We start from the raw sequence: 72,089 nt of genomic DNA, 5'->3' as shown, positions 1-72,089 counted from the left end.
GGTTAGGGGTGTGTTGGGGTTAGGGTTGTTATTAGGGTTATGGATAGAGTTGGGATTAGGGTTAGGGGTGTGTTGGGGTTAGTGTTGGAGTTAGAATTGAGGGGTTTCCGCTGTTTAGGCACATCAGGGGTCTCCAAACGCAACATGGCGCCACCAATGATTCCAGCCAATCTTGCGTTCAAAAAGTCAAATGGTGCTCCCTCCCTTCCAATCCCTGACGTGCAACCAAACAGTGGTTTACCCACACATATCGGGTACCAGCATACTCAGGACAAACTGGGCAACAATTATTGTGGTCTAATTTCTCCTGTTACCCTTGCAAAAATAACAAATTGCTTGCTAAAACATAATTTTTGAGGAAAGAAAAAGGATTTTTTATTTTCATGGCTCTGCATTATAAACTTCTGTGAAGCACTTGGGGGTTGAAAGTGCTCACCACACATCTAGATAAGTTCCTTGGGGTGTCTAGTTTCCAAAAGGGTCACTTGAGGGGGGTTTCTACTGTTTAGGCAGATCAGGGGCTCTGCAAACGCAGCGTGACATCTAAGTCTGCATTTCTAAATGTCACTACTTCCCTTCCGAGCCCCGACGTGTGCTCAAGCAGTGGTTTACCCCCACATAAGGGGTATCAGCGTACTCAGGACAAAAAGGGCAACAAATATTGGGGTTCACTTCTCCTGTTATCCTTGTGAAAATAAAAAAATTACTTACTAAAACATAATTTTTGAGGAAAGAAAAATGATTTTTTATTTTCAAGGCTCTGCATTGTAAATTTCTGTGAAGCACTTGGGGGTTCAAAGTGCTCATCACATGTCTAGATAAGTTCCTTGGGAGGTCTAGTTTCAAAAATTGGGTCACTTGTGGGGGGTTTCTACTGTTTAGGCACATCAGGGGCTCTGCAAACACAACATGACGCCCGCAGACCATTCCATCAAAGTCTGCATTTCAAAACGTCACTACTTCCCTTCTGAGCCCCGACGTGTGCCCAAACAGTGGTTAACCCCCACATGTGGGGTACCAGCATACTCAGGACAAACTGGGCAGAAACTTTTGGGGTCCAATTTCCCCTGTTACCCTTGCGAAAATAAAAAATTGCTTGCTGAAACATAATTTTTGAGGAAAGAAAAATGATTTTTTATTTTCACGGCTCTGTGTTATAAACTTGTGTGAAGCATTTGGGGGTTTAAAGTGGTCACCGCACATCTAGATTAGTTCCATGGGACATCTAGTTTCCGAAATGGGGTCACATGTGGGGGAGCTCCAATGTTTAGGCATACAGGGGCTCTCCAAACACGACATGGTGTCCGCTAACGATTGGAGCTAATTTTTCATTCAAAAAGTCAAATGGCGCTCCTTCCCTTCCAAGCCCTGCCGTGTGCCCAAACAGAGGTTTACCCCCACATGTGAGGTATCATTGTACTCAAGAGAAATTGTCCAATAAATGTTAGGATCCATTTAATTATGTTGCCCATGTGAAAATGAAAAAATTGAGGCTAAAAGAAATTTTTTGTGAAAAAAAAGTACTTTTTCATTTTTACGGATCAATTTGTGAATCACTTGGGGGTTCAAAGTGCTCACTATGCATCTAGATAAGCTCCCTGGGGGGGGGTCTAGTTTCCAAAATGGGGTCACTTGTGGGGGAGCTCCAATGTTTAGGCACACAGGGGCTCTCCAAACGCTACATGGTGTCCGCTAAAGATTGGAGCCAATTTTTCATTGAAAAAGTCAAATGGCGATCCTTCCCTTCCGAGCCCTGTTGTGCGCCCAAACAGTGGTTCCCCCCCATATGGAGTATCGGCGTACTCAGGACATATTGTACAATAACTTTTGCACTCCAGTTTCTCTTTTTACCCTTGGGAAAACAAAAAAATTGTTGCTAAAAATCACTTTTGTGACTAAAAAGTTAAATGTTTATTTTTTCCTTCCATGTTGCTTCTGCTGCTGTGAAGAACCTGAAGGGTAAATAAACTTTTTGAATGTGGTTTTGAGCACCTTGAGGGGTGCAGTTTTTAGAATGGTGTCACGTTTGGGTATTTTCAGCCATATAGACCCTTCAAACTGACTTCAAATGTGAGGTGGTCCCTAAAAAAATGGTTTTGTAAATTTTGTTGTAAAAATGAGAAATCGTTGGTCAAATTTTAACTCTTATAACTTCCTAGCAAAAAAAAAATTGTTTCCAACTATTTTGTGTCACATAACTCTCTTGTTTAACAGAATAAAAATTCAATATTTTAAAATTGCGAAATTTTCAAATTTTTCGCAAAATTTCTATTTTTTTCACAAATAAACGCAAAAATGATCGACTTAAATTTACCACTAACATGAAGCCCAATATGTCACGAAAAAACAGTATCAGAACCGCTAGGATCCGTTGAAGCGTTCCTGAGTTATTACCTCATAAAGGGACACTGTTTAGAATTGCAAAAAGCGGCCAGGTCATTAAGGTCAAAATAGGCTGGGTCATGAAGGGGTTAAGCAGTCCTCAGTCTGACAGAACACACTGTATATTTTTTTTTGGGGGGGGGTAAATTTTTGGGAAAAAATGCAACTAGGTATATTGTAAAGAAGCTACAGCAGCAGTAGACAGTTATGGAGCTTTGGGAGAGATGCAGTGGAAGAAATGTACACACATATAGTGCACACATGCAGTTATGTGGATATGCTATGCCCTGCCCACCTAGCACTGCAATATCGGGACCAATGAATTAGCCCTAAAAAGGACTGTTGGTTTCTCAGGAGTTGTGGATTTAACTTACACTAACTATAAAAACCACGATTCTGACCCTATCTTGGCAGCAGCTGTCCCTACTCTTGCTGAATACGGAGCAGAATGCGGCGAGTAGGGTGGCGCCAGGTCTCTTATATTTGGGATGATGCTGTGCGGCCAAGCCAATCACTGCACGACCACAACAAAGATGGCTGCGGCGTTTCATGACCTGGCAGACAATCCCTGCAGAGTGATTGGGTCTCTAAAGTCTGCCAAAAATGCTGGGTGGAGACACCAGTTACCGCCGAACATTGCCGGAAATGCTCGGTGCTCGCCGAGTACACCGAGCATAGTGATACTCGGGCGAATAAGGCGAGCACGTTCGCTCATCACTAGTTGTTACTGTTATACAGTCATGGCCAAAAGTATTGACACCCCTGCAATTCTGTCAGATAATACTCAGTTTCTTCCTGAAAATGATTGCAAACACAAATTCTTTGGTATTATTATCTTCATTTAATTTGTCTTAAATGAAAAAACACAGAAGAGAATGAAGCAAAAAGCAAAACATTGATCATTTCACACAAAACTCCCAAAATGGACCAGACAAAAGTATTGGCACCCTCAGCCTAATACTTGGTTGCACAACCTTTAGCCAAAATAACTGCGAACAACTGCTTCTGGTAACCATCAATGAGTTTTTTACAATGCTCTGCTGGAATTTTAGACCATTCTTCTTTGGCAAACTGCTCCAGGTCCCTGATATTTGAAGGGTGCCTTCTCCAAACTGCCATTTTTAGATCTCTCCACAGGTGTTCTATGGGATTCTGGTCTGGACTCATTGCTGGCCACCTTAGAAGTCTCCAGTGCTTTCTCTCAAACCATTTTCTAGTGCTTTTTGAAGTGTGTTTTGGGTCATTGTCCTGCTGGAAGACCCATGACCTCTGAGGGAGACCCAGCTTTCTCACACTGGGCCCTACATTATGCTGCAAAATTTGTTGGTAGTCTTCAGACTTCATAATGCCATGCACACGGTCAAGCAGTCCAGTGCCAGAGGCAGCAAAGCAACCCCAAAACATCAGGGAACCTCCGCCATGTTTGACTGTAGGGACCGTGTTCTTTTCTTTGAATGCCTCTTTTTTTCTCATGTAAACTCTATGTTGATGCCTTTGCCCAAAAAGCTCTACTTTTGTCTCTTCTGACCAGAGAACTTTCTTCCAAAACGTTTTAGGCTTTTTCAGTTAAGTTTTGGCAAACTCCAGCTTGGCTTTTTTATGTCTCGGGGTAAGAAGTGGGGTCTTCCTGGGTCTCCTACCATACAGTCCCTTTTCATTCAGATGTCGACGGATAGTACGGGTTGACACTGTTGTACCCTCAGACTGTAGGGTAGCTTGAACTTGTTTGGATATTAGTCAAGGTTCTTTATCCAACATCCGCACAATCTTGCATTGAAATCTCTAGTCAATTTTTCTTTTCCGTCCACATCTAGGGAGGTTAGCCACAGTGCCATGTGCTTTAAACTTCTTGATGACACTGCGCACGGTAGACACAGGAACATTCAGGTCTTTGGAGATGGACTTGTAGCCTTGAGATTGCTCATGCTTCCTCACAATTTGGTTTCTCAAGTCCTCAGACAGTTCTTTCTTTTCTCCATGCTCAATGTGGTACACACAAGGACACAGGACAGAGGTTGAGTCAACTTTAATCCATGTCAACTGGCTGCAAGTGTGATTTAGTTATTGCCAACACCTGTTAGGTGCCACAAGTAAGTTACAGGTGCTGTTAATTACACAAATTAGAGAAGCATCACATGATTTTTCGAACAGTGCCAATACTTTTGTCCACCCCCTTTTTTATGTTTGGTGTGGAATTATATACAATTTGGCTTTAGGACAATTCTTTTTGTGTTTTTTCATTTAATACAAATTAAATGAAGATAATAATACCAAAGAATTTGGGTTTGCAATCATTTTCAGGAAGAAACTGAGTATTATCTGACAGAATTGCAGGGGTGTCAATACTTTTGGCCATGACTCTATGCTTAGTTGAATGTAATGCATATACTTGTTGTACTTTGGTTTCACTTTCTCTCTAGTAAAAGGTCCTTTAGACTTCTTGTTATGCTGTATTAAGAAGCTGATGCATGTACCTCATGTTCTGTGTAGATAAAAGTTGAATAACCCCATATAATCTACTCTCACAAGTTTCTTCTGAGACCAAACTATGCAACACATTTCACTTATTTAGTTTTCTCTTTTACAGCGGCGTAACGAGTAAGACCCAAGACGGGTCAAAATATCTGCAATAAATTATAGGCATATAAAATATAAAATAGTATATACCTAGGTATATACAGGTATGCGCTGAGTAATAGCAAATAACATATAAGAAAGTCCTATACAGTACGCACCAGGGTAAAAAATAGTGTAGTGTCCCTGTACTTTCAATTTAAAACATCAGCTGTAACAGGGACACGCTTAGTAGGTGCAGATAACCTAGAGGAAGGAATGCATACAGATCTTCCTACCTTCAATGTTGATTCTTTTGAGGATTAGAGGAACGTAGTGGTGCCGTTAATATTCCAGATGAATCCAGGTAAAAGTGTAAAAATCCAAACAGGTGGCTGCCCCGGCCGGTAGCAGCCACCTTAAACTAACCTCCAGGTTGAAGCGGGATCCTGCAGAGCCGGTGCCGTGTGTGGTATCAGCGGTGAGTCCGGATAGTGCGCAGGACCTTCGTGACGCGATGGATCACGTGACCGCTACCAGAGCCCGAGAGTGAGTACGGGGTGCAGTAAGGATCTTACAACCTGTATTATAAATAAAATATAGGCACCTTGTTATATTAGCTTTTTCTGCACCTTGCTACTTCCCTGTTTCACAGACTCAAATTGATATGGAAATTTTTGGGTTGGATAAATTTATCCCTGTGTGTGCTGCGGCCGCTCCCAATAAGACTGAGTATTTTGAGTGCTCAAGGAATGAGACTGCAACATCATTGTGTCAATAACATTCCATCAATACTGATACTTTATTGTACATACAGTAGTTTTTATGATAGCATATAGAAAGGAGTGGTTAGGGGTTGTTAGGGGTGGTTAGTTAATTACCATATTGTCTAGCTCCTCTGTCATTGGTATTTAAACATATATGGAATATTGTGATTAACGCTCATATGACTGCTGACCAAGCAACTAGAATTGAGCTCTCTGCATGTAGGACAGAGTTGAGACATCTGATCAGCACTTAATACATCTGACACTGTTGGTCTGCCGTTTCAGCAAGATTCAGCTATATTCTAGGCATTATTTCAGGACATCTGGCCCAAGTTCCGCTTTTGAGATGGAAAACCCCATACAATCTGTCTGGCTTATATCAGTTCATGTCAGCCATTTTAAACCATTGATTATAATGTATATATTAGCTGTGAGTATATGAGTATACATGATTATAGAGGAGTATACATGCAAGTGAGATCTACATGATATATATATATTTCTATCTATCACAAGCCCCCCTTAGATATCACTTGCCCTAATCCTAGCCTCCTGTCCCAAAGCGCTGCAACTCTTTTGTGCTGTCGGTGAACTGACACAAGCCTAACGCCTGCGCCCCACTCCGTACAGACTTTTTGCAAATGGGCGGTCAGGAGATCTGTCCCTAACGGGGGTTCTTTGCAATCAGTCTCTTAGTCAATAGCATGTGTAGTGAGCAATGTGTAGTCTTTATCAGGTAGGTCATCTATTAGGTCAGGCAGGGCATCCACATCATCATTCTGGCTTGGGTGTCATCTTCTGGTAGGGGAGCTTTCTTGCAATGCGATGAGTGGATCCAAGTGGGTCTTCCCTCCAGTTTCACAGAGTTTGGTGTCATCAGCAGCACTTGAACAGGACCATCAAGTCTGGGATCGAGTGGTGTTCTCCTTACAAACTTTTTCACCAGCACCCAGTCTCCTGGCTTCAAGGAGTGCGTACCGGACACTGTATCTGGATCTGGCAATTAAGAAAAAAACTCGACAATGGATGTTAGCAAGTTTCTTGGTGAGTTAAATTACATAAACAGACAAAGTATCATATTGCATAATCAGCTGCTAAGGGAAAGGATACCCCTAATCTGGGGCTAGACCCAAACAAAATTTCATATGGTAACAGCTTTTCTGGGCCTCTGGGAGTGTGCCTAACACTGAGTAGTGTGATTGGGAGTGTGTAGGCCTAAGTCTGATCCTACTGCTGACTAGATCTCTCGTGTGAGATTTGCTGTGAATGTGGGTCCCTGGTCACTCTCTATCACTTCTGGGCCCCCATAGCTGCATATCTCGTCTCTGAGAGTAGCTTCTTTGCAGTAGTCTTTGCTGACTGGTTTCTCACTGGGAAAGCTTCTGGCCATCCTGAGAACACGTCCACGACAACAAGGGCATATTTGAATCTTCCACTTGGCGGCCTTTGGATGTGGTCTATCTGGATCCTCTGGAAGGGGTACTGTGGTCTGGCAAGACGATGTGTGGGAACTTTCTCCATTTTTCCAGGGTTGCATTTGCCGCAGGTCAGACAGCTGCTAGTGCACTTGGCTGTTAGGGTGGAGATTTCTGGAGCGAACCAGTAAGCACCAATTGGATCATTCATCTGTGTCTTTAATCTGTGTGTGGGCCCATGTGCCCACTGGACCACCATAGGGTACATGCTTCGGGGTAAACAGGGTTTGTAGTCCATTGAGTATACCCTTCCTTCTTCATGTGTTGCTCACTTCTGCATCCAGCATTCCTTCTTGTCCTTTGGGGCTTGCTCTTGCAGCTTTTTGAGCAGATCACAGGACGTCATTTGGTCAGGTTTCTTGTCTTCAGTCGTCATGTAGTAGCCGTCCGGCTCTACGACCTCTTCCACTTTTCCATATTGTCTTCCCTTGACTGCTTCTTTGGCTACCATATCCCCCATGTTGTTGCCTCGTGCCTCTAATGTGTTTAGTTTTCCATGCGCTTTGACTTTTAGTACTGCCACCACTTTTGGAAATTGAAGTGCATTCAGCAGGTCCTTAATGGCTCCATGATGCTTCACGGTTGTTCTGCTTGCTGTGATGAAGTCCCTTGCAGCCCAGATGGGTCCAAAGTCGTGCTATGCCATGCGAGTACCTCGAATCGGTATACATTTTCTCAGTCTTATCTTCTGCCATCTGGTAGGCCTTCGTCAGTGCTATCAGTTCTGCTTCCTGGGCTGACAGACTGGGCGGCAGACTTCTGAACCACAGGATCTCTTGATTGCTGGTCACTGCACATTGCGTGTGGAATCTTCCTTCATCATTTGCAAATCTGGAGCCATCCACATAGAGGATCAACTCTGGGCTGGTCAGTGGCTCTTCTGCCACCTTGGGTAGTCCTGCTGTTTCCTGTTGCATGATGCTGAAGCAATCATGGTCATCCGTCCGGAGCAAATCCAGATCCCATGCAGACTTTTTATCTGAGGGTCCATATCTGTATCCCCCCTTGGGAGTGGGAGCAGAGTGGACGGATTGAGCACTGCACATCTGCAGTTGGTGACATTGTCGGGCAGGAGTAGAGAGCACTGGAGGCGAAGATGACTGGCGGTGGAGAGATGTTTTGGCTGGGTTTGGTTGAGGATTGCTGAGTCCTGTCCAGGAGGGCGTGTGCTGCAATTGCTGCTCTCATCCGGGAAGAAGAGGCTCCCCTTGCAACTGGATCCAGGCGAGCTGAAAAGTAGTCCAAAAGTCTCTGCTTTCTCCCCTGAAGCTGCGTCAGGACTCCAGTAGCAAGGCCTTCTTTTCTCAAGTAGAGATGGAGTGGCTTCTCGTAGTCAGGTAGGCCTACTGCTGGCGCTGAGACTACAGAGCCTTTAAACTTCTTGAACGAGCTGAAGGCTGCATCTGTCAGGAGGAACGGGGTCACACTGACGTATTCACACAGAGGCTGCATTAGGACTGAAGCATCAGGGATCCAGGCTCTACAATACGAAACTAGACCAAGGAAGGCCTGTAGCACCTTTGGAGTTGTTGGAGGAACCATCTTCTCCACTGTGGTCTTCCGGTCATCTGTCAGGCGTTTCGCCTGGTGAGCAATACAGTGTCTCTGGAACATAACTCGCTTCAGACACCACTGGACTTTGCTCTTTGAGATCTTGCAGTGCTGCTCTGCCAGGTAGAGTAGGAGATACAAGGAATGGGCTTTACACGTGTCAGTCAATTGCACAAAGGAGTAGATTGTCCATGTATTGCAGCAGGGTTACTTCTGCATGTTCTGTGACCCAGTTGGTGAGGACTGTGGACATTGCTTTGGTGAACTGTGAAGGGCTGTTCTGGGCCCACTGTGGCATCACTGTCCATGTGTGGTGTCCCCCCTGGTGCGTTAAGGCAAACAGGAACTGGTCTTCTGGATGAAGGGGAACGCTGGAGAAAACATTAGCCAGGTCGGTCACTGTGAACACTTTTGCTGTGGCAAGCACATTTGAGAGCAGAGTGTGCGGATTCGGCACAATTGGAGTTTCAAACATCATGGCGTCATTCACAGCTCTCAGGTCATGTACCATTCTGAACTTGGCTGGCTCTCCTTTTACAGTCTTTTTCTTGACCGGGAGAAGCGGGGTATTGCAAGGCGATGTGCAAGGAACAATGATTCCTATTTCGAGGTAGACCTTCAGTTGGTCAGAGGCAGCTTGACTCTAGGCCTGGCCTGGGCCTTACAAGGGTACGGGGTACCAGGCTTGAGTGACACCCGTACTGGGGCAACTTGAGGTTTTCTCATATCCTGAGGTCCCTTAGACCATAGACTTTCTGGTACTACGTCCAGTACCTCCTTGGGTAGGCCTCATTGGTTGATTAATGTTCTTGTAGGGCCACCAGCATGACTCTTCTTGGGTCAGGGATGAAGAAAGTGTCACTGTCCCATCTTCCTGGAACACTGTGGTTGCCTTCAGCTTCTGCAGTAGGTTCGCTCCCAGCAGGTTGAGTGGCAGGTCCTTGACACCACAAACTGGGACAGGATAGAGTGTCCTGGCTGAGTGCACATGCTTAGTAACTTTGTAAGCTGAGAATGTCTGACTTGACCATCAATGCCCATGTGAGACACAGGATTCTGATAAGCAGGTGGGATCAGCGAGTTCCACAGGTGGCATCACACTTCTGGCTGCACCACAATGGATTTGACAATGCCATCCACTTTAAGGGTAATTTGAGGTATTGGTCCTGCAGATGAAGTTTTACATGTCAGGAGCATAGTGTCTTGCGGACCTGGCTTGCTTGCCTCTGTCCTATGGACGGGGTACTTCACTTCTTTCTGCACTTCTTCCTTGACCTGTTTCTCTGGACCAACTCTTGGGTTGCATGGCTCCAGTCTCTTCGGGGGCGTGGGTGCTTTGCACTGGTTCTGGAAATGGCCAAATTTTCCACAGATGTAACACTTGACACTTCTTCTGTCTTCGTAGGGTGGTTGCTCTTCCAGGTCAGTGGTCACCATGAGAGGTGCTGTCTTCTGCACCCCTGGTTGGGACTGAATCCCTTTGGCTACTGTGGACAACGGCATGATGGGTTGTGTAGCGGCAGCTGGGTCCGGCCTGCTGATTGAAGCTGCAGTGGTAAGATGGGGCCTGCAGGTGCGTCAGTGGCGAGGCCCAGGGGTTCCGTGAGACCGGCGGCTGCATCCAACCCAAGGTCTTGGGGCATTACAGGGGCTGCGGCTGCATCTGCCATCACTTCTTCCCTCTGTTCCGACATAGCTTCTCCCCTTTACTAACCTTATTGAGGTCGGTGTCTCCTTTCTGGAGTCTGCAGCGGTTCTTCCGGCGTGTCGCTCGGCACTTTGCAGCGTCTTCACCTCTGGCTCCCCTTCTGGCGTTCTCAGCAGCACGGCACCCGTTTCCTTTGCGCTCTTTGTGGTGCTATAATAGCGGCCTTTTGGTGACAATCGGCAATAAACAGTCTCCTAGGCTCACATAAAACATTTTGCTGGGTCAATCCATTGCCATTGACCTGTTCTCAGGCCTAGCCACTATCAGTGGTTTCCTAATTGGCTGTCTCTGTCCATGCACAGAGACCTGTGCCAACATTTGCCTGTGTATCTGGTCATGAATGGTGAAGCCCAAGTCTTGGAATACTTGCATTACTCTGCCATGAAACTTCTTTACAGACTCTGTCTTATCTTGGCTCTTGGTTTTGGCTTGTCCTGCCAATCTGCCTTTGGCCCACTCTCTGAGCTGTTATATTAGCTGTGGCCCTGACTCCCAAGCGAGTACATCTAATTCTGCTGGAAGTTTGAATTGTTCCTTCATGATTGGCCAGAGTGCATCACCTGCTTATATTTCCATGTATGGCCCAGAGATCATTCCAGGTGGCTGCATATGTTCGCTGGTTCTGCTACATTCTTCGATAAAATGGCATGGGATACATCCCTGGGTCTGGAAGATTGTCACCTGACTTGAAGTGCAGTGCACATAGTGTAATGGTGGTGCCTGTATCTGCCCCTGCATTATTGGTGCCTGTGGGTTTCTTTTCCTAATACTGGACAGCATGTATGATGTTCCCTCTTCATCTTCATCAGAAGAATAGTTGTGATTAGTGTTGAGCATTCCGATACTGCAAGTATCGGGTATCGGCCGATATTTGCTGTATCGGAATTTCCGATACCGAGATCCGATACTTTTGTGGTATCGGGTATCGGGTATCGCAACAACATTAATGTAATAATGTGTAAAAGAGAGAATTAAAATAAAAAATATTGCTATACTCACCTCTCCGACGCAGCCTGGACCTCAGCGAGGGAACCGGCAGCGATGTTTGTTTAAATTTCGCGCTTTTACTTGGTTACGTGAAGTCCCGGCTTGTGATTGGTCAGGGCGGCCATGTTGCCGGGACGCGGACCAATCACAGCAAGCCGTGACGAAATTATGTCACGGCTTGCTGTGATTGGTCCGCGTCCCGGCAACATGGCCGCCATTAACCAATCACAAGCCGTGACGTCACGGGAGGCTGGACATGCCCGTATTTTAAAAAGCGCGCGTGTCCAGCCTCCAGTGACGTCCCGGCTTATGATTGGTCCGCGTCCCGGCAACATGGCGCCGTGACCAATCACAGCAAGCCGTGACGAAATTACGTCACGGCTTGCTGTGATTGGTCCGCGTCCCGGCAACATGGCGCCGTGACCAATCACAGCAAGCCGTGACGAAATTACGTCACGGCTTGCTGTGATTGGTCCGCGTCCCGGCAACATGGCCGCCATTAACCAATCACAAGCCGTGACGTCACGGGAGGCTGGACATGCGCGTATTTTAAAAAGCGCGCGTGTCCAGCCTCCCGTGACGTCACGGCTTGTGATTGGTTAATGGCGGCCATGTTGCCGGGACGCGGACCAATCACAGCAAGCCGTGACGTAATTTCGTCACGGCTTGCTGTGATTGGTCCGCGTCCCGGCAACATGGCCGCCCTGACCAATCACAAGCCGGGACTTCACGTAACCAAGTAAAAGCGCGAATTTTAAACAAACAACGCTGCCGGTTCCCTCGCTGAGGTCCAGGCTGCGTCGGACAGGTGAGTATATCAATATTTTTTATTTTAATTCTTTATTTTACACATTTATATGGATCCCAGGGTCTGAAGGAGAGTTTCCTCTCCTTCAGACCCTGGGAACCATCAGGAATACCGTCCGATACTTGAGTCCCATTGACTTGTATTGGTATCGGGTATCGGTATCGGATTGGATCCGATACTTTGCCGGTATCGGCCGATACTTTCCGATACCGATACTTTCAAGTATCGGACGGTATCGCTCAACACTAGTTGTGATAGCTTGTACTGGGGTCTTACACTGGCTGATTTTGGACTTAGAAGTTGCTTTTTTATGTGAGGATGTCTCCCCCCTTGCTGAAGCTGTGATGGATTAGGCTTATAGTTCTATGTTGGTGTGAATGTAGGCAGCTCTGACCAGTGCTGAAGTTGTACATTATCAATACATGGTGATATCATTCCTCCCCCCTCTGCACCCAGGGCTGAGCTGTCTGCTACCTGATGTGTCTGGGGGCTGCCCACTGCATTGTGTGTAGGGGGATTTTCACTTTCTTTCCCCGATATCACAACTGGCAATGGCTGGATTGTGCCAGGGACATGGAAAGGGAACCTTGTGCTGTAAGCACCATATTATTTGAATTGGGCGTTGGCCCAGCCGGCAACGAAGAGGAAGAAAGAGGAAGAAGGAGGAGGGGTTGATGACTGAGAAAAAGGGATAGAAGGAGGGGAGAGAGAAATGTGGAGATGAGTGAAGAAGGAGGAAAGAGGTGTGGATAACGAGAATGAGGAGATAGAGGGAGGAGAAGAGAGGAGTGGAGATGGGTGTGGAGAAGGAAGAGAAGGAGGAGATAGAGAGGGAGTGGAGATGGGTGTGGAGAAGGAGGAGATAGGTGTGGTGGGGGAGTGGAGAAGGAGGAGAGAGAGAGAGAGAGAAGAGAAAAGTGTGGAGAAAGAGGAAAGGAGAGTGAGAGAGGATGAGGAGAGAAAGAGTGACAGAGAAAAAGGAGGATAGAGAAGAACGAGAACAATAGAGTGGAGCAATGATGCTTTCTCCCTGCAGGGAGAGACGGGGCGCACCACATACTGTGAAAAATAACTACCTATACTATGGATTCTGCTAAAAACAGACTGCACTGATCCGATATCTCCCATCTTATACACACAAAAAAACACTTCCTGGTTTGCTCACATAACTTTATGTACCACCTAAATGATGTAAGCTCTGCTGCTACTTTATACCATGTATTACCATTCAGCAATTTAACATCAGCTAACTTCCCTTATTTTCCTTTCTACGTCATGCCACTCCGCAGCTTGAAGTCTGCCATTCTTATGAATTTCAAAAAATATACATAAACAAAACAGAATAAAGACTTTCAAAAAGAGTAAAAAAACTATATATATATTTTCCTTCTCTCTGCGCTTAACACAGTCAGAGACACACACTTCCCCTTTTCTTATGCTATTGCAATCAATGTCACTAAAATCACGTATCTGAAAACACGTATGTCACATCAAAAATAATAGATACAATTTGTTTCACTTCTTCACAAATAGCTACACATAGCTAGCATTGCAGAAACAGCCAGAAAAAAACAGATGTGACAGTGTGATTTACAATGCGTATATCCCTGCCACAGCAGCTGGAAAAGAGGAAGTACAAAAGGAAAGAGAAAAAAAAACAAAAAAACTTTCTTTTATTATTTCATGCTTTTAAAGCAGCAATACTTGACAAACAGAAACAGATAGACAATCCGGGAGATGCCATTTTTAATTCTGTGACACGTGCAGGCCGTTCTGGGAACAGACAACTATCAATCGCACTGGCACGCATATGCCGGGTTCTACCACCCTCCGCTCCGGTCGTCCTGACTGGCCGCCGGCTACGGGAATCTGTGGCAGTCCTCAAAGCTATCACCATCCGAGCCTGGATCATGGAACTGCCTGTCCCGAGAATCTGTGATAGCATATTCAGCGATTTGACCTGCTGTCTGTTACCCAGCCACCACAAACAAAAGTCACTTTTCCTTCCTTCTCCCAGATCTTACACAAACACAGAACACATACACGGCACACAGCAGACACCTCCCAGGGTTTGGATTCAGGCTTCGGACTTTTTACACTACCCGGGAATTGGTGACCACACCTGACTGGCAAGAGGTATAGACCCGAACTGGGCACAGGGGACTTTCAGGTAAGATGATAACATTTTCTTACCTTACTTATGGAGCTACGCAGTCTCCGTCCCGTGAACCAAGGCCGAGGCGACACCTCCGTCTCTCCGGTCAGTAGGGTGCGTTTCGTCCCTTTGCCTCGCTGTTGGGGGCCATTTGATATGGAAATTTTTGGGTTGGATAAATTTATCCCTGTGTGTGCTGCGGCCGCTCCCAATAAGACTGAGTATTTTGAGCGCTCAAGGAATGAGACTGCAACATCATTGTGTCAATAACATTCCATCAATACTGATACTTTATTGTACATACATAGTTTTTATGATAGCATATAGAAAGGAGTGGTTAGGGGTTGTTAGGGGTGGTTAGTTAATTACCATATTGTCTAGCTCCTCTGTCATTGGTTATCTAAACATATATGGAATATTGTGATTAACGCTCATATGACTGCTGACCAAGCAACTAGTATTGAGCTCTCTGCATGTAGGACAGAGTTGAGACATCTGATCAGCACTTAATACATCTGACACTGTTGGTCTGCCATTTCAGCAAGATTCAGCTATATTCTAGGCATTATTTCAGGACATCTGGCCCAAGTTCCGCTTTTGAGATGGAAAACCCCATACAATCTGTCTGGCTTATATCAGTTCATGTCAGCCATTTTAAACCATTGATTATAATGTATATACTCTATTAGCTGTGAGTATATGAGTATATATGATTATAGAGGAGTATACATGCAAGTGAGATCTACATGATATATATATATTTCTATCACAAAATAAAATGAGCTTTTTTGCATCACTTGAACCATAGAGTGTGCGGGAAATTCTGAATACATTGACTAGAGGTCAATAAGCCTGTTGCACCAGCACCTCATATCTGACAGAGTGCACGCTAAATCTCTCTATAAGGGTTACAAAAATAAGATCCTATTGCAGGTTAACAAAGGTAGCACAGAACAAAATGGAAAATAACAAGTCCATATAACACAGGGGCTCAGCCATTTTAATGTGGGTCTTTCCTTTCAGACTCCAGCATGGTCTGAGCAGCATATGCGAGGCTTCCTCACCTAGTAAAACACACACAGAGAGACAGCCTCAGCTGCCTTAAATCAGATCATCCAAGTCCTGGACTGGAGGTAAGTGAGCAGCCGATCCCACCCAGCTCTTTCAGCTGCTCATAAAAACATCTCTCAGCACTAAGTGTGCTGTAGCCTGCTCCTGCGGATCCTACATCTCCGAGACTTGGCATCTTGGGCACACATACCTCCCATCAACAACCTGTCCTGCTGCCACCTTACAGTATCTATCCACTTGCACTTTACTTTATCAACATGCAAAGCTCTGCATTGAGTACTCTATTCTTATCACCATTGTTATCTATAGACCTAAATCTATTTTTGTGCATCTCTTCAGTCATTTACTGTGTATATATGTCAATTTAAATTGCAGCATGATATTTGTATGCTACAGCTGGGTAATTCCTGCTCGTTTTTAAACTTTTCCAATCTTTTATGGATTTATAATAATTAATGAATATTTTAAGAATATATACTGTATATAAACACTACCGTTCAAAAGTTTAGGGTCACCCAGACAATTTTGTGTTTTCCATGAAAACTCATACTTTTATTAATCAAATAAGTTGCCAAATGAATTGAAAATCTAGTCCAGACATTGACAAGTTTCGAAAAAAAGATTTTTATTTGAAATAATAATTTTGTCCTTCAAACTTTGCTTTCATCAAAGAATGCTACCTTTGCAGCAATTACAGCATTGCAGACCTTTGGCATTCTAGCAGTTAATTTGAGGAGGTCATCTGGAGAAATTTCACCCCATGCTTCCAGAAGCCCCTCCCACAAGTTGGTTTGGCTTGATGGGCACTTTTTGCGTACCATACGGTCAAGCTGCTCCCACAACAGCTCAATGGGCTTGAGACCTGGTGATTGCACTGGCCACTCCATTACAGATAGGGAAGAAGCAGGCAGCAGGTATTCTAAATAGTTCTTGCATATTTTGGAGGTGTTCTTTGGGTCATTGTCCTGTTGTAGGATGAAATTGGCTCCAATTAAGTGCTGTCCACAGGGTATGTGTCACGAGGAGACTAGGTGAGCAAGAGCTAATAACCCGGGCCCCTGCAATTTCCCTCAGACTAGGGAAATCCTGACTGACCCTCTACCTGGAGTTTACACTGATGGTGTGCATGTCCAGGCCTCCACCCTCACCCTGTCTCCTGTTCCAACCCTAGGCTGAAAACCTTCGACCACTACCCAGTGAAGATATAATTCACCAATACCCACAGTTAGCACAGACAAGGATAAAGGAAAATATACACCACGCCGCAGACACTCAGGAATACACTATAAATGTGCAGGGCAAAATAAATACAAATATAGGAAGGAGTAAATAAGACAAAGGAAAATACACCACCAGCAACGACTCTCCAGCAACCAGCTCTCCACTTAAGACCGAGATAACAATGCACAAGACAGAAGCTATAATCGGTGATGCCCAATGATCAGGAGAGCTATTTAAAGGCAATGGGCATGGCCCAGCTTCCAATCCGAGGATCAGGTAAATTAACCCCAGAACAGCTAGATAGAATCTAGCCGACGCCAATAAGCAAATAGTGGTCAAAAGCGGAATTACCGCTGTCTGTCGAACGACCTGGTCTGAACAGCGTCCGACATGACAGTATGGCATGGCATTGCAAAATGGAATGATAGCCTTCCTTATTCAAAATTCCATTTACCTTATACAAATCTCTCACTTTACCAGCACCAAAGCAACCCCGGACAATCACATTACCTCCACCATGCTTGACATATGGTGTCAGGCACTCTTCCAGCATCTTTTCAGTTGTTCTGCATCTCACAAATGTCATTCTGTGTGATCTAAACCCCTCAAACTTGGATTCGTCTGTCCATAACACTTTTTTTCCAATCTTCCTCTGTCCAATATCTGTGTCCTTTTGCCCATATTAATCTTTTCCTTTTATTATCCAGTCCCAGATATGGCTTTTTCTTTGCCACTCTGCCCTGAAGGACAGCATCCTGGAGTCGCCTCTTCACTGTAGATGTTGACACTGACGTTTTGCGTGTACTATTTAATGAAGCTGCAAGTTGAGGACCTGTGAGGCATCGATTTCTCAAACTACAGACTCTAATGTACCGTATATACTCGAGTATAAGCCAACCCCAGTAAAAGCTGATCCCCCTAATTTTGCCAGAAAAAACTGGGAAAACTTAATGACTCGAGTATAAGCCTAGGGTGGAAAATGCAGCAGCTACCGGTAAATGTCAAAAGTAAAAATAGATTCCAATAAAAGTAAAATTAATTGAGACATCAGTAGGTTAAGTTAAGGTTAAGATGCTCCATACAGACACTTGCCCCATTTGCGATAAAAAAAATCACATACTCACCTCTCCGTTGCTCAGGCCCCCGTCACTTTCAATATTCACCTGACTTCGCTCCAGCGCCGCTCCATCTTCAGCGTCTTCTGCACTGACATTCAGGCAGAGGGCACGCACTCATTGCACCCTCTGACCTGAGCGTCACTGCAGAAGACGCTGAAGATGGAGCGGCTCCGGGAAAAGGAGCAGGTGAATATCCCGCAGCGCTGTGCTCCCCGTTATACTCACCTGCTCCTGGTGTGGTGCATTCCCTGCTACCCCGGCACTGCAGCTTCTTCCTGTATTGAGCAGTCACCGTTACCGCTCATTACAGTAATTAATATGCAGCTCCACCCCTATGGGATGTTGAGACGCATATTAATTACTGTAATGAGCGGTACCATGTGACCGCTCAGTACAGGAAGAAGCTGCGGCGCCGGGGAAGCAGGGACCTGCAGGGCCCGCGCCAGTAGTAGGTGAGTATAATTAGACAGCCCCTGCTCCCCCTCCCCTGCCAACTCCTGGGTATGACTCGAGTATAAGCCGAGAGGGGGACTTTCAGCCCAAAAAATGGGCTGAAAATCTCGGCTTATACTCGAGTATATATGATACTTGTCTTTTTGCTCAGTTGTGCAGCAGAGCCTCCCACTTCTCTTTCTACTCTGGTTAGAGCCTGTTTGTGCTCTCCTCTGAAGGGAGTAGTACACACTGTTGTAGGAAATCTTCAGTTTCTTGGCAATTTCTTGCATGGAATAGCCTTCATTTCTAAGAACAAGAATAGACTGTCGAGTTTCACATGAAAGTTCTTTTTTTCTGGCTATTTTGACAGTTTAATGGAACCAACAAATGTAATGCTCCAAATTCTCAACTAGCTCAAAGGAAGTTCAGGTTTATAGGTTCTCTAATCAGCCAAACTGTTTTCAGCTGTGCTAACATACTTGCACAACGGTTCTCAAGGGTATTCTAACCATCCATTAGCCTTCTTACACAGTTAGCAAACACAAAGTACCATAAGAACACTGGAGTGATGGTTGTTGGAAATGGGCTTCTATACACCTATGAAGATATTGCCTTACAAACCAGATGTTTGCAGCTAAAATAGTCATTTACCACATTAACACACATTAACAATGTACAGAGTGTTTTTCTGAATCACTTAATGTTAGCTTCATTGGAGAACAATGTGCTTTTCTTTCAAAAGTAAGGGAAATTCTAAGTGATCCTAAACTTTTGAATAGTAGTGTATATATATATATATATATATATATATATATATATATATACACTCACCGGCCACTTTATTAGGTACACCATGCTAGTAACGGGTTGGACCCCTTTTGCCTTCAGAACTGCCTCAATTCTTCGTGGCATAGATTCAACAAGGTGCTGGAAGCATTCCTCAGAGATTTTGGTCCATATTGACATGATGGCATCACACAGTTGCCGCAGATTTGTCGGCTGCACATCCCAAAGATGCTCCATACAAGGCAGGATGGATCCATGCTTTCATGTTGTTTACGCCAAATTCTGACCCTACCATCCGAATGTCGCAGCAGAAATCGAGACTCATCAGACCAAGCAACGTTTTTCCAATCTTCTACTGTCCAATTTCGATGAGCTTGTACAAATTGTAGCCTCAGTTTCCTGTTCTTAGCTGAAAGGAGTGGTACCCGGTGTGGTCTTCTGCTGCTGTAGCCCATCTGCCTCAAAGTTCGACGCACTGTGCGTTCAGAGATGCTCTTAGGCCTACCTTGGTTGTAACGGGTGGCGATTTGAGTCACTGTTGCCTTTCTATCAGCTCGAACCAGTCTGCCCATTCTCCTCTGACCTCTGGCATCAACAAGGCATTTCCGCCCACAGAACTGCCGCTCACTGGATTTTTTTTCTTTTTCGGGCCATTCTCTGTAAACCCTAGAGATGGTTGTGCGTGAAAATCCCAGTAGATCAGCAGTTTCTGAAATACTCAGACCAGCCCTTCTGGCACCAAAAACCATGCCACGTTCAAAGGCACTCAAATCACCTTTCTTCCCCATACTGATGCTCGGTTTGAACTGCAGGAGATTGTCTTGACCATGTCTACATGCCTAAATGCACTGAGTTGCCGCCATGTGATTGGCTGATTAGAAATTAAGTGTTAACAAGAAGTTGGACAGGTGTACCTAATAAAGTGGCCAGTGAGTGTATATATGTATATATATATATATATATATATATATATATACACTCACCGGCCACTTTATTAGGTACACCATGCTAGTAACGGGTTGGACCCCCTTTTGCCTTCAGAACTGCCTCAATTCTTCGTGGCATAGATTCAACAAGGTGCTGGAAGCATTCCTCAGAGATTTTGGTCCATATTGACATGATGGCATCACACAGTTGCCGCAGATTTGTCGGCTGCACATCCCAAAGATGCTCCATACAAGGCAGGATGGATCCATGCTTTCATGTTGTTTACGCCAAATTCTGACCCTACCATCCGAATGTCGCAGCAGAAATCGAGACTCATCAGACCAAGCAACGTTTTTCCAATCTTCTACTGTCCAATTTCGATGAGCTTGTACAAATTGTAGCCTCAGTTTCCTGTTCTTAGCTGAAAGGAGTGGTACCCGGTGTGGTCTTCTGCTGCTGTAGCCCATCTGCCTCAAAGTTCGACGCACTGTGCGTTCAGAGATGCTCTTAGGCCTACCTTGGTTGTAACGGGTGGCGATTTGAGTCACTGTTGCCTTTCTATCAGCTCGAACCAGTCTGCCCATTCTCCTCTGACCTCTGGCATCAACAAGGCATTTCCGCCCACAGAACTGCCACTCACTGGATTTTTTTTCTTTTTCGGACCATTCTCTGTAAACCCTAGAGATGGTTGTGCGTGAAAATCCCAGTAGATCAGCAGTTTCTGAAATACTCAGACCAGCCCTTCTGGCACCAACAACCATGCCACGTTCAAAGGCACTCAAATCACCTTTCTTCCCCATACTGATGCTCGGTTTGAACTGCAGGAGATTGTCTTGACCATGTCTACATGCCTAAATGCACTGAGTTGCCGCCATGTGATTGGCTGATTAGAAATTAAGTGTTAACAAGAAGTTGGACAGGTGTACCTAATAAAGTGGCCGGTGAGTGTATATATATATATATATATATATATATATATATATATATATATACAGTTTTCTTATAACATTTACTGGCAAAGTAACACTACGTCCAAAGTTCCCATTGAACATTTCAGCAGCTGCCTCTTTCGCAGAAGTGTCTCCCATTTCCACTCCAGATCAGTGTACAACTTGCTGCCCCTCCCTGCAGCTATTTCTAAAACTAGGAGAAAGGTGGGAATAGCAGAGAACCATTAGAACCAGGAGTAGGAGTTCTGACAAATAATTTCAATTTTTGCAAAGCACTGAGCTACATTAAAGGGAACCTGTCAGCAGCATTGTGCACAGTAACCTACAGGCACAGCCCCGCCCCGAAGCACGATCATATCATTAACTCCAACCCGAAAATAAAGATTAAACAACAACCAGAAGATGGATTTCATCAGCCAAGGTATCATTTTAATCAGTATAACAGCGCCAACCTGACTCTGTCTGTAGGTTAGTGTGCACAATGGACACTCTACAGCAGCAAATAAAGAATTTTAATCAATGCTATTTGGAAAATTGCTTATCCTTGCATACAGGAAGAAAATAGACAATAATAATAAGAGTTTTCTAGAAAGGTTTATAAACAAAGCCTATAAAAATGAACATTTACTTCAAGTTTCATTCATGGTAACATGCTTTTTAGTTCAGTTGGTACATAAAGCTTACAGATTCTGAGGATTTTTTGAGAGGATGAACAGAAACTCCACATAGATCGCATTAGAAATGGCAAATTGTAATACACAACTACAAGTTCTTCAATAATAACTATAGTGTATTGCTGCTCACCTACTGTGGTCATAGACATTTGTGGTTGATGGTTAAAGAATACAAGCTCACTACACATCATACATCTACCTCTTGGTTTGTCGTCCATTTTCACTTACTTTGTTAATGTTTGAAAGAAAGGGTAGACACAAAACTAGGCCAAGGAAATTAGAATCTTCTGTAACCATGTTAAAACATGACAAAGTCCGCTCAGTAGGTCATAAAGTTTGTTCATGGATTTGAAGTTCTACTTCCACAGCATGGGGCTGTTATGATAGCGTCTTGCCTTCTCTCATTTTATTTCAAGTGTTTCCAACACTGGATTATGAAAAGGTGGAAGGGAAAAGGAGAGCTAGGGGCAGCAGCATGTTCCATGCACATGAAAAACCGAAGAGGTAAGCGATAGCAAATATTTCAAAGCTTTAACCTGATCTGAAGCCGCAGGAAGCTTCAGCACTGGGCTGAGCATTCTCACGGACTACAGCCAAGAGATGAAAGGCCCCTTCTATTGCTGCAAACTGAAAGTCTTTTAGAAGGTTTCACGACTAAAGAAAAAAAAAAAAAAAAAATATATATATATATATATATATATATATATATATATATATATATAAGAAATGTCATCTTTCTACACAAACTTGAAAAAAATCTGTATCATGCTCTTGGAAACACATATGCAATATTAATTATGTTGGATAAGGTGAATTGCCTCCCCCCATATTGTTTTGTTTCACTGTGCTTTTTCATTTAACCCGGTGTTCAAATATTTCTTCTGTGTGAATTTGTTTAAACATTTAAAACAGAAAAAAATGCTCAGAAATCTTAGGAAAAAAGTAGCAGTCAACACATCCATGGAAATCTGTGTTTAGAGTAATTGTGGTGCAGTTTTCCAACTATTATTCTGCCAAAACAGTAAGATCACTGGAAACATGAAGGGTAGCAAGAGTAGCCCATCTACGGAAGTGTAGTATTAGGCCATGATCAATATTTGGTCAGTATTTCACATCAATAAAACCAGGAGTGGAACAATCAGAGGAAAAGTATAACCTAAACATGTGCATCAATTCTGCACTTATCATCCACTCTGGATTTTGGCTTACGAATACTGATGTGAAATACTGACCAAATAATGAACATGTGAATGTAGCCTTAAAGGGGTATTCAGCCACAAGCATTTATCACCATAAACAGTATAAGTGATGAAAGCAAGATTAGCGGTGGCAACTGTGACCCAAACCGATCAAGAAAATCTGTCTCAGTAGTAATAGATAAAATATAAGTGTGAATGTAACAGTCAAGAATCTGGTCAAAATTCATTACAGAGTGATCTATTTAAGTGTTTATTTCTGTTAATGTTGATGATTATGGCTTACAGCCAATGAAAGCCCAAAAGTCATTATCTCAGAAAGTTAGAATACTTTATAACACCAAGTTGAAAAATTATTTTAAAATCCAAAATGATGGCCTACTGAAATGTATGTTCAGTAAATGCATTAAATACTTGGTCAGGACTCCTTTTGCTTCAGTTACCGCATCAATGCAGTGTGGCATGGAGGCAATCAGCCTGTGGCCTTGCTGAGGTGTTATAGAAGCCGAGATTACTTTGATAGCAGCCTACAGCTTGTCTGCATTGATTGGATCTGGTGTCTTATCATCCTCTTGACAATACCCCATAGATTCTCTATGGGGTTAAGGTCAGGCGAGTTTGCTTGCCAATCAAGCACAGTGATACTGTTGTTTTCAAACCAGGTATTGGTACTTTTGGCAGTGTGGATAGGTGCCAAATCTTGCTGGAGAATTAAATTTCCATATTCAAAAAGCTTGTCAACAGTGGGAAGCATGAAGTGCTCTAAAATTTCCTGGTAGACGGCTGTGCTGACTTTAGTCTTGATAAAACACAGTGGATCTACACCAGCAGATGACATGGGTCCCCAAACCATCACTGATTGTGGAAACTTCACACTAGACCTAAAGTATCTTGGATTGTGACCTCTCCACTCTTCCTCCAGACTCTGGGACCTTGATTTCCAAATGAAATGCAAAATTTAATTTCATCTGAAAAACACACTTTGAACCACTGAGCAACAGTCCAGTTCTTTTTCTCCTTGACACAGGTAAGGCGCTTCTGGCGTTGTTTAATGGTCATGAGTGGCTTAACACAAGGAAACCCCCAAATTTTTGAATGGCCATTTCTTAACAATCCTTTCAAGGCTGTGGTTATCCCGGTTGCTTGTGCACCTTTTTCTACCACACTTTTTCCGTTCACTCAACTTTCCATTAATATGCTTGGATACAGCACTCTGTGAAATGCCAGATTCTTTAGTAATGACTTTTTGTGGCTTACCCTCCTTTAGGAGTGTGTCAATGACACACTGAAACAGATTAAGGGACCATTTTAAACGTTTATGAAGCCTTTGAAGGTGTTTTTTGTTAATTATTGTCATTTACTGAGATAATGACTTTTGGGTTATCAATGGCTGTAAGCCATAATCATCAACATTAACAGAAATAAACACTTGAAATACATCAAAGAACTGAAATAAATTAACTTTTCAATGATATTCTAATTTTGTTAGAAGCACCTGTATCTAGTGATGGCCATTAGACAAATGGTATACGGCATGATTATCACGTAGAGATGAATGAATTGAATTCTACTTGAATTTTACATTTGTATTTTACAAAAAAAATATTCTCCAGAATACAGATTTGTGGCAATTTGCTCCATGTGAATTCAGCAAAATGGCAGCCAGATATGCCCATTATTTTGTTGAAGCGTAAAAGGCTAAGTAAACAGTTTACATTTTTTCTTACCATATTGCTCACTTGTCCCGCCATCCTCACAGCCTGCTCCTCTTTTTTTTCTTTTAGTCCATTGCGCACATTATCTTCTGAGTCTTCACTCCAGGCTAGATCTTCCAGCTTGATGTCACTGTGTGCCAGGCCATTGAGGCACATGAGGTGACGTCATAACATTATAATGTGCCTCGTCAGCCACTGCTCAGAGAGAAGAGAATGCACCAGATAGGGAAAGGGGGATAAAAGGGGCACGGAGGACCAGACAGTTAGCTGCAGGGACAGAGGTGAGTGGTGAGGTGAGTATTATTTGTTTATATATTTATTTTTGTTACATCCCACATTTATTATGCTTTGAGAGTTAGGGAAACTCAGGAGCATAACAACAAACATTCAAATCACATTCAATAACTTCACTGTAAAACAAATTTCCCTGTAAAATCCTGGCAATTTGGCAAATTTACATCTTTTCAGATCTGCTCTTCTCTAGTATCAAAGATTAATTTTTATTTTTCAAGACTTCTGTAATTCATGTTTACATGTTCCTGAAGATTGAATGGTCTATGAATGGCTGATTTCTGAATTATAGCTGCAGTTGCGTGCTTAAATCATCTAAACATTAGATAAGTTGAAAGAATTAAATCATTTTATTAACAGTAGGAAATGACAAATGTGTGAATTCCTTTTAGGCATCTCATGATGGATCTGTTAAGAGATAATGTAGCACAATTTAAGGCAGTAGATATGCAGTACGCTGCAATAGAAATTAAACCCTTGTTAAGAACTAGTCATGTCCTAGCTTTGTCTAAAGATTTTTCACAAGCCGTTCGTGAAAGCCAGTCATGTTTTGTGACCGCTACATACCCAGGTATGTAGTTCTATAGGCAATGCCCTGTACTAATGCAAACTGATTTATGTATCCTTCAGGTGAAAGAAACTAATGAAATATATTGACCCTACTCACTCACAGCTGAATCAAAATGATGTTAAATGACATGAAATACATTGACATTGATTGGAAGATGCATCGGTAGTGGGATAAGTGTCGCATTAGCAGTGTATCCACTATTAAGCAGAAAATTCTAAGTATTTTATTGACAAAGATGTCTGACAGAGTGAACTGACACCACGGAAGAAGCCTTTTCTATGTGCACACAAGATTTCAACACCTGCTTCCATAGATGTAGAGAGAGACCTCTTAGAGCACTCTAGCATGAGACAATGTGTCACAAATATAATTCTCCATTATTGTGGATCCCATTAAGAAAAAAATTATATTTACCAGATAATTTAAAAAAAAGTTTTCTTAGCTTTATATTTATAGTCTATACAAGCTTTCTCTTATCTTTCATCTAAAACTAATGTAACTTCAGCTGAACAGTTGGCCGATCACATGTGCATTCAGAAGGCTTGTCATGGACCAAATTTTATATTTTACACTGTAATTTTTTAATCAGTTTGAGATCTAGATTATTTTTGGCTACAAAGAAAAGACGCATCATCATTCTGAACAATTATTTCATTACCAAGCCTATTTTCAATCAAAGGAATGATGAAAATATAAAAAATGTTTACATACTGATGTGTGCTTCCCCAACGTATCTCTAAATCTATATTTCCTGAAATGTGTGACATGAGATGGCAAACTTTGAAAAAAACAAATGTATAACAGATGCCATGGATACCACCCATATGCATTTAATGTATGCTTTTTCTGCTACTGGATAGCTACAGCAGATGTCATATTTATATTATTTGATATATATTTTACATTATTTGAGTTACATATATATATATATATATATATATATATATATATATATATATATACAGTACAGACCAAAAGTTTGGACACACCTTCTCATTTAAAGATTTTTCTGTATTTTCATGACTATGAAAATTGTACTTTCACACTGAAGGCATCAAAACTATGAATTACCACATGTGATGTTATATACTTAACAAAAAAGTGTCATCAAAGCAAAAGGTGGCTACTTTGAAGAACCTAGAATATAAGACATATTTTCAGTTGTTTCACTCTTTTTTGTTAAGTATATAATTCCACATGTGTTAGTTCATAGTTTTGAGGTCTTCAGTGTGAATTTACACTTTTCATAGTCATGAAAATACAGAAAAATCTTTAAATGAGAAGGTGTGTCCAAACTTTTGGTCTGCGCTGCAGATATATACAGTTATATGAAAAAGTTTGGGCACCCCTATTAATCTTAAGCTTAATGTTTTATAAAAATAGGTTTTTTTGCAACAGCTATTTCAGTTTCATATATCTAATAACTGTTGGACACAGTAATGTTTCTGCCTTGAAATGAGGTTTATTGTACTAACAGAAAATGTGCAATTTGCATTCAAACAAAATTTGACAGGTGCAGAAGTATGGGCACCTCACCAGAAAAGTGACATTAATATTTAGTGGATCCTCCTTTTGCAAACATAACAGCCTCTAGTCGCTTCCTGTAGCTTTTAATGAGTTCCTGGATCCTGGATGAAGGTATTTTTGACCATGCCTCTTTACAAAACAATTCCAGTTCAGTTAAGTTTGATGGTTGCCGAGCATGGACAGCCCTCTTCAAATGATCCCACAGATGTTCAATGATATTCAGGTCTGTGGACTGGGATGGCCATTCCAGAACAGTGTAATTGTTCCTCTGCATGAGTGCCTGAGTAGATTTGGAGCGGTGTTTTGGATCATTGTCTTGCTGAAAGATCCATCCCCTGCGTAACTTCAACTTTGTCACTGATTCATGAACATTATTGTCAAAAATCTGCTTATACTGAAAGGAATCCATGCGTCCCTCAACTTTAACAAGATTCCTGGTGCCGGCATTGGCCACACAGCCCCAAAGCATGATGGAACCTCCACCAAATTTTAGTGTGGGTAGCAAGTGTTTTTCTTGGAATTATGTGTTTTTTGCCGCCATGCATAATGCCTTTTTGTATGACCAAACAATTCAATCTTGGTTTCATCAGTCCACAGGACCTTCTTCCATAAAGAAATTGGCTTCTCCAAATGTGCTTTTGCATACCTCAGCTGACTATGTTTGTGGCGTGCTTGCAGAAACGGCTTCTTTCGCATCACTCTCCCATACAGCTTCTCCTTGTGCAAAGTGCGTTGTATAGTTGACCGATGCACAGTTACACCATCTGCAGCAAGTTGATGCTGCAGCTCTCTGGAGGTGGTCTGAGGATTGCCCTTAACTGATCTCACCATTCTTCTTCTCTGCCTTTCTGATGTTTTTCTTGGCCTGCCACTTCTGGCCTTAACAAGAACTGTACCTGTGTTCTTCCATTTCCTTACTATATTCCCCACAGTGGAAATTGACAGGTTAAATCTCTTAGACAGCTTTTTGTATCCTTCCCCTGAACAACTATGTTGAATAATCTTTGTTTTCAGATCATTTGACAGTTATTTTGAGGAGCCCATGATGCCACTCTTCAGAGGAGATTCAAACAGGAGAACAACTAGCAAGTGGCCACTTTAAGTAGCTTTTCTCATGATTGCATACACCTGGCTATGAAGTTCAAAGCTCAATGAGGTTACAAAACCCCAAAAAAGTGCTTTAGTAAGTCAGTAAAAAGTAGGTAGGAGTATTTAAAACAAGAAAATGATAAGGGTGGCCATACTTATGCACCTGTCAAATTTTGTTTGAACGCAGATTGCACATTTTCTGTTAGTACAATAAACCTCATTTCAAGGAAGAAACATTACTGTGTCCAACAGTTATTAGATATATGAAACTGAAATAGCTGTTGCAAAAAAACCTATTTTTATAAAACATTAAGCTTAAGATTAATAGGGGTGCCCAAACTTTTTCATATAACTATATATATATATATATATATATATATATATATATATGTATATATACACACACACACGAGTATATATATATATATATATATATATATATATATATATATATATATATATATATATATCGTGAGAATGACACTGGTGAGGAACTGGAGGGTAGATATGTGTCACTCAGGATGTTAGCCTCATCCTGGGAAAATGCTCCAGCACACTAAGTGCTGAGATGGGTTAATCAGCCATGTTAAGGGTTGGATTTTAGTGAACAGATGAAGAGTGGGTGTGATGCAGTACACATATCTCCACCTGAGGTTGTGGTTCAGAAGCTAAATGTGGAGCTTTGAGCTCATTCAGTGTTTTGGAGCTCTGGAAGAGGTTTCCTTGGTAAATGGAGCTGAAACCTGTTTTCCTGTGCAAGCAGATCCCCTCTGTTACAAGGACTATAGTGAGTGATATTCTTTAAGTTTATGTCAAGGAGACTGATGATGTCTATATCTTTTGTTTGCATTGGCTTATGGAGCTGTTTTATTAAACCATTTGAAAACTGGAGCATTACGGTGACTAATTGGGAGTCAATCTACCACAATATATATAAAGCAGGAAAGCTTTAGGCCCTTTTAAACACATTGTATGGTCTTAAAAGCCCTTTATACCTATATACCACTACATAGTGACTGACTTGCTAAACCAAACTTATTGAATAAAGAACACTTTTAGAAAGGCAGATATTACCACTATATAGTGCCATATAGGGCTACATACAAGTTCTGGAGAGTGTATAAGTGATTACAGAACAGTTATATACAGTTTAGTCACTTACAAATGATGCTCTTTCAAATATTTTTTTTTTACTGTTTTTACTTTTTTCATCTTTTCCATCCGGCCCAAATCGATAGGACAATTTTTGTTTGCAGAGTTTGTAACACAAGTCCAATTTTACTTCTCACATTTCCATCACCCTTTCTATCTATTCCTAAACTACACAAACTCCACATACTGCTACAAAGTTAAATTCTGTGGCTTAAGTAAAAATACCCACAATTATATTACCCCCAGAGTACCCCTTCAGTAGTAATGCTCTCAAAATTCTTCCTCAAAATAGTAATACATCCTGAGTTCTCACTCCAACAATATTAAATCAATTAGTGACCTCAGCAGTCAAAACACTCACAGTTCCCCATCAGTAATAATGCCCACAGAGTGTCCTTTCAAATTATTATTTCCCAAAGTACCACCACTAGTAATATTGAACTATCAGTGCCCCTCAATAATAATGCATACAGAGGACCATCTTTGGTAATAATATTTATACTCCGCTAATGTTCTCCCAGACAACCAAAGCCACCAAGACCTGCTCTACCCTTCCAAGCAAGAGTGGGCTTGCACAGGTGGTGTAATATGGTGACCTCAATGCACTTTCTGTGACAGGATGCAGATGTCTTGAAGGCCATAAGCCTACAGCCACCTATAACCTACAAGACAGTGAATTATAGGGCAGAGAGCCTGTAGCTCCTTGCACTACCAATGGTTCAAACCATATTAGTATCATGCTGATGCCAATATAGTTCACTATATTGCTAATTGCTCATCCAGGGATCCGAGACAGAACATAGTAACATAGTAACATAGTTATTAAGGTTGAAGGAAGACTTTAAGTCCATCTAGTTCAACCCATAGCCTAACCTAACATGCCCTAACATGTTGATCCAGAGGAAGGCAAAAAAATTCCATGTGGCAAATAGTAAGCTCTACTTTGGGGAAAAAAATTCCTTCCCGACTCCACATACGGCAATCAGACTAGTTCCCTGGATCAACGCCCTATGAAGGAAACTAGTGTATATAACCTGTAACATTATACTTTTCCAGAAAGGTATCCAGTCCCCTCTTAAATTTAAGTAATGAATCACTCATTACAACATCATATGGCAGAGAGTTCCATAGTCTCACTGCTTTTACAGTAAAGAACACGCGTCTGTTATTATGCTTAAACCTTCTTTCCTCCAGACGTAGAGGATGCCCCCTTGTCCCTGTCTCAGGTCTATGATTAAAAAGATCATCAGAAAGGTCTTTGTACTGTCCCCTCATATATTTATACATTAAAATAAGATCACCCCTTAGTCTTCGTTTTTCCAAACTAAATAGCCCCAAGTAATAACCTATCTTGGTATTACAGACCTCCCAGTCCTCTAATAACCTTGGTCGCTCTTCTCTGCACCCGCTCCAGTTTAGCTATGTCTGTCTTATACACCGGAGACCAGAACTGTGCACAGTATTCTAAGTGTGGTCGAACTAGTGACTTGTATAGAGGTAAAATTATGTTCTCCTCATGAGCATCTATGCCTCTTTTAATGCATCCCATTATTTTATTTGCCTTCGTAGCAGCTGCCTGACACTGGCCACTGATTATGAGTTTGTCATCCACCCATACACCCAGGTCTTTTTCATTGACGGTTTTGCCCAGAGTTTTAGAATTAAGCACATAGTTATTCATCTTATTACTTCCACCCAAGTGCATGACCTTACATTTATCCCCATTAAAGCTCATTTGCCATTTATCAGCCCAAGCTTCTAGTTTACATAAATCATCCTGTAATATAAAATTGTCCTCCTCTGTATTGATTACCCTGCAGAGTTTAGTGTCATCTGCAAATATTGAAATTCTGCTCTGAATGCCCCCTACAAGGTCATTAATAAATATGTTAAAAAGAAGAGGGCCAATACTGACCCCTGTGGTACCCCACTGCTAACCGCGACCCAGTCCGAGTGTGCACCATTAACCCCTTAGTGACAGAGCCAATTTGGTACTTAATGACCGAGCCAATTTTTACAATTCTGACCAGTGTCACTTTATGAGGTTATAACTCTGGAACGCTTTATCGGATCCCGCTGATTCTGAGATTGTTTTTTCGTGACATGTTGTACTTCAAGATAGTGGTAACATTTCTTCGATATTACTTGCGATTATTTATGAAAAAAATGGAAATATGGCGAAAATTTTTAAAATTTTGCAATTTTCAAAGTTTGTATTTTTATGCCCTTAAATCAGAGAGATATGTCACAAAAAATAGTTAATAAATAACATTTCTCACATGTCTACTTTACATCAGCACAATTTTGGAAACAATTTTTTTTTTTTGTTAGGGAGTTATAAGGGTTAAAAGTTGACCAGCAATTTCTCATTTTTACAACACTATGTTTTTTTTAGGGACCACATCACCTTTGAAGTGATTTTGAGGGGTCTATATGATAGAAAATAACCAAGTGTGACACCATTCTAAAAACTACACCCCTCAAGCTGCTCAAAACCACATTCAAGAAGTTTATTAACCCTTTACGTACTTCACAGGAACTAAAACAATGTGGAAGAAAAAAATGAACATTTTACTTTTTTTTGCAAACATTTTAATTCAGAACCATTTTTTTTAATTTTCACAAGTGTAAAAACAGAAATTTAACCACCAATTTTGTTGTACAATTTTTCCTGAGTACACCGATACGCCATATGTGGAGGTAAACCACTGTTTGGGCGCACTGCAGAGCTTGGAAGTGAAGGAGCACCGTTTGACTGTTTCAATGCAGAATTGGCTGGAATTGAGATCGGACGCCATGTCGCGTTTGGAGAGCCCCTAATGTGCCTAAACAGTGGAAACCCCCCACAAGTGACACCATTTTGGAAACTAGACCCCCCAAGGAACTTATCTAGATGTGTGGTGAGCACTTTGAACCCCCAAGTGCTTTACAGAAGTTTATAACGTAGAGCCGTGAAAATAAAAAATCGCATTTGTTTTCACAAAAATGATTTTTTCGCCCACAAATTCTTATTTTCACAAGGGTAACAGGAGAAATTAGACCACAGAAGTTGTTGTGCAATTTCTCCTGAGTACGTTGATACCCCATATGTGGAGGTAAACCACTGTTTGGGCGCACCGCAGAGCTTGGAAGTGAAGGAGCACCGTTTGACTTTTTCAATGCAGAATTGGCTGGAATTGAGATCGGATGCCATGTCGCGTTTGGAGAGTCCCTGATGTGCCTAAACAGTGGAAACCCCCCACAAGTGATACCATTTTGGAAACTAGACCCCTTAAGGAACTTATCTAGATGTGTGGTGAGCACTTTGAACCCCCAAGTGCTTCACAGAAGTTTATAACGTAGAGCCGTGAAAATAAAAAATCTCATTTTTTCTACAAAAATGATCTTTTTGCCCCCAAATTTTTATTTTCACAAGGGTAACAGGAGAAATTAGACCACAAAAGTTGTTGTGCAATTTCTCCTGAGTACGTCGATACCCCATATATGGGGGTAAACCACTGTTTGGGCGCACCGCAGAGCTTGGAAGAGAAGGAGTGTCGTTTTACTTTTTCAATGTAGAATTGGCTGGAATTGAGATCGGACGCCATGTCACGTTTGGAGAGCCGCTGATGTGCCTAAACAGTAGAGACCCCCCACATATGACACCATTTTGGAAACTAGACCCCTTAAGGAACTTATCTAGATGTGTGGTGAGCACTTTAAACCCACAGGTGCTTCACAGAAGTTTATAACGTAGAGCCGTGAAAATAAAAAAATCGCATTTTTTCTAAAAAAAATGATCTTTTTGCCTCCAAATTTTTATTTTACCAAGGGTAACAGGAGAAAATGGACCCCAGAAGCTGTTGTACAATTTGTCTTGAGTACGCCGACACCCCATATGTGGGGGTAAACCACTGTTTGGGCGCATGGCTGAGCTCGGAAGCAAAGGAGCGCCATTTGACTTTTCAATGCAAAATTGACTGGAATTGAGATCGGACGCCATGTCGCGTTTGGAGAGCCCCTGATGTGCTTAAACAGCAGAAACCCCCCAAAAGTGACCCCATTTTGGAAACTAGACCCCCCATGGAACTTATCTAGATGTGTAGTGAGAACTTTGAATGCCCAAGTGCATCACAGAAGTTTATAATGCAGAGTCGTGAAAATAAAAAATATATATTTTTTAACAATAAAGATTTTTTAGCCCCCAAGTTTTTATTTTCACAAGGGTAACAAGAGAAATTGGACCCCAAAAGTTGTTGTCCAATTTGTCCTGAGTATGCTGGTACCCCATATGTGGGGGTAAACCACTGTTTGGGCGCACGGCAGAGCTCGGAAGGGAATGAGTGCCATTTTGGAATGCAGACTTTGATAGAATTGTCTGCGGGCGTTATGTTGCCTTTGCAGACCCCTAATGTACCTAAACAGTAGAAACCCCCAACAAGTGACCCCATTTTGGAAAATAGACCCCCCAAGGAACTTATCTAGATATGTGGTGAGAACTTTGAATGCCCAAGTGCTTCACAGAAGTTTATAATGCAGAGTAGTGAAAATAAAAAATATTTTTTTTCCCACAAAAAAGATTTTTTTAGCCCCCAAATTTTTATTTTCACAAGGGTAACAAGAGAAATTGGACCCCAAAAGTTGTTGTCCAATTTGTCCTGAGTATGCTGGTACCCCATATGTGGGGGTAAACCACTGTTTGGGCGCACGGCAGAGCTCGGAAGGGAAGGAGCGCCATTTTGGAATGCAGACTTTGATAGAATTGTCTGCGGGCGTTATGTTGCGTTTGCAGACCCCTAATATACCTAAACAGTAGAAACCCCCAACAAGTGACCCCATTGTGGAAAATAGACCCCCCAAGGAACTTATCTAGATATGTGGTGAGAACTTTGAATGCCCAAGTGCTTCACAGAAGTTTATAATGCAGAGTAGTGAAAATAAAAAATATTTTTTTTCCCACAAAAAAGATTTTTTTAGCCCCCAAATTTTTATTTTCACAAGGGTAACAAGAGAAATTGGACCCCAAAAGTTGTTGTCCAATTTATCCCGAGTACGCTGATGCCCCACATGTGGGGGTAAACCACTGTTTGGGCGCACGGCAGAGCTCAGAAGGGAGGGAGTACCATTTGACTTTTTTAGCGCAAAATTGGCTGTCGTGTTTGGAGACCCCCTGATGTACCTAAACAGTGGAAACCCCCCAATTCTAACTCCAACCCTAACCCCAACACAGCCCTAACCCTAATCTCAACCCGATCCATAATCCTAATCACAACCCTAACCCCAAAACAGCCCTAATCTCAACCCTAACCATAACCCTAATCAAAACCCTAAATCCAACACACCCCTAACCCTAATCCCAACCCTAACCCTTAATCCCAACCCTAATCCCAAACGTAACACTAATCCCAACCCTAATCCAAACCCTAACCCTAATCCCAACTCTAACCCTAACTTTAGCCCCAACCCTAACTTTAGCCCCAACCCTAACCATAACTTTAGCCCCCGTCGTCACAAAAAAAGTTCAATGTAACCTTTTTTTTGTACGTCGCGTCCGCCATTTCCGCGGATGTGTGGCCGTAACTCTGCCCCCTCCTCCCCAGGACATAGACTGGGCAGCGGATGTGTTGAAAAACTGCATCCGCTGCCCACGTTGTGCACAATTTTCACAACGTGCGTCAGTACATCGGGCCGACGCATTGCGACCGCCCCATACCGACGCAAGTGTGAAAGAAGCCTAAGGCTACTTTCACACTAGCGTCGTACTCGGCCCATCGCAGTGTGTCGGGCCGACGTACCGACGCTAGCATTGTAAGTGCCGCACAACGGGTGCAGCGGATGCTGTTTTTTCAACGCATCCGCTGCCCCATTGTGAGGTGCGGGGAGGCGGAGGCGGAGTTCCGGCCACGCATGCGCGGTCGGAAATGGCGGACACGTCGCACAAAAAAGTTACATGTAGTTTTTTTTGTGTCGACGGTCCGCCGAAGCACGACGCATCCGTCGCACGACGGATGCGACATGTGGCAATCCGTCGCAATGCGTCGCTAATGCAAGCCAATGGAGAAAAAACGCATCCTGCAAGCACTTTTGCAGGATGCGTTTTTTCTCCAACGACGCATTGCGACGGAAGCCAAAAAACGCTAGTGTGAAAGTAGCCTAGCCCTAACCCTAGCCCTAACCCTAACCCTAAATTTAGCCCTAACCCTAACCCTAACTCTAACCCTAACCCTAACCCTAACCCTAACTCTAACCCTAACCCTAACTCTAACCCTAACCCTAACCCTAACCCTAACCCTAATTTTAGCCCCAACTTGTCTTCTCCTGCCGGCCGGCAGATGGCAGCAGATGGCGGGCGCACTGCGCATGCGCCCGCCATGATGAAAAAGCCGGCTGGCAGGAGAAGACAGAAGAGGACCCAGGGACCCCGGGTGAGTATGATAGGGTCCCCGAATCCCCCTATTTCTCTGTCCTCTGATGTGCGATCACATCAGAGGACAGAGAAATAACTGATCGCTTTTTTTTTTTTTTTTTTTTTTTGCGGTCGCCGGTAAACTGTTAATTACCGGCGATCGCAAAGTAGGGGTCGGTGCAAACCGACCCCGATCATGTTCTTTGGGGTCTCGGCTACCCCCGGCAGCCGAGACCCCAAAGAACATCCGGGTGCCGGGCGGCGGGCGCACTGCGCATGCGCCCGCCATTTTTTCCCGGAAAAAAGATGGCGGCGCCCATGGGGACCCACGAGGAGCTCCGGGGGAGGTAGGTAAGTATCGGGGGGCTATTGGGGGCCATCGGGGACCACATTTCTCTGTCCTCCGATGTGCGATCACATCGGAGGACAGAGAAATTAAACGGCAAATCGCGTTTTGTTTTTTTTTGTTGCGACCGCCGGTAAACGGTTAATTACCGGCGATCGCAACTCGGGGGTCGGTAAAAACCCCCCGAATCATGTTCTCTGGAGTCTCGGCTACCCTCGGCAACCGAGACCCCAGAGAAAATCCGACTCTGGGGGGCGCTATTCACTTTTTCCACAGCGCCGTTAATTAACGGCGCTGTGGATTAAGTACCCTTAGCGGCCGCCGTTAAAAGGCGTATCGGCGGTCGTTAAGGGGTTAATAACCACCCTTTTGTTTCCTATCCCTGAGCCAGCTCTTAACCCACTTACACATATTTTCCCTTATCCCCATTATTCTCATTTTATGTATCAACCTTTTGTGTGGCACCGTATCAAAAGCTTTGGAAAAGTCCATATACACTACGTCCACTGGGTTCCCTTGGTCCAGTCCGAAACTTACCTCTTCATAGAAGCTGATCAGATTAGTCTGACATGAACGGTCCCTAGTAAACCCATGTTGATATTGGGTCATGAAGTTATTCCTCTTCAGATACTCCAGTATAGCATCCCTTAAAATGCCCTCCAGGATTTTACCCACAGTAGAGGTTAAGCTTACTGGCCTACAATTACTGAGTTCAGTTTTTGTTCCCTTTTTGAATATTGGCACCACATTTGCTATACGCCAGTCCTGTGGTACAGACCCTGTTATTATGGAGTCTTTAAAGATTAAAAATAATGGTCTATCAATGACTGCACTTAGTTCATGCAGTACTCGGGGGTATATCCCATCCGGGCCCAGAGATTTGTCAATTTTAGTTATTTTTAGACGCCGCTGTACTTCCTGCTGGGTTAAGCAGGTGACACTTAATGGGGAATTTTTATCACTAGTCATTTTGTCTGCCATGAGATTTTCTTGTGTAAATACTGATGAAAAAAAGTAATTTAGCATATTGGCTTTTTCCTCATCCTCCTCCACCATTTTCCCCAGACTATTTTTTAGGGGGCCAACACTATAATTTTTTAGTTTCTTACTATTTACGTAGTTAAAGAATATTTTGGGGTTATTTTTACTCTCTCTGGCAATGAGTCTCTCTGTCTCAATCTTTGCTGCCTTGATTTGCTTTTAACAGAATTTATTTAATTTTCTTTATTTATTTAATGCCTCATCACTACCTACTTTCTTTAATTCTCTAAATGCTTTCTTTTTGTCACTTATTCCGCCCCTTACAGCTCTATTTAGCCATATTGGTTTCCTTCTACTTCTAGTATGTTTATTCCCATACGGTATATAATGTGCACAGGTCCTATCCAGGATGCTAATAATCGTCTCCCATTTTCTTTGTGTATTTTTATGTCTCATGATATCGTCCTAGTTTATTGCACTAAGATCATCTCTCATACATTGGAAATTTGCCCTCCTGAAGTTTAGTGTCCGTGTAACCCCTCTACTACACATCTTAATAAAGGATACATAAAAACTTATTATTTTGTGATCACTATTCCCCAAGTGACCCCCAACCCTTATATTTGCTATGCGGTCTGGCCTGTTGGTTAATATTAGGTCTAGCAGTGCCCCCCTTCTTGTTGGGTCTTGAACCAGTTGTGAAAGGTAATTGTCTCATAGTTGTCAAAAACCGATTACCTTTGCTGGAACTGCAGGTTTCTGTTCCCCAATCTATTTCAGGGTAGTTGAAGTCCCCCATAATAATGACTTCTCCTTGGGTTGCAGCTTCATCTATTTGCTTTACGAGGATATCCTCCATTGCTTCTATTATTTTTGGAGATTTATAACAAACCTCTATCAGTAATTTATTATTTTTCCCCCTCCCCTTATCTGAGGCCTGAGTTCCAAGTATTTAGCAGTAGTGACATCCCTGCTTTCTGGGCTGGCAATGAGTCTCCTGGTCCAAACATTACAGCCTCATAGGCATATATGAGACTGTTGAGTTCAATACAAGAAATGCAGGGCTGAATCAAAACATTGCTGGCCATAATCAGACCATGAATGTTGGACTTGTAAAACCAATAGAGGGGTTGGATTGATGTGATAATGACAATATTCCAACCAAGTCCTTTAATTACAGTATGTAAAGTCTCTCAGAAACTGATTGCATCAGCTGTTCTGTGTTAGACACTCCCCTCTGGTATATATGCTTGCCACGGGCATTTGGAAATTGCCAGAGATAGTTATTTCTGCCTGGTTTGGAGTTGGAAGAGTTGTTTGGTGTTTGGAGTTAGTGTTAGGAGAGTTGTTGTGACATTTTCATTCATCCTAATGCTCTCCTATTTGGTTTGACCATCCATACCCTCCCCTGTGTTTCACTCTGTTGCTTGTCAAGTGTCTTTAGTATGATTGCAGTTTTCATTATCTCTGTTTGTCTTCCATTGTCTGTCTGGTTAGTGTAATTCTATACAGTTTGGCCTCACACCATCCTGGGTGGGGGAGGGAACACATAAAGGTAAGTAAGTCGCATAGCAAGGCACATGACCCCGGTGTCTCCACATTTCAGGGTAATCAGATGGACAGGAATAAACTAAGGTTCCCCCTAGTGTAAGGGATTGAGAAGGAGCCCCTTTCCATGAGCAATCCTGCAACAGTGCAATGATAGCAGTCCTGGTCACTCAGCCTTGAAGGCACCAAAGTAACCAGGACCTAACCTTGCAACCCCTATATTGGAATCTGGACATATAATGGAGCCCCTGTCTGTTGTGTCAATGGAATAAATGATGGCTGGAGGAACAAGCCAGAGGAAAAAGTAGTAAAACTAACTTGGTGATTATCATGATATCTGCAGATATTGCATTAGAGATGTATGAGGTATCCAAACACAATAGCTGGAAACTCCTAGCAGACTTCTGGGAGTACACATAGGATGTAACACTGCCCCATAGACAACCATGGTTAATTGAGTTCATCTGCTGAGCAGTTGGACAGCGTACAAACCCATTCTCCTTGTCAGGGTGATAACAAAACTCTGCCACTTAACTATTTCTAGCTAATCAAAGCCTGCATCACCAAGTAATATTGGTAATGCTGCCTCCTCCAGTGCTACCAACAGAGTGAATATGGCAGCTCATGGCTAGAGAGGTAGATGTTGTTGGAGCAGGTCTAGGAAGGTATATAACAATATACAACCTTATATGATAAATAAATGGGAAACTGTGATTATCTTCTTCAGGCAGTTTCTATTGAAATGACAATCTTGTTTTCCTGTTTAGATGTTAGTGCTGGTTTAATGTTTGTCTATTGTATGTGCAAACCTCAATATTTTCAATGGATTTTTTGAGATTACATCACATATATTGTCTACTGTTTTTGCCAATAAGTAAACTGAAAACACTACATTATTTTCTAAAAGATTCAGGTTTATCCTTTTGCATTTTGTTTTACAAAGCCTCTAAAAAGTGAAAATGACAAAGACAAACAGTGAAAATGACTCATCACATGGTTATTGTCATTGAAAGCAGTGACTGTTGCTGCAGAGAGGGAATATACAGTGGGGGAAATAAGTATTTGATCTTTTGTTGAATTTGTAAGTTTGCCTACTGATAAAGACATGAACAGTCTATAATTTTAAGTGTAGGTTAAATTTAACATTGATAGATAGAATATCAAAAATAAAATATAGAAAATCACATTGTATGAATTATATAAATTTATTTGCATTTTGCAGTGAGAAATAAATATTTGATCCCCTACCAACCATTGAGTTTTGGCTCCTACAGACCAGTTATATGTTCCTAATCAACTTGTTACCTGCATTAAAGACAGCTGTCTTACATAGTTACCTTTATGAAAGACTCCTGTCCACAGACTCAATTAATCAGTCAGACTCTAACCTCTACAACATGGCCAAGACCAAAGAGAAAGCTCTTCTTATAAGGATGTCAGGGATAAGATCATAGACCAGCATAAAGCTGGAATGAGCTACAAAACCATAAGCAAGACACTGGGTGAGAAGGAAACAAATGGTGCTATAGTAAGAAAATGGAGAAAATACAAAATGACTGTCAATCGACATCGATCTGGGGCACCATGCAAAATGTCAACTTGTGGGGTGTCCTTGATCATGAGGTAGGTGAGAGATCAGCCTAAAACTACACCGGCGGAAATTGTTAATGATCTCAAGGAAGCTGGGACCCCAGTCACCAAGAAAACCATTGGTAACACATTATGACGTAAAGGTTTAAAATCCTGCAGTGCCCGCAAGGTCCCCCTGCTCAAGTAGGCACATGTGCCGGCCCGTCTGAAGTTTGCCAATGAACACCTGAATGATTCTGTGAGTGATTGGGAGAAGGTGCTGTGGTCAGATGAGACAAAATTGAGGTATTTGGCATTAACTCAACTCACTGTGTTTGGAGGAAAAGAAATGCTGCCTATGACCCAAAGCAAACTGTCCCCACTGTCAAGCATGGAGGTAGAAACATTATGCTTTGGGGGTGTTTCTCTGCTAAGGGCACAGGACTACTTCACAGTATCAATGGGAGAATGGATGGAGTCATGTACTGTAAACTCCTGAGTGACATCCTCTTTCCCTCGGCCACGACATTAAAAATGGGTTGTGTCTAGGTCTTCCAGCAAGACAATGACCCAAAACATACAGCCAAGGCAACAATGGAATGGCTCAAAAAGAAGCGCATTGAGGCCATGGAGTGGCCTAGCCAGTCTCCAGACCTTAATCCCATAGAGAACATATGGAGAGAGTTGAAGCTCTGAGTTGCCAAGCGACAGCCTCAAAATCTTAATGACTTAGAGATGATCTGCAAAGAGGAGTGGACCAAAATTCCTTCTAACATGTGAGCAAACCTCATCATCAACTACAAAAAACATCTGACTGCTGTGCTTACCAACAAGGGTTTTGCCACCAAGTACCGTAGTATTAAGTGTTGTTCGCCAGAGGGATCAAATACCTATTTCTCACTGCAAAATGCAAATAAATTTATATACTTTATACAATGTGATTTTTTAGATTTTATTTTTGATATTCTATCTCTCAATGTTAAAATTAACATACCCTTAATATTATAGACTGTTCATGTATTTGTCAGTAGGCAAACTTACAAAATCAGCAAGGGATCAAATAATCATTTACCCCACTGTAAATTAAATTTCTACCTTCAGCTGCTACTCAAGTAAGCCTGCCAAACAGCTTTAAACACTATTTACCTGCAGATTACTGCTAAATGTCTAAAGGCAAATAATGTTTTTGGAGATAACAGTTTCCCTAAGTCTATTGACTTTTGCGGGTATTCATTTATGCTGAGCTGTCTTATGGTTCCGAAACAACATTTAAATTGGTTTGAGATCTGGACTTTGACTGGGTTATTGCCATTTTGAGGTTGTATTTACCTAATTTTAAGATCTTCTAAGGACTAGTTGATTTTTTATTATTAACTAACAAATAATGTTGCACTCTGTATTTTTTAAATGCCAAAGCATGTAAACATGAAATGTATGAAATTTGAATTACATTAATGCTTGGTCAGATGCCTCTCACTAAGCCAAACCAGATCTCCACTTTGCACTGACGAGGGGCAGCACCCCGAAACACAGTGTCTGCAAATTGAGATTCTTGTTTGGCTTTTATCCTAAGTCATGTGACAAGGCTCGTTAAAGGGTCGATATTGACTGTTAGGATTGCTACTTCCAATAGTTCTAGTTCTCTTCCTCTCTGAGAAGACAATTTGCATATTTCCCAGAGAAGAATTGCGGCTTTATTTTGAGTCTCATCATCTCAACATGCTTAACATGTCACTCTCCGCAAGGAGAGACTATACTTCTTGGATCCCCATTAATGCTATAGAAAATAGGAAAAATTGATTCTTAGCACATCATTTAGCCAATTCATGCATGCCCAGCAGCCAACAACAAGGCAATCCTCTTGTGATGGTAACCTATCGTAATGTGATTCCTCCCCTGTGCTGATGTTAGGGCTGGCGGAACGTACCAAATAATTATAAAGATGGAATAAGGTGTGTTTGCAGCCCGGGGTCCACCGTGCAGAGATGATGCCTGCTGCTAGGTAATGGCGGACAGTAAATGGCGATATAATGAAAACACACATGGGTTAGCTACACCTGGTATGAAGGAAGCGAACCCTGTTGCATCACAGGGCCGCAGTACCGCAGAGGTAACGCAAGTAAAGAGTCACAGAACTCTGCCCCAAGATGCAGGGTTAGAGTCCCTCTAGACCACTTGCGTTCGGCAACGGAACTGCGATGTCAGTGAAAATAAATACAAAATAGATGTAGCACACTGGGTGTGCGCAGCGGCACTCTGGCAGACACCACTAACCGCACTAGGGACAGGTAAGCGCACTGTTTGCACATGGTGCCGCACTGGCTAACGCTGCCGATAGATGCTATAGATTGTGCCTGCTGCTGGATGGCACTAACTGGCACTAGACAGCTCCAACATTAGCGAGCATTCATCAACACTAGGGATGGGTATGATTCGGAGCTTTCACCAGAGCAGACATACATCGACACACAAACAATAGCAGATTTATACTAGCGCATGGTCGTGCGGCCATGCAAACCTTTTATAGCGGAACTTCTCCAGGACCTTCCTAGTGGTCCAATAGGAGCTGCTACAGGACCTGAGCATGTGACCCCTGACCTCCAATGAGAGGTCGACCCGTGGGCACGCTCAGTAGGGGAAAAGCATGACATAATCCCTGGAATGTCTGCTCGCCACTGATCAGTGCTGGCTACAAGGGCTGAGCTTGGAAAGGCAGCAGTAACCAAGTGCACATTATCAGCTTGAGCCAGACGCTGGGATCGACGTCTCTGCTGAGCAGGTTCCACTGCGGCTGGAGGAGAATGGGAGTGTGGCAGTGAACATGGTTCGAGATTCCCCCTGTGCAGCGGCGAGAACTCGACAGCTGATAGCCAACATTTTTATGTGTATTTATAATATATTTCCTATTTTCTAGAGCAGTGATGCAATTAAAATTTCATATATTTCATGCGTATTTTATCCTTTACAGAATACAACTTTATTTGTTAGTTTTGTATGGAGATAGCTACACTTAGTATGCGCCTGTTCAGACCAGTATTCTGTTTAGGAGTGATGGTCAGTCTTTTGCTACATATACTGTATATGCATAGGCCCGCTGACTGAGCACTCCACCCATCAGCTCGTGGCGGCTATAATTACAGCAGGATCCTACCTACCCATATAAATGTAGGCTATCAATCCAGGAGAGGAATTACATTAGGATAGGTCCCAGCATAAAAAGATTGCCTTGTCGTTGGTTGTTGCGCAAGCAAGAATTGGACAAATTATGTGCTAAGAATCTTTGTTTTTTTCTATTTTCTAGGCTTGTAATGCAATTCAAATTTCATATGTCATGTTTACATGCATTAGCATTAAAAAATATACAGACTGAAACGTTATTTGTTAGTTGAATATGGAGATGGCTACTCTTAGTATGCATCTGTTCAGACCAGTGCTCTGTTTAGAAGTGACGATCAGACTTTTGTTATTTATATGATTTTTTATTATGTCCTGATTAGTAAAGCCATAGAAATCAAATGCGGTGTACCTAGTTTTCTCTTGGCTTTGCATAAATGTTATAATAATAAATATAAACTAATAATTATAATGGAAAATAGTAGACATGAGTTAATTCATTAAAGTGAAAACTAATTCTCGAATTTTGCAAAAATTCAGATTCTCCAGAATGCACATTTTTAGCATTTTTTGTCTTCCCCTATTGCTTTAGACCAAGGTTTCCAAGGTTGAGTAGGCCTTTGACATCACTGTGAACTGTGTCATCATGTCACAGGCCATGATGTCATGATACTATAACATGCATTGCTTGATGCCTAGTCAGTGCCTAAGGGAAGCATGTTGCACTTCAGGGGCCTTCCAATGCCGGAAGCCCAAGAGTAGGGGGAACGAAGGGAATGTTTTAAATGGGGGAAGGTTAGAAGAAGAGACCTGTAGGACCAGACAGTGGACTATGGGGTTGGCAGGATTGGTAAATACAGAAGTGAGTACCAATTTTCCTTTTTTTTTTAAATTTTACATCCAATTTTCCTTTTGTATTTTTATTATACATTTATTATGCTCTGAGGTCTGACAATTCCCCTCCTGTTCCAGTCTCCTTACCAAGAAGGACCAGAAAAGTTCTAAGAACTATTAAGAAAATCCAGAGTCTGGATCGTCAAGAATAAATTATATTTTGTTTTCTACCTTTATATAATTACAGGTCCTGAATTGCCAAGAACACCAGTCATAAGGAATGGTGGAGTGTAAAGCAGTGGATGAGCTGTCGACACCTCCTGTGAAGATCTTACTGTAATATAATGCTTTGACCTGTGTTGTATGTTGTTTAATCTGTTTTTTAGCCTGCTACACTGTCACACTCGCACCCTGACTCATTGGCGCAAGCTTTGGGGTGTGGCACCACTGTGCCACAAACCAGACTACCCTGGATGGGGCGTGACTAAGCAGCTACCTTGGTGTTCACTGGAGCCTCTGATGGTAAGGTCAGGCTTGTGCGGCAGGTAGCTGCCAGGTATCACTCCAGGGTTGTGTCTGGCTTTGGCTGCTGATCCCACTGGGGCAAGGAATACTGGCAGGCAGACGGGCACGGCTGAGACACTGGCAGGCAGGCGGGCACAGCGGAGATACTGGCAGACAGGCGGGTACGGCTGAGACACTGGCAGGCAGGCGGGCATGGCTGAAACACTGGCAGGCAGGCGGGCATAGCTGAGACACTGGCAGGCAGGTACGCCAGGGACAGAAGGGACAGGAACTGACTAGCAAGGCACAGGAACAGAGGCAGGTATGAGTGGTATATGAGAACAGGTAGAGACCAGTAAACACTAGAGGAGCAGGGACTGATTCGGGAAGGAAAGGAACATGGAGAGGGGTGAGTGATATATGCAAACAGGTAGGAACCTGTTCAGACTGTGGGAGCGGGGACTGATTCAGGGAGGAGAGTAACACGAGCAGGTATGAGTGGTATTTGGGAACAAGTAAAAACCTGTTCAGGCTGGAAGAACAAAGACCTGCCAGGTGCAGAATGAGAGCGGAGCAGAACCGCAAGGAGCTGAGTCGGGCAGAACCTCAAGGAGCAGAGAAGGGCAGGACTGCAAGGAGCAGAACAGGGCAGGACCACAGAGCAGGAGCAAAGTGAAATCGCAGAGCGAGAACAGAGTAGAGCCACAGGGTGCGGAGCAAAGAGCTGAGCAGAGCCGCAGGGTGCGGAGCAAAGAGCAGAGTAAGGTTGCAGAGTGCAGACCTGAGAGCAGAGCAAGCCGCAGAGTGCGAAGCAAACAGCAGAGCAGAGCCACAGGGAGTGGAGCAAAGAGCAGAGCAGCAGGATGTGGATCAAAGAGCAGAGCAAGGTCGCATAGTGCGGAGCCGAGAGCAGAGCAAAGCCGCAGAGTGCGGAGTAAAGAGCAGAGCCACTGGGAGCAGAGCACAAGGAAACACACAGAGAAATAGGGAAGGCTCAAGACAGGGATACAAATGGACAAGTATAGGACTTAGTTCAGACAAGGACAGGTACGAGATAAGGCACAGAAATGAGGATACAGATGGCAGAAACAAGAGACACAGGATACAGGCACTGACAGGGTACAAAGTCCCACTGGGTGGCAGGCACGGGAGTAACAGAACACAGGTACAGGCCATGGTATGAAGCCCCACTGGGTGGCTAACAAAAGAGATAAGGACAGGACCTGGCACCTCAGCAGTGAGAAACTAACTGAGGAAGTAAGTTGCTCAGGCATTGTCCAATCGGTGGGAATGCCTTAAGTATCAGAGGAATTTCGGCAATTGGCAGAGGACACCATAAGAAGGTGCACACAGTCTCAATAAGAATCAGGAGTTGCCAGCTCTACCTCCAATGCACACAGCCAGGAAGCATGCATAGATCAAGCAGGAGACATGAGGCACACAACATGGAACCAGCAGAAGACAGAACTCACAGTATGGCCCGGAGTTGTGAGTAAGTTGGTGTGTAAGGCAGGTGGGGGATGGAAGGCCATGAAGTGATGCCGGCAGGGTCGTTACACACACTTAGCCAGCATATTGGGTTAACTGTTAGGTCTGCCTTTATTGGGAATAGTTAAGTGGGTACAGTTTATACTTGGATATAGTTTCTGTTTGTGAGTTAGTTGTTGGAGAGTACAGAATGGAAAGGGACAGTTTTTCAGACTAGCACTGATTAGGGTTGTTGTATATGAAGAAGACGGAGACTATAATCTGGTTGCAAGTTCTGAAGTAACCCTGTATCAAGTGGCAGAAGCAATCCTTTGTAGCAGGCAAGAAGGGCACCTACAACAAGTGTTATCTATACCAGATAGAAAAGCTCAAGTGTAGCCAGACCTCTGAGGGTCAGAGCGAAGACTGGGCAGGCTGGGACACATTATCTCCTAAGAAGTTGCAGCATGTGTAAACAGATACTAAGATGCAGCAGCGCATTTGCTTATGGATTGCAAACATCAATCAGAAGTTGAGAATAGTTGTCAGAGGCCATAGCGTCTCACCTCGACCCATGTGGCCCTCGCAGGAAGGAAAGATGGAGGCCCTCATAGTAACCTACTCTTTCAGTGTAACAAGCAATGTCAGAAATGTGTCGTCACATGAAACCTTTGAGCCTATCTATACCTCTGATCAGTGCAGAAGATGTATTCTTTGAATGCCATGCGTGTTACTGGATGTACCTATGATTTACCAGTTTGTTTAGTAAAGAGACTCTCAGAGCATAATAAGGAGCATCCAATTTGCACAGAATAAGTTTGATGCAAATCGAATTTTCCTTTTAAATTTGTAAAATATTTAGAATTGAGAGTCCTCAGTGGTTGATACCTTTTAATGGCTAACTGAAAAGATGGTAACAAATTGCAAGCTTTCGAGACTACATACGTCTCTTCATCAGGCAAAGACTAAAACAAATTCTGAAGAATCACATATATATGTGCAGCGCCCCAGAGTCCTGGTTGTTGCAGTACTGATGCTCCACCGCTAAGGGGGGCTATGGTACGTCTGATGGCACTGAAGGAGTTCACCTGACCAGGTATCACAGACACCAATACACTTCACAGTCTGGCCTCCAGGGGGAGCTAAGGGTGCTATGTATTAGGCCACTCCTCACAATCTGGTAAAACTGGGGGTTGGATAGGAAGTTAGTTAGAAGCTGACTGGGTTGGAACCAGGCAACATCCTGTGGCAGAGGGTGTTGCAGGGGAAGATTCATGGGGGTCCCTGTCAGGGGTGCGATCCTGACAGAGGCCTAGTGAACTGAGAGAACGTTACTGGACCGCGCCTGCACCTGATCGCGGCGGTACCCTAAGAAAGGACAAGAAGCGAGGTTTATTGTGCTGAGTGAGAAACGAGATCAACGCAACAAGGAGAAACACCAGTAGGAGTCGTGCAGTAAGTCGAGGCAACATCCTACTGAGGCACACAGCCGGTGGCCGGAACGCTGAGGAAGTATAGAGCTCCAGGCCTAACTTCAAACCTACGGCAGGACAGTCAGTTATAGGCGGGCTGTCTCACCCAAATCACCTAAGAAGACATAGGGGGCAACAACAGGAGAGGGGCGACACTAGGGTCCAGGAAGAGCTCCGAGCCTACCCGTCATACGGGTGCGTCCTAGCCATATCATCTGGGGGACGAAGAAGAACATCATAATCGAGTTGTGAGGGAACTTCAGAAACAGACACAACAGTTGTGGGGACTATCCCGTAAGCACAGCAGGGGAGGACCACAACACACAAGCGCTAGAAGGTAGGCACAGATTTCCACCTGCAAAGGGAACTCTGGAGGTGCCATCGGACTGGCCGGACTCCCACAGCCCGGTTAACCGTATTCCGGACCGAGGATCCTGAAGCCTTCAGTAAAGAGGTAAAGAGACTGCAACCTAGTGTCCTTGTTATTTACTGCGACCTGCATCGCACCACTACAGCATCACCACCCACACCTTTCATTGGGCACCCCTCAGCAGGGTCACGGACCGGGTCTAGCCACCGTGACAACCCCAGAGCAGAGGCTCAGAGGCCCGGTACCAGGTACCCCTCGGCCCTGTGGCAGTGGGGGCGCTACAACTTGGCGTCACAAACAGGATCTACTTAAGCCTGAAGAATCAGGTCATGTGTGCCTTGGAACTGTGATTTATTGTGCTTGAACTGTGACTTATTGCAAAGACTGTGTATTGCCACTTGCCGCCAAAAGTCCCCGCCAAGAACCGCCACCATTACAGCGCAGGGGAAGCAGAAGGGCGCGTCATGGGAGGAGACTATCAAAGCGGCGCCAAAAGCAGCGACCACCCCCTCCGACTTCTGCTGCGAGATGACGACCTGCCCAGCAGCAGAGGAGAACTGCCCCCTGATTTGCAACGGCGGGAACGAGGTGAAGAGGGAGCTCGACCTTGGAGAAATGGCGGAGCCAGGTGCATGCGTTGCCGCCGAATGCCGGACAGCGATGATGATCAGCAAGTGCCCGAGCGACGGCGAAGTGATCCCGGCTTGCCCTCACCCACCAGAGGCGGACCCGCATCCACCGCAGCTGAAGGATCTGAACTCCTTGGAGCCGCCGGCGGAGGATCCGAGCCCGCCTATCCCGACCACGGAGCCATGGCGAGTGGAGCCACATCGGTAGGCCGCCTTGGAGGAGCCGCGGTCCGGGCTGCAGCCGACTTCAGTGTCCTTGCCAACGGGACAGATCGACATCGGTGGAATCACATCAGGCGCAGGTATGGAAGGCGCCCCTACTCCCCCGACCGATCCTGCTCCCCTGACCGATCCCACTCCCGCGACCGCTCCTCACCCCAACAGTGACCAATTTCTCTCAGCGGAGCTGGTGGTGCTAACTCCCGATACGATGGGGAAGCTGATACCACCACTACCGAACAAGATGAGAGAACACATAGACGTGAGCTCAGATGGGGTGATCCTCCAGTGGGACACCCCCTGGATCGGGCCGGATGGAGCTCGGGAGGAAGGCCTCACCCTTGCTGTGCTCACTTGGGAACAATATAAACAATGCCTGATCTTACATTGGAAAAACCGAAAAGAGACAGACCAAACTGATGCGCCAAAGATACGACACCCAAAGCCTGCGTGCAGCGGGAAAGACGTGGTAAAGCGGGGAACTGTGCTGGCCTTTCACCCAAAGCGGGGTTGGGGCTCCATACAGGAACCGGGACTACCGACTGACGTCTTCGTTACTAGTCACGATGTGAAGACTCCTTTCCGCAACCGATACGGTGACCCACTATTGCAAAGGGGGGACCGGGTGACCTACACCCATCACCGGAGTGCACAAGGATGGTGCGCTCGGAACGTCCAACGATGTGGGCCTGAGGGGGTGTCACCTGTTGCCTCGGCCATGATTGAACCAGACTTGACAGATCTTGCTACTATCGCCACCGTACGCCTTGTTGCAACTACTGAGCTGGCAGCTAGGGTTAGCCTTCGAATCCAGACACCGGGTGACCTGACTGCACCCGAGAGACCAACCACCGATACTGACATCACATCACCCAGAGACCAGGGACCGAAGCCTGTACAGTCAGGAGAAGTCCACTACCGACTGATGTCTTGCAATTTGCTGTGAAGCTTTAAAGTGCTTTGCAAACTGTATATAGTTAACTGTTTGTCCTTTTTGTGTTTTCTCTGCTGCTACATCCCGGCTAGGGTTAACTCTTAAAGGGATCCCTTCGTTTACTCGGGATCCCTATTTTGTCTTTTTGCTTTTGTTTTTGTTTCTCGTTTTATCATTGTTGAAAGAACTGCTGGATCATGAACACTGCATGATTACAAACTCATTGTAAATAGTTTGCACCTTCTTAAAGGTGCCCTCTACTGGTTTTACAAAAGAAAGGACTCTTTGCGAAGAAACTGTTCCTGGAAACAGCACCGGAGTCCTTACTGCAAACGGACTTGCAGCTTGAGAAGTTGCAGTACCTCATAGAGACTTGGTCCCTTCTTAAAGGGGACGTTCATCGATAGCACTTAGAGAAAGATGATGCTTTAAAGGAAGAAGTAATAATGCTGACATGTAACAGTTATATGTAGTTAGCTAGTTAATTGTAAGGAATGTTTAATAATGTGTTAGAGAATGAGGACAGGAAGTGAACCCGTACGGGGTTAGAGGGTAGGTCCTCCTAGAAGCCATACTGAGATGGCTCAGTGATCTTGAACTAAGAGATGGATGATACGTTCTATACTGTGTATAGTAGCAGAAAGGCAGAAGGCCCGGGCGGAAAGGGGCGGTCCTGCAACAGAACGAGAGGCAGTAGGCCTGGGGCAGATAGACAGGCGGTCCTGCAGATGTAAAGATGGAAAATGAAGAAAAGTTGATTTGCCTTATAGTGTTTTATAAGAAGGTCTTTAGTGGATTCAGCTTGTACGTCCTTAAAGGCAATGTTAAATTATTGTTCAAAAATTTGCACTTAGTAGAATACCCGGTTGGGTAAGAAAAAGTTATTTATAGTATGTTATTTAAAGTATTTAACCATGTTTGTAACGTTCAAGTGTCCTCACCTCCCATGAAGGGAAGCTCTGTTCAAATTTGCTTATTGTTATTTCATTTCAAAATTGTATGTCTTTTTGCTGACATGTATTGTTGTTTTCTTCCCAGTCCAGGAGTACTGGATTTAACCGGGGGGGAGTGCAGCGCCCCAGAGTCCTGGTCATTGCAGTACTGATGCTCCGCTGCTAAGGGGGGCTATGGTACGTCTGATGGCACTGAAGGAGTTCACCTGACCAGGTATCACAAAAACCAATACACTTCACAGTCTGGCCTCCAGGGGGAGCTAAGGGTGCTATGTATTAGGCCACTCCTCACAATCTGGTAAAACTGGGGGTTGGATAGGAAGTTAGTTAGAAGCTGACTGGGTTGGAACCAGGCAACATCCTGTGGCAGAGGGTGTTGCAGGGGAAGATTCAGGGGGGTCCCTGTCAGGGGTGCGATCCTGACAGAGGCCTAGCGAACTGAGAGAACGTTACGGGACCGCGCCTGCACCTGATCGCGGCGGTACCCTAAGAAAGGACAAGAAGCGAGGTTTATTGTGCTGAGTGAGAAACGAGATCAACGCAACAAGGAGAAACACCAGTAGGAGTCGTGCTGTAAGACGAGGCAACATCCTACTGAGGCGCGCAGCCGGTGGCCGGAACGCCGAGGAAGTATAGAGCTCCAGGTCTAACTTCAAACCTACGGCAGGACAGTCAGTTATAGGCGGGCTGTCTCACCCAAATCACCTAAGAAGACATAGGGGGCAACAACAGGAGAGGGGCGACACGAGGGTCCAGGAAGAGCTCCGAGCCTACCCGTCCTACGGGTGCGTCCTAGCCATATCATCTGGGGGACGAAGAACATCATAATCGAGTTGTGAGGGAACTTCAGAAACAGACACAACAGTTGTGGGGACTATCCCATAAGCACAGCAGGGGAGGACCACAACACACAAGCGCTAGAAGGTAGGCACAGATTTCCACCTGCAAAGGGAACTCTGGAGGTGCCATCGGACCGGCCGGACTCCCACAGCCCGGTTAACCGTATTCCGGACCGAGGATCCTGAAGCCTTCAGTAAAGAGGTAAAGGGACTGCAACCTGGTGTCCTCGTTATTTACTGCGACCTGCACCGCACCACTACAGCATCACCACCCACACCTTTCATTGGGCGCCCCTCAGCAGGGTCTCGGACCGGGTCTAGCCACCGTGACAACCCCAGAGCAGAGACTCAGAGGCCCGGTACCGGGTACCCCTCGGCCCTGCGGCAGTGGGGGCGCTACATATGCACAACATAGTATAGAAAAAAAAAAAAAGGGAGAGGGGAAAAAAAACATGGATAAGCCAGGTGACATGAAGCAGAATTACCATGGGTGATAAACAGTTACGTCCATAAATATTGGGCCAATTCTTAGATAAGGATTGTTTTATTGTCCTGTGATTAGGGTCTGGTTCTGTTGTGATGATCACATCACATGTTGTGATCACAACAGAACCAGACCCTAATGACAGGACAATAAAACAATCCTTATCTAAGAATTGGCCCAATATTTATGGACGTAACTGTTGTGAAATTGGATTTTGGGCTCCCCCGGTGGCCACTGGTGGAATTGAACTGGTGTGCATCATCCTCTCTGTTCACCTGTTTCCATCAGGATGTGGGAGTCGCTATTTAGCCTTGCTCCTCTGTCACTTCCATGCCGGTCAACATTGTAATCAGAAGCCTTTCTGTGCATGTTCCTGCTGCTAGACAACTCCCAGCTAAGTTGGACTTAGTCCTTGTTTGTTTTTGCATTTTGTTCCAGTTCACAGCTGTAGTTTCGTTTCTGTGTCTGGAAAGCTCTTGTGATCTGAAATTGCCACTCTGATGTTATGAGTTAATACTAGAGTCTTAAAGTAATTTCAGGATGGTATTTTGATAGGGTTTTCAGCTGACCATGAAAGTGCCCTTTCTGTCTTCCTGCTATCTAGTAAGCGGACCTCAATTTTGCTAAACCTATTTTCATACTACGTTTGTCATTTCATCTAAAATCACCGCCAATATTTGTGGGGGCCTCTGTCTGCCTTTCGGGGAAATTTCTCTAGAGGTGAGCCAGGACTATATTTTCCTCTGCCAGGATTAGTTAGTCCTCCGGCCGGCGCTGGGCGTCTAGGGATAAAACGCAGGCTACGCTACCCGGCTACTGTTAGTTGTGCGGCAGGTTTAGTTCATGGTCAGTTTAGTTTCCATCCTTCCAAGAGCTAGTTCGTATGTTTGCTGGGCTATGTTCTCTTGCCATTGAGAACCATAACAGTTTGACCGGCCTAAAAGGGTTAAATTAATTGACAGAGAAAGGAGAGAAAAGAGAAGTCTGCTGAAGATTTTTTATTTTTTTTTTTTTCTCAGTTCTGAGTGTGCTTGTAATTGAATCTCTTGCAAGTCTGCCTATATTGCAGCCTTTCTCTCTCTCTCTCTCCTTCTAATCCTGGAATGGCTCTGTGTTCACCTGTTTAAAATGGATATTCAGAGTTTAGCTGCAGGTTTGAATAATCTCACCACGAAAGTTCAAAACTTACAAGATTTTGTTGTTCATGTTCCTATATCTGAACCTAGAATTCCTTTGCCTGAATTTTTCTCGGGGAATAGATCTTGCTTTCAAAATTTCAAAAATAATTGCAAGTTGTTTTTGTCCCTGAAATCTCGCTCTGCTGGAGATCCTGCTCAGCAGGTCAGGATTGTGATTTCTTTGCTCCGGGGCGACCCTCAGGATTGGGCTTTTGCATTGGCTCCAGGGGATCCTGCGTTGCTCAATGTGGATGCGTTTTTTCTGGCCTTGGGGTTGCTTTATGAGGAACCTCAGTTAGAACTTCAGGCGGAAAAGGCCTTGATGTCCCTATCTCAGGGGCAATACGAAGCTGAAATATACTGCCAGAAATTCCGTAAATGGGCTGTGCTTACTCAGTGGAATGAGTGCGCCCTGGCGGCGAATTTCAGAGAGGGTCTCTCTGATGCCATTAAGGATGTTATGGTGGGGTTCCCTGTGCCTGCGGGTCTGAATGAGTCCATGACAATGGCTATCCAGATCGATAGGCGTCTGCGGGAGCGCAAACCTGTGCACCATTTGGCGGTGTCTACTGAGAAGACGCCAGAGAATATGCAATGTGATAGAATTCTGTCCAGAAGTGAACGGCAGAATTTTAGATGAAAAAATGGGTTGTGCTTCTATTGCGGTGATTCAACTCATGTTATATCAGCATGCTCTAAGCGTACTAAGAAGCTTGATAAGTCTGTTTCAATTGGCACTTTACAGTCTAAGTTTATTCTATCTGTGACCCTGATTTGTTCTTTATCATCTATTACCGCGGATGCCTATGTCGACTCTGGCGCCGCTTTGAGTCTTATGGATTGGTCCTTTGCCAAACGCTGTGGGTATGATTTGGAGCCTCTTGAAACTCCTATACCCCTGAAGGGGATTGACTCCACCCCATTGGCTAGCAATAAACCACAATACTGGACACAAGTAACTATGCGGATTAATCCGGATCACCAGGAGATTATTCGCTTTCTTGTGCTGTATAACCTACATGATGTGTTGGTGCTTGGATTGCCATGGCTGCAATCTCATAACCCAGTCCTTGACTGGAAAGCTATGTCTGTGTTAAGCTGGGGATGTAAGGGGACGCATGGGGACGTACCTGTGGTTTCCATTTCATCATCTATTCCCTCTGAGATTCCTGAATTCTTGACTGAATATCGTGACGTTTTTGAAGAACCTAAGCTTGGTTCATTACCTCCGCACCGGGAGTGCGATTGTGCCATAGATTTGATTCCGGGTAGTAAATACCCTAAGGGTCGTTTATTTAATCTGTCTGTGCCTGAACATGCTGCTATGCGAGAATATATAAAGGAGTCCTTGGAAAAGGGACATATTCGTCCTTCGTCATCTCCCTTAGGAGCCGGTTTTTTCTTTGTGGCTAAGAAAGATGGCTCTTTGAGGCCGTGCATTGATTATCGGCTTTTGAATAAAATCACGGTTAAATATCAATATCCGTTGCCACTGCTGACTGATTTGTTTGCTCGCATAAAGGGGGCCAAGTGGTTCTCTAAGATAGATCTTCGTGGGGCGTATAATTTGGTGCGAATTAAGCAGGGGGATGAGTGGAAAACCGCATTTAATACGCCCGAGGGCCACTTTGAGTATTTGGTGATGCCTTTTGGTCTTTCAAATGCCCCTTCAGTCTTTCAGTCCTTTATGCATGACATTTTCCGTGATTATTTGGATAAATTTATGATTGTGTATCTGGATGATATTTTGATTTTTTCGGATGACTGGGACTCTCATGTCCAGCAGGTCAGGAGGGTTTTTCAGGTTTTGCGGTCTAATTCCTTGTGTGTGAAGGGTTCTAAGTGCGTTTTTGGGGTTCAAAAGATTTCCTTTTTGGGATATATTTTTTCCCCCTCTTCCATCGAGATGGATCCTGTCAAGGTTCAGGCTATTTGTGATTGGACGCAACCCTCTTCTCTTAAGAGTCTTCAGAAATTTTTGGGCTTTGCTAACTTTTATCGTCGATTTATTGCTGGTTTTTCTGATGTTGTTAAACCATTGACTGATTTGACTAAGAAGGGTGCTGATGTTGCTGATTGGTCCCCTGCTGCTGTGGAGGCCTTTCGGGAGCTTAAGCGCCGCTTTTCTTCCGCCCCTGTGTTGCGTCAGCCTGATGTTGCTCTTCCATTTCAGGTTGAGGTCGACGCTTCTGAAATCGGAGCTGGGGCGGTTTTGTCGCAGAGAAGTTCCGATTGCTCCGTGATGAGACCTTGTGCTTTTTTCTCGCGTAAATTTTCGCCCGCCGAGCGGAATTATGATGTTGGGAATCGGGAGCTTTTGGCCATGAAGTGGGCTTTTGAGGAGTGGCGTCATTGGCTTGAGGGGGCTAGACATCAGGTGGTGGTATTGACTGACCACAAAAATCTAATTTATCTTGAGTCCGCCAGACGCCTGAATCCTAGACAGGCGCGCTGGTCGTTGTTTTTCTCTCGGTTTAATTTTGTGGTGTCCTACCTGCCGGGTTCTAAGAATGTTAAGGCGGATGCCCTTTCTAGGAGTTTTGAGCCTGACTCCCCTGGTAATTCTGAACCTACAGGTATCCTTAAGGATGGAGTGATATTGTCTGCCGTTTCTCCAGACCTGCGGCGGGCCTTGCAGGAGTTTCAGGCGGATAGACCTGATCGTTGCCCACCTGGTAGACTGTTTGTTCCTGATGATTGGACCAGTAAAGTCATTTCTGAGGTTCATTCTTCTGCGTTGGCAGGTCATCCTGGAATCTTTGGTACCAGGGATTTGGTGGCAAGGTCCTTCTGGTGGCCTTCCCTGTCTCGAGATGTGCGAGGCTTCGTGCAGTCTTGTGACGTTTGTGCTCGGGCCAAGCCTTGTTGTTCTCGGGCTAGTGGATTGTTGTTGCCCTTGCCTATCCCGAAGAGGCCCTGGATGCACATCTCGATGGATTTTATTTCGGATCTTCCTGTTTCTCAGAAGATGTCTGTCATCTGGGTGGTGTGTGATCGTTTCTCTAAGATGGTCCATTTGGTTCCCCTGCCTAAGTTGCCTTCTTCTTCCGAGTTGGTTCCTCTGTTTTTTCAAAATGTGGTCCGTTTGCATGGTATTCCGGAGAATATCGTTTCTGACAGAGGTACCCAATTCGTGTCTAGATTTTGGCGAGCATTCTGTGCTAGGATGGGCATAGATTTGTCTTTCTCGTCTGCTTTCCATCCTCAGACTAATGGCCAGACCGAGCGGACGAATCAGACCTTGGAGACATATTTGAGGTGTTTTGTGTCTGCAGATCAGGATGATTGGGTTGCTTTTTTGCCTTTAGCGGAGTTTGCCCTCAATAATCGGGCCAGTTCTGCCACCTTGGTGTCTCCCTTTTTCTGTAATTCGGGGTTTCATCCTCGATTTTCTTCTGGTCAGGTGGAATCTTCGGATTGTCCTGGAGTGGATGCTGTGGTGGAGAGGTTGCATCAGATTTGGGGGCAGGTAGTGGACAATTTGAAGTTGTCCCAGGGGAAGACTCAGCTTTTTGCCAACCGCCGGCGTCGGGTTGGTCCTCGGCTTTGTGTTGGGGACTTGGTGTGGTTGTCTTCTCGTTTTGTCCCTATGAGGGTTTCTTCTCCCAAGTTTAAGCCTCGGTTCATCGGCCCGTACAAGATATTGGAGATTCTTAACCCTGTGTCCTTCCGTTTGGACCTCCCTGCATCTTTTTCTATTCATAATGTTTTTCATCGGTCATTATTGCGCAGGTATGAGGTACCGGTTGTGCCTTCCGTTGAGCCTCCTGCTCCGGTGTTGGTTGAGGGCGAGTTGGAGTACGTTGTGGAAAAAATCTTGGACTCCCGTGTTTCCAGACGGAAACTCCAGTATCTGGTCAAATGGAAGGGATACGGTCAGGAGGATAATTCTTGGGTGACTGCCTCTGATGTTCATGCCTCCGATTTGGTCCGTGCCTTTCATAGGGCTCATCCTGATCACCCTGGTGGTTCTGGTGAGGGTTCGGTGCCCCCTCCTTGAGGGGGGGGTACTGTTGTGAAATTGGATTTTGGGCTCCCCCGGTGGCCACTGGTGGAATTGAACTGGTGTGCATCATCCTCTCTGTTCACCTGTTTCCATCAGGATGTGGGAGTCGCTATTTAGCCTTGCTCCTCTGTCACTTCCATGCCGGTCAACATTGTAATCAGAAGCCTTTCTGTGCATGTTCCTGCTGCTAGACAACTCCCAGCTAAGTTGGACTTAGTCCTTGTTTGTTTTTGCATTTTGTTCCAGTTCACAGCTGTAGTTTCGTTTCTGTGTCTGGAAAGCTCTTGTGATCTGAAATTGCCACTCTGATGTTATGAGTTAATACTAGAGTCTTAAAGTAATTTCAGGATGGTATTTTGATAGGGTTTTCAGCTGACCATGAAAGTGCCCTTTCTGTCTTCCTGCTATCTAGTAAGCGGACCTCAATTTTGCTAAACCTATTTTCATACTACGTTTGTCATTTCATCTAAAATCACCGCCAATATTTGTGGGGGCCTCTGTCTGCCTTTCGGGGAAATTTCTCTAGAGGTGAGCCAGGACTATATTTTCCTCTGCCAGGATTAGTTAGTCCTCCGGCCGGCGCTGGGCGTCTAGGGATAAAACGCAGGCTACGCTACCCGGCTACTGTTAGTTGTGCGGCAGGTTTAGTTCATGGTCAGTTTAGTTTCCATCCTTCCAAGAGCTAGTTCGTATGTTTGCTGGGCTATGTTCTCTTGCCATTGAGAACCATAACACGTAACTGTTTATCACCCATGGTAATTCTGCTTCATGTCACCTGGCTTATCCATGGTTTTTTTCCCCTCTCCCCTCTCCCTTTTTTTTTTTTTTCTATACTATGTTGTGCATAAATATGTGATTCTAAAGAATTTGTTTTAGTCTTTGCCAGATGAAGAGACGTATGTAGTCTCGAAAGCTTGCAATTTGTTACCATCTTTTCAGTTAGCCATTAAAAGGTATCAACCACTGAGGACTCTCTATTCTAAATATTTTTCTATCTACTGGCTAACACGGTACCAAGATATATTTCTTTCCTTTTAAATTTGTGTGATTTGCCAAATTTGAATCTTAGCAGATTTGATCATCTCTAAGAAGCAATCATGGTTATTTTATTCTGACCTAAGACTAAAAATCTACTAGAAATCCAGTATACTAGGGGGAAAAACTTAGCTCTGATAATGATATAGCACAGCACTATTCTGCCACATTAACTTAAAATATAATAAAAATTCTTCATTTTCTAGGGGCTAATTGATGAAGTAATTAATAGGTTTTTGATTCTTGCGAAGGCTCCTTTTGTTAAATTTCTTCAGAAAGAAGACCGCAAATCAGCACATCTCATGTAATTCCCTTTCACTTGCAGCTAGTGATGAATTTACATCTACGTATCAGATGTATCATCTTCTCCCCGACATCACTAATGTCACTGAATTGTCAGCATATAATTCACCTAAGTACATCTGCCCTGTCTGTCCTCTATTATCTCTACTCTGGTAAATGCTCTCATTTCTGTGTTACTGAGACTGTTGCCTAGGGAAAAAATAAAATCAGCGTCAACTAGGAATACTGAAAGGACGGAGAAGACGAGTCCCATAATAAGCGTGCCAACCACTGAACGGAGAACATGTTCTGTGATTAGAAGATGACCTGTCTATGTTGTCTGCATGACCTAATGCAAGTGCAACGAAACAGGAAGGGATCTCCACATGTAGTCACAACATGAATGGAGCCCCAGTAAAACTGAATTCTGGTCCACTGGACTCTAGAAATATAAAAGCTTCAAGATTGGTGGGAAAGTAGCCACAATATAATGCCGGGAGAACAATTTTGGGAATATGGCAATTTGTGGCAAATGCACCCCAAAAAGCAGAAAATACAACATAGTAGAGCAAGAAGCTTCAGGAGAAAGTATGAAGAGGAAGATGCCTAAAGAGAAGAGACAGCCTGCACAGAGATGCAGGTGGAGCGGGAAATTCCCAGTGGATAAGTGTCCCATTTTACCACCTTAAAACTTTCTGATTTATTTTAGATTCCATGTAAGTAACTAACTAAGTAACTAAGTTTTCAGGGCCCATAACTGAGACCTGAGATAGAAATAAAAGAAGCAGCATAACCAGAATCCCATGAACCCGATGTAAAATTTGGACCTGGTCCCCACCTCCAAGATGTAAGGGCCTTTGTAGTGTCCCCATCATGGTACCTTTCGGTAATAATGTCCCCAGGCCTGTCCCTTTCCTGTATTATTGTCTCCCATCTTGGTCCCGTTTCTGCAATAGTGTCTCCTGTCCTGGTCTCATTCTGTAATAACGTCCCCAGTCCTGGCCCCTTTCTATAATAATGTCCCCTGTCCTGACCTAATCCTGTAATAGAATCTCTCATCTCAGGCTCCTTCCTGTTACAATATCCCTGTCCTGGGCCTCTTCCAGTTATAATGTTTCCCATCCTGGCCCCTTTCTGCAATGATGTGTCAACTCATCCCCCTGAAAAAGCTTGGGTGAAAGGTGCATTGGGACACACAGGACCACAGGTCACACGTTATGCACGTGATTGTTATTCTTGATGCTAATTTCTAAGGCTACTTTCACACTAGCGTCGTGCACTGCACGTCGCTATGCGTCATTTTGTAGAAAAAACGCATGCTACAAAAGTGCTTGCAGGATGCGTTTTTTCTCCATTGACTTGCATTAGCGACGCAGTGCGAAGCATTGCCATACGTCACAACCGTCGTGCTGCGTCGGACCGTCGCCACCAAAAAACGTTGCATGTAAAGTTTTTTGGTGCGTCGTGTCCAGCATTTCCGACCGCGCATGCGTGGCCGGAACTCCGCCCCCTCCTCCCCGCACCTCACAATGGGGCAGCGGATGCGTTGAAAAACAGCATCCGCTGCCCCCGTTGTGTGGCGCTTCCATCGTATGCGTCGGTGCGCCGCAACGTCGCATTGCGACGTGCAGTGCACGACGCTAATGTGAAAGTAGCCTAAAAGAGGTGTGTCTCTGAGTTCAAAAAAATACTTGAATATTATTATGGTCTTTAGAGTTTGGTCTTTCAATATTGAGAAGTAAATCTGTGAATTCCTGATATTATCAATGAAATGTGGCTCCCCAACACCAGTAGAATTCACTCACCCACCACCATATTTCACTATAGTCACCATGCAGTTTTCTTTGGATTCCTTACCTTTGTGGTGCCATACAATTTTTAAATAGTAGTATAAGAAAGACTATGGCTACAGCTAAGCCCATTTAATATACAGTATTTATGTCAAAAGCAATGCAATAGTAGTGTAGGAATGAAAAAGAAACAAAAATTAAGCTGTGTAAAGGAGAACCCCACAAACTGAATGTGTTTTACTTATGGGATGAATGCGATTGAAGCTTGAATGTGAATCTGTATGATAAAATGTGTGGTCCAGCCATATTTGGCTAGTATGTAGCTCTTACATGTATTGCTAGATCTTTATATGGTAGAACTAACCTGCATCAGGTTAGAGGAATGATGGGCAGAGCTATTTCCTCAGCCATATTCAGCTGCGATTGCCCAGGGCTGACATCCTTGTGCTTACAGAAGGTAATATGTGCCGACAGATCTAAGACACAGATGAAGAGGGTGTTGAAAGAGCATCCTGTCTGTCACCCTGTTCCTGTACTAACGCTAACAGATGACTAGAGGTCATCAAGATGAAGCTAAGCCAGATTCCTCAAATTATATGCAGTACTAAGGTTGGATGGCAAAAACCACACATATGTGTCTTAGACCAGCCCTCATCTCTTATAAATAACATCAAAATCATTTAAAATAAAAAAATAAATGTATCTTAGATGACCCAGTTTACCATAAAATCATTTTCTCTAGTGGACCAGGGGAACCACAGTCCAGTGCTGCATAATTCAATCATTATTCAGCTTTCCTAATGGTATGATGTCACTTTTTTAAAAATATGTAAATTTCAAGTTAAAGGCATTTTAGATGAGAGGATACAAGAACTTCTTGTAATCCTCTCCACCACATATCACAAAATCTCTTTTTTAATACTATCTTATCATTTGGCTTTGCTCAATAATAGTCAACCCTATTTGGAGTAGCTTTGGAGCAATGATTTGCCCGCAAATTTTATTTTTTATGTGTTACATTGTTTCAGAATTAATAAGGTTGGAAAAAAGATAGACGTCCATCAAGTTCAACTTATAATTTTAATGGATCAAGAAGAAGGCAAAATACTCTGAGACGCAGTCGCCTATTGCACGATTTTAGAGAGTGTAGCATCAAAAAACGACCAATTATTTTAACCAGGTTTTTGTATTAAATGTATTTTGTTTTTATTTTCTTTAAAAAAAACTTATTTTTTTTTGCCTTTTATGACCTTTATTTAAAAAGTGCCCTCTGTTGCCAGCTCGTTAAGGCCGATTTCAGCCCGTGAGAAAGCGCACTGTCATTGTAGACTATGCACGGTGCACATTACACAGGGACTAGCCCAGCCCATGAAACAACGGTCACTGATAGTGCTTTATTTTACTGATGGCGCTTAGTTTGAGTATCCAGGCCTACTCTAGGATTCTCAAATGAAGCGCCATCAAAAAGGATGTAGGGAAAAAATTGGAAGGCTATTAGATAGTGTCGTTAACAAAAGATATGGAATTTTTAATTAAAGTATGTTAGAAAATAGTTTAGATTATGCCATTAAACAGGGATTAAGGATGAAAATGTATTTGTATGTTGGACTATCCCTTTAACCCCCAAAACAGTCCATATACATGAAGTTAACCTTAAACTTCTGTGGTAGTCTTTGACAAGCTTTGCTGTTATTGTGTCCTCTGTGTTGCCTCTTCAAAAGACCTGATGTATTAGTCACTCTTGTATCACTGCCTTTATACACAAATGTGTTTTTCCAATCCTTTTTTTTATTAAATATTGTTTAGTAAAGAAGCTCACATGAAAGGTAATCAATATCTCGTCCACATTTCATGCTGCAAGCCTGTTGCTGTGATATTTTTGAAAGCCCAGTCATGCGGAATATTTTGAAACACATAATACAGGAGATAAAACCAGTCTATGCCTCTGGCACAAAATGTACAGCCACATGAAAGCAGAAAGGATGAGAGCATTTTCAATAGAATTGATGAAAAATTTAAGTTAATTAAAAGAATGCTAAAATTTTCCCTAGAAGGCTACAATGATCTTTATTATTAATGCATATCGGAGCTTCATAGAGCCGCATTATAATAGCTTGGAACATCAGCGTTCATTTGTTGCAAATTTTCTTTTCTAATCCATGAAGTTGGCCTCTGCCCTTCATGTCCCTGACGTCTAAAAACAAAACTTACTTTCTTGTTGGTGCCTGAGAAACTACCTGGAGCTCATCTCTTCCTTGTTTGTGCGAACGCTCTGATTTTAGGAGATTAGAGAATTTTTTTTCCGACAAAGTATAACACAGCTCATTTAGGGAAGATGTTTTATGGTTGTAGTTTGTTTTTTGGAAGACAGACAGTTGGGGTGCCAATTACTTTGGTGACATGTAATTTTATAGACTTCAATGGAAAATCCTTCTAGGTGATGTGCATGCACTAAATAATGAGGAATACATTGGTATATGCTTCGAATTGACAGAAGCAGCATCACATTAACCAGGTTCAAATACAGACATGAAAACTTTTAACAACTTGGTTATAGAGCTACAGGTAGTATTTGATTTTTTTATAACCTCAAACCTCTGATATTTTTTTCTAATCATATTTTTTTTCATATATTTTTTATTTTTGTCTATTTGTTCAATGCATCTTAAAGGGAGCCTGTCATGTTGAAAATGGTATCTGATCTGCATGCAGGAGTAGCTCACCAGATTGTTTACATTTTTTATGGGAAACGTTTCAGTAAAACTTGTATTTTATTAACCCCTTTCTGACATCTGACGTACTATCCCGTCGAGGTGGGGTGGGTCCGTATGACCACCGACGGGATAGTATGTCATATGCGATCGGCCGTGCTCACGGGGGGAGCGCGGCCGATCGCGGCCGGGTGTCAGCTGCCTATCGCAGCTGACATCCAGCACTATGTGCCAGGAGCAGTCACGGACCGCCCCCGGCACATTAACCCCCGTCACACCGCGATCAAACATGATCGCGGTGTGCCGGCGGTACAGGGAAGCATCGCGCAGGGAGCGGGCTCCCTGCGGGCTTCCCTGAGACCCCCGGAGCAACGCGATGTGATCTCGTTGCTGCGAGGGTCTCTTACCTCCTATCCCTGCAGGCCCCGGATCCAAAATGGCCGCGGGGCTGCATCCGGGTCCTGCAGGGAGTACTTCCGGGTGCCGTGCAGGCGCTGGTAAGCCTGCACGGCTGTATGTCAGATCGGTGATCTGACAGAGTGCTGTGCAAACTGTCAGATCATCGATCTGTGATGTCCCCCCCTGGGACAAAGTAAAAAAGTTTAAAAAAAAATTCTCACATGTGTAAAAAAAAAAAGAAAAAAAAATCCTAAATAAAGAAAAAAGAAATATTATTCCCATAAATACATTTCTATATCTAAATAAAAAAAATCAAACAATAAAAGTACACATATTTAGTATCGCCGTGTCCGTAACGACCTCACCTATAAAACTATATCACTAGTTAACCCCTTCACTGAACACCGTAAAAAAAAAAAAAAAAAAACGAGGCAAAAAACAATGCTTTACTCTCATACCGCCAAACAAAAAGTGGAATAACACGCGATCAAAAAGACGGATATAAATAACCAAACGTCATCTTGTCCCGCAAAAAACGAGCCGCCATACAGCATCATCAGCGAAAAAATAAAAAAGTTATAGTCCTCAGAATAAAGCGCTGCCAAAATAATTATTTTTTCTATAAAATAGTTTTTATCGTATAAAAGCGCCAAAACATTAAAAAATTATATAAATGGGGTATCGCTGTAATCGTACTAACCCGACGAATAAAACTGCTTTATCAATTTTACCAAACGCGGAACGGTATAAACGCCTCCCCCAAAAGAAATTCATGAATAGCTGGTATTTGGTCATTCTGCCTCACAAAAATAAAAAGCGATCAAAAAATCTTCCGTGCCCGAGCATGTTACCAATAAAAACGTCAACTCATCCTGCAAAAAACAAGACCTCACATGACTCTGTGGACTCAAATATGGAAAAATTATAGCTCTCAAAATGCGGTAACGCAAAAAATATTTTTTGCAATAAAAAGCGTCTTTCAGTGTGTGACGGCTGCCAATCATAAAAATCCGCTAAAAAAACCCGCTATAAAAGTAAATCAAACCCCCCTTCATCACCCGCTTAATTAGGGAAAAATTCAAAAATTTAAAAAATGTATTTATTTCCATTTTCCGGTTAGGGCTAGGGTTAGGGCTAGGGTTAGGGTTAGGGTTAGGGTTGGGGCTAGGGCTAGGGTTAGGGTTGGGGCTAGGGTTGGGGCTAGGGTTAGGGCTAGGGTAAGGGTTGGGGCTAGGGTTGGGGCTAGGGTTAGGGCTAGGGTTAGGGTTAGGGTTGGGGCTAGGGTTATGTTTTGAATTAGACTTTTTGGCTCCCTCTTGTGGTCACTAGTGGTATGACTCTGGGATTGTCTTTTTTCTGTTTGGCACTCACCTGGGTCGTTAGTCCAGGGGTGTCGCTATATTAACTTCCTGGATCCTTAGTCCAGTGCCTGGCATCGTTGTAATCAGATCCTTCTGTTGCTCCTGTCTGCTGGTCCTGGCTCTTGCAAAATTAAGCTAAGTCTTGCTTCTTTGTTTTTTGAGTTACTTGCTTTGCTACTATTTTTGTCCAGCTTGTACTAAATGTGATTTCTGACCTTGCTGGAAGCTCTAGGGGGCTGGTGTTCTCCCCCCGGCCGTTAGACGGTTCGGGGGTTCTTGAATATCCAGCGTGGATATTTTAATAGGGTTTTTGCTGACCATATAAGTCATCTTACTATATTCTGCTATTAGCTAGTGGGCCTCTCTTTGCTAAATACCTAGCTCATTCTTATGTTTGTCTTTTCCTCTTACCTCACCGTTATTATTTGTTGGGGGCTTGTATCCAACTTTTGGGGTCTTTTCTCTGGAGGCAAGAAAGGTCTTTCTTTTCCCTTCTAGGGTTAGTTAGTTCTCCGGCTGGCGCGAGACGTCTAGAACCAACGTAGGCACGTTCCCCGGCTACTTCTATTTGTGGTGCTAGGATTAGATATATGGTCAGCCCAGTTACCACTGCCCTATGAGCTGATTTTTTGTGTTTGCAGACTTGGTATTTATTCCTGAGACCCTCTGCCATTGGGGTCATAACAGTATGCCAGGCCAACATTGAATGTTTAATGCATTGCAGAAGTGGGATATAAGAAAGGAAATTCTGAATTTTTTTTTTTTTTCCTCTCTTCCTCCCCTTTACCTCTGAGTGGCTTGAGCTTGCTGCAGACATGAATGTCCAGACCTTGATTACAAGTGTGGACCAGCTTGCTGCTCGTGTGCAAAGCATACAAGATTTTGTTACCAGTAGTCCTATGTCTGAACCTAAAATACCTATTCCTGAACTGTTTTCTGGAGACCGATTTAAGTTTAGGAATTTCAGGGATAATTGTAAATTGTTTCTATCTCTGAGACCCCGTTCATCTGGAGACTCAGTTCAGCAAGTTAAAATTGTTATCTCTTTTTTACGGGGCGACCCTCAGGATTGGGCTTTCTCGCTAGCGCCAGGAGATCCGGCATTGGCAAATATTGATGCGTTTTTTCTGGCGCTCGGATTGCTTTACGAGGAACCCAATCTTGAGGTTCAGGCAGAAAAAGCCTTGCTGGCTATTTCTCAGGGCCAGGATGAAGCTGAAGTGTATTGCCAAAAATTTCGGAAATGGTCCGTGCTTACTCAGTGGAATGAGTGTGCTCTGGCCGCAAACTTCAGAAATGGCCTTTCTGAAGCCATTAAGAATGTGATGGTGGGTTTCTCCATTCCTACAAGTCTGAATGATTCCATGGCGCTGGCTATTCAAATTGACCGGCGTTTGCGGGAGCGCAAAACCGCTAATCCTCTGGTGGTGTTGTCTAAACAAACACCTGATTTGATGCAATGTGATAGAATTCAGACCAGAAATGAGCGGAAAAATCATAGACGTCAGAATGGGTTGTGTTTTTACTGTGGTGATTCTACACATGTTATATCAGCATGCTCTAAACGCCTAACAAGGGTTGTTAGTCCTGTCGCCATTGGTAATTTGCAACCTAAATTTATTTTGTCTGTGACTTTAATTTGCTCATTGTCCTCTTACCCTGTTATGGCATTTGTGGATTCAGGTGCTGCCCTGAGTCTTATGGATCTGTCATTTGCCAAGCGCTGTGGTTTTGTTCTTGAGCCGTTGGTTAATCCTATCGCTCTGAGGGGTATTGATGCTACGCCATTGGCGGAAAATAAACCGCAGTTTTGGACACAGGTAACCATGTGCATGACTCCTGAACATCGGGAGGTGATTTGTTTTCTTGTTCTGCATAAAATGCATGATTTGGTCGTTTTGGGTTTGCCATGGTTACAGACTCATAATCCAGTCTTGGATTGGAAGGCAATGTCTGTGTCAAGTTGGGGCTGTCAGGGTATTCATGGTGATTCCCCGCCGGTGTCTATTGCTTCCTCTACTCCTTCGGAAGTTCCTGAGTATTTGTCTGATTATCAGGATGTGTTCAGCGAGTCCAGGTCCAGTGTTCTGCCTCCTCATAGGGACTGTGACTGTGCCATAGATTTGATTCCAGGTAGCAAATTTCCTAAGGGAAGACTATTTAATCTGTCTGTACCTGAGCATACCGCAATGCGTTCGTATATCAAGGAATCTCTGGAGAAGGGGCATATCCGTCCTTCCTCTTCCCCTCTTGGTGCGGGATTCTTTTTTGTGGCCAAGAAGGACGGATCTTTGAGACCTTGTATTGACTATCGGCTTTTGAATAAAATCACTGTTAAATTTCAGTATCCTTTGCCTCTGTTGTCAGACTTGTTTGCCCGAATTAAAGGTGCCAAGTGGTTCACCAAGATAGATCTTCGTGGTGCGTACAACCTTGTGCGCATTAAGCGAGGAGATGAATGGAAAACCGCGTTTAATACGCCCGAAGGTCATTTTGAGTACTTGGTGATGCCTTTTGGGCTCTCTAATGCTCCTTCAGTGTTTCAGTCCTTTATGCATGATATTTTCCGGAAGTATCTGGATAAATTTATGATCGTTTATCTGGATGATATTCTGGTTTTTTCTGATGACTGGGACTCGCATGTAGAGCAGGTCAGGATGGTGTTTCAGGTTTTGCGTGAGAATGCTTTATTTGTTAAGGGCTCAAAGTGTCTCTTTGGAGTACAGAAGGTTCCCTTTTTGGGGTTTATTTTTTCCCCTTCTGCGGTGGAGATGGACCCAGTCAAGGTCCGTGCTATTCATGATTGGACTCAACCCACGTCAGTTAAGAGTCTTCAGAAGTTCTTGGGTTTTGCTAACTTCTACCGTCGTTTTATTGCTAATTTTTCTAGCATTGCTAATAGTGTTGAGCATTCCGATACCGCAAGTATCGGGTATCGGCCGATACTAGCGGTATCGGAATTCCGATACCGGGATTCCGATACTTGGCGCGTATCGGATACCGGAATCGGAAGTTCAATGATTCAAAATTCAGAAATTCAGCCAATGAGAAAGATTCCAAGTGTGGGCACATCCTGTTTAGCATGGAGGGCATGAAACTACTGGCAAGGCTGTGATTGGCTGCTGAAATGATGTCATGATGCAGTTTAAAAGTCGCTGGCGCCATTTTGCGATCACTCTGCTGTGAATTCAGTTAGTGACAGGACGCTGTTTGCTGACTGAGGGACAGTTTAGAGATAGCGATTTGCTTCTTTGTGCTTTCCAAAGGCTAATTTAGCAACCGCTGTGTTCACCTACTATTCACCTTCCTTTTGCCTTGTAGCGCTGTTTTCACAGCGATCTGCAAGGTCTCTCTGTGTGTGTGTGTGTGAGTGCAGCCCACTCTCTAGTCTGAGTGCAGCCACATAGGCCATCCATAGCTGGTTGTATTCAGTTCAGGGAGGGTGGTTCATTGCCTCATACTGTCCTTTTTTTTTTTTTTTTTGAAGTAGTGCAGGCTGCTGCACATTTTTTCCAAAAATTCCTATTAGTGTCTTTCCACCCGTCTCCAGCTAATTTGTGGAAAAACACTACATAGGATAAAGTAGAGGAGGGTTTTTGGGCCTTGCAGCGCCGTTTACGGCTGTCTGCACGGTCTCCGTGTGACTGCAGCTCGCCCTGTAATCTGTGAGCAGCTATAGCCTGGTTGTCTCCAGCTCAGGGTTTTTCACTGCGTCATACCGCCAAATCAATTTTCTTTTTTTTCAAAGTAGTGTAGTCTGCTGCTAATTTATTTTAAAAAATCCTATTAGTGTCTTTCCACCCGTCTCAAGCTAATTTGTGGAAAAACACTACATAGGATAAAGTAGAGGAGGGTTTTTGGGCCTTGCAGCGCCGTTTACGGCTGTCTGCACGGTCTCCGTGTGACTGCAGCTCGCCCTGTAGTCTGTGAGCAGCCGTAGCCTGGTTGTCTGCAGCTCAGGGTTTTTCACTGCGTCATACCGCCAAATCAATTTTCTTTTTTTTCAAAGTAGTGTAGTCTGCTGCTAATTTATTTTAAAAAATCCTATTAGTGTCTTTCCACCCGTCTCCAGCTAATTTGTGGAAAAACACTACATAGGATAAAGTAGAGGAGGGTTTTTGGGCCTTGCAGCGCCGTTTACGGCTGTCTGCACGGTCTCCGTGTGACTGCAGCTCGCCCTGTAGTCTGTGAGCAGCCGTAGCCTGGTTGTCTGCAGCTCAGGGTTTTTCACTGCGTCATACCGCCAAATCAATTTTCTTTTTTTTCAAAGTAGTGTAGTCTGCTGCTAATTTATTTTAAAAAATCCTATTAGTGTCTTTCCACCCGTCTCCAGCTAATTTGTGGAAAAACACTACATAGGATAAAGTAGAGGAGGGTTTTTGGGCCTTGCAGCGCCGTTTACGGCTGTCTGCACGGTCTCCGTGTGATTGCAGCTCTATCCGTTGTCAGTTCAGCCCCAAAAAAATAAATAAATAATAAAGTTCACCAAACACACCAGTTACACACCACTTTACATTTGTGTAGGCCACATTAGCTCATATTCAAGTCTAGTCCACACTTTAGAAAATTAGTGTGTCTTATACCTGTTAGGAGGAGTTGCTCAGGAATAAGCACACAAAGCCGTTAGTACTTTTCTGCTTATCTTTATCAGTCAACCAAGATGAAGAAGGCAGTGAGTAAGGCACGTGGGCGTGGGCGTGGGCGCGGAGCAGGGAGGGGACGTGGGGATTCTGTGCCTGCTGCGGGCACCGGTGAGTCATCAGCACCCACTTTCACAAGGGAACAGTCGTTCATGCGCAGCTTTGTCGCCGAGCGCCGTACACCGCTGCTGCGTGAAGACCAAATTGAAGCCGTTGTGGGATGGATGGCAGCTAATGCATCAACTTCCATTAGTGCCACATCCTCTCAGACACAGAGCACTGGAGAGCAGCCATCTGTCTCTTCACCACCTGCAAAATTGCCCAGGCAGACAGAGATCCCAGGACAGGAGCAGTCTCTATTTCTGTTCTCTGAATCATCTCTTGGCTTGGAAACAGGGGGCCAGCCAAGCAGCATTGGAGAAATGGAAGAAGAGGCAGGGTGCAGTGATGCCCAACAGCTTTTTCTGTCTTCCTCTGAAGAGGCGGGTGGGCCAGTGGCTCCGGTCACCACCTCGCAGGCCGCATCAGCTGATGATGACACTCAGGTGCCACTTACTGGTGCGTGCTCTGCTGCTGAGACTACCCAGGAGGAGCAGTTGGGGGCAGAGGGTAGTGTAGATGATGAGGTCCTTGACCCATCTTGGCGTCAGGGACAGGAAGGTGGTGGGAGCAGCTCTGAGGAAGAGATTCCCCGTACGGCCCAAAGAGGGAGAGGGAGGGGGAAGACTGCGGATCCTGCAGCCTCCGCTTTGGCACCCGTAAGGAGCATGTCTATTCCAAAAGTCAAAAGGGGGGCTCCCAAGACTTGCAGTGCCTGGTCCTTTTTTGACACAGTTGCAGATGACATTTGCTATGTCAGATGCAAGGTGTGTCATCAAAAAATCAAAAGAGGTCAAAAAGTCGCCAACCTCAATACCTCCAACATGTGGAAACATGTGCGCAACAGGCACCCGGCGGAGTTAGACAAACACACTGAAGAGCTAGGCCAACCAACAGCGGCAGCTACCACCTCTTCAGCTCGTGTTGCCTCTTCCTCTAGCTCACACGCAGCTGGTTCGGCTTCCTCCCAGGATCGCCGTGGAAGAACCTCTGGCCCTGTTGTCCAGAGACCCGCTGTCATTCCACCCGCAGCACCACTTTCCCAGTCAACCACACACTCCCAGCCCAGTCTACAGCCATCGGTAGTACAGGCATGGGAGAAAAGGCGGCCTTTCTCGTCAAACCACCCACGAGCACAGGCTCTGACTGCAGGCATTGCCAAACTTCTGTCACTGGAAATGCTGTCATTCAGGCTGGTGGAGACTGACAGCTTCCGTGACTTGATGTCATTGGCAGTCCCACAGTACAGTGTGCCCAGCCGCTTTTACTTCAGCAGGCAAGCCGTCCCTGCCCTGCACAAGCATGTGGAGGGACACATAAAACACGCGCTACTGAACGCCGTCAGTAGCAAGGTCCACCTCACCACCGATGCGTGGACCAGTCAACATGGACAGGGGCGATACCTTTCCCTCACTGCCCATTGGGTTAATGTCGTTGAGCCGGGTACAGACCGTGCGAGTGGCGCAGGACGTGTCCTGCCCACTCCAAGGATTGCAGGAATCCATTCTGTACGCATTGACTCCTCCTCTTACACCAGTTCCTCAGAATCATCGCTGCAGGAGCCGTCACAGTCCACCTCCACATGGACCCGTGATGAACGTGTACCTGTTACGACTGACATGAGCACAGCCGTGGCCAAACGTCAACAGGCCGTCTTGAAATTAATTTTTTTGGGGAATCGTAGCCACACAGCGCAGGAGCTCTGGAATGCCATCAAGCAGGAGAGCGATGTGTGGTTTGAGCCAGCGAATCTCCAGCCAGGCATGGTAGTGTGTGATAATGGCCGAAATCTGGTGGCAGCCCTGGGCCTCGGCAACCTCACTCACATCCCATGTCTGGCACATGTGCTCAATTTGGTCGTGCAGAGTTTTTTGAGGGACTATCCGGATCTTGATGCACTGCTGCACAAGGTCCGCCTAGAGTGTGCTCACTTGCGGCGTTCCAGCACGGCAAAAGCGCGCATTGCGGCTCTGCAGCGCCGACACCGCCTGCCGGAACATCGCATCATATGTGACCTACCTACCAGGTGGAATTCCACGTTACATATGTTGGAGCGGTTGTGTGAGCAGCAGCAAGCTGTAATGGAGTACCAGCTGTATCAGGCGCAAAAAAGTCGCAGTCAGCGCCGTACAGACTTCACAACCACAGAGTGGGCCACTATGAAGGATGTCTGCCAGGTTTTGCGTCCCTTTGATTATTCCACGCGGATGGCGAGTGCAGATGATGCACTAGTCAGCATGACTGTCCCCCTTATCTGCCTGCTTGAAAAATCACTGCAAGCGCTAAGGGATGATGTTGTGGAAGAGGTGGAGGATGAGGATTCACCACTTCCATCATCTTCTGGACAGTCAGCGCCACGTGGTTCCTCACAAACGCGTAGGCAGGGGACAGTTTGTGAGGAGGATGAGGAGGAGTCAATGGAGGAGGAAGACATCCGTCCAGAGGAGGGAGTTCCCGAATTGTCCAGTACTCAGTGTGTACAGCGAGGGTGGGGTGATGACGAGCGGGCAGAGATCACGCCTCCAGCTGGGGACAGCGTTTCTTGGGCAGTTGGCAGTCTGCAGCACATGGTGGATTACATGCTGCAGTGCCTGAGAAACGACCGCCGCATCGACCACATTCTCAACATGTCTGATTATTGGGTGTTCACCCTCCTCGATCCTCGCTACCGGGACAACGTAGAAAGCCTCATCACACCGTTGAACCGGGAGCGAAAAATGCGGGAGTACCAAGACACACTGGTCAGTTCCATCATCTTCTCCATTCCAACTGAGAGAAGTGCTGCTAGTGCATTCCAAAGCAGCTCAGTGCGTCCAGGCAGTGGTGGAGGC

The sequence above is a fragment of the Ranitomeya variabilis genome, chromosome 5 (assembly GCF_051348905.1).
Source record: "Ranitomeya variabilis isolate aRanVar5 chromosome 5, aRanVar5.hap1, whole genome shotgun sequence".
Classification (NCBI taxonomy): domain Eukaryota; kingdom Metazoa; phylum Chordata; class Amphibia; order Anura; family Dendrobatidae; genus Ranitomeya; species Ranitomeya variabilis.
Note: the sequence above shows the minus strand (reverse complement) of the source record.